The sequence below is a fragment of the Hakea prostrata genome, chromosome 8 (assembly GCF_041222555.1).
Source record: "Hakea prostrata isolate BN-2017 chromosome 8, UWA_Hpros_2, whole genome shotgun sequence".
Lineage (NCBI taxonomy): Eukaryota > Viridiplantae > Streptophyta > Magnoliopsida > Proteales > Proteaceae > Hakea > Hakea prostrata.
The window spans coordinates 38,836,569-38,908,657 of record NC_142607.1 but is presented as its reverse complement, the minus strand read 5'-3'; the positions used below and the strand labels follow the sequence as shown (position 1 = coordinate 38,908,657).

Sequence of the window (72,089 nt, the reverse complement as noted above, 5' to 3'; positions counted from 1 at the left end):
GTCATCATCAAACGACTGCCCTTACTTGTAGATTCCCTCTATTGCCAAATCAAGCTAAAAGACCAACAAACTCGTTCAACATACCAAGAATTGTAATTTCACCTAAGCGACAGGGCCTTCTCAAAACTGTTGTGAAGACATATGAGGAATATATTGTCAAGACTTTTAGAGCTGAGGCATTGAATCCTGCAACTATCATGTCATTGAGAAGGGAAGTGGAACTTGTATGCAGTTTCTTATATTTGGCATTTATCTACAATCTCACCATTCCCCATCATCATGAGGGTAATAGATCATCACCATTTAGCTTGATCATTCCTATTAAATCAGATGATGATCGTGAGTTTCATCTCCCTATGTTTGAAGATGTGTGCTTCATAGTACAATCATTATCTCCATCGCACTCCATCGCTTCTTCGGAGAATAGTAGGGAAGCATCATTTGGAAATGGTGCTGATCCGATGCTAGCATCATATGAGGCTTCTCTTCCATCTTATGTACTATCTTCCACTTCTTCAACCATGCTTCATATCACAAACTTTACCCTCTTTCCTCACTTATGAGAACCTATTACAAAATGTACCTAAAGGCATGACCACAAATGATGCTATGAGCACGGAAGCAACACTAATTCACCAACATTCAAATATGAAAGGGAAAGGAGTTATGTTGGAATCAACAATTGTTGCCACATCTGCTCCTCTTATCAAGCCCAAATACTTATACCAGCTCCTTATGGGAGAAGAGCATTCCGAAACTAAAGGTTCCTCATCCTAGAAGAAGTTTCATGTTTATGAGTATGGATCAAACTTGCCTAAGGCTAAGATGGCTGGTTGAATACAGCCATCCCATACACAATGAAGAAACTAAGCCTAAACTATCGAGATTTGGGTCAACCTACGACAAGGATTGAGATTCATAATCTGATCTCTTCATCGACCCAACACTTTGTTTATATGAGAAGTTAAAACTACTCGTTTTCAACCCCAACACCTTTGTAAAAACTAGGGTTTTCATCAAGTCTTTGTAGCCCCACCATCATGTAGATCCGATGGTTTGTTGTTGTTTTGTGATAGTCAAGTGTCTGTAGATATTCTATGGTACTCACACTGGTGTTTTCATGTAAATGTAGCGTATCAAGGGAAAAGTTGGGTTAAATATTGTGTTTATATGAGCTCTCAATATCATCTTCAACCACAACAATGGCCCACTTTGAATTAGTTGGGGAATTTTATAGATAAAACCTAGCCACTATGAGGAGATTGGAATGCTTACCTAACTTTATTAGATTGGAAAGGGTCAGCCACTCACCTCGGCAGAGATTGAACATTTCCATTTCTTCCTTATTGCCTTAGCACTTTCAACTTTGCCAAGTATAGGCCCAACTCACAATTGGTCTAACATGTGGAAGAGAACTTTTAGAATTGAATGCACTCTTGATCAATATGTATGTAAATTCACTATGGCTATATCAGTTTGCGTTTGCAACTGTACACCATATCAAAGTGGCTTGCTCTGATTATTTTGCTCTTCTTTTGCTTTATGAAGCTCACTTGGGGTTTTCTCCACATCCTTTTAGATTTGAGAACTTTTGGATTGAGGAAGAATTATATAACTCTGTGGTTTCAGAAGCTTGGTCATTCTCAGTTAATGGTTCTCCCTCTCATAAATTACATGAAAAGCTAAATTATTTATGATTTACATTAAGCTATTGGATTAAGAATTATGTGCAGAATTTGGAGAGGTCAGAAAGGACAACTCCGGATTCTCTTATGCTTCACTCCCAAATACAGCTTAGCCAATGTTCAAATGAGTGGAGTTAGAAAGAAATTAAGCTATTGGTTGTCCTACGTAGGATTACCAAACAGTTGCATGATAAATGGCTTCAAAAATCTTGTACTCAATGGCTAACCAATGTTGACAGAAATATCAAATTTTTCCATCTCTCAACTATAAAGAGACGAGCTAGAATCATGATACGAGTTCTACATTCTGAAGGGTTCCCATTGATAGATCAAGCAATGATAGCCAATGCATTCCATAGCCATTTTCAATCTATTTATTTGACCTACACCAACCAGATGGCTACTTCTTAGTTGTCAAAGATAGACTAACTCTAGCACTTCAAGCCCAAGTGACTACTCCATTTACTGAAAAAGAAATTCACGATATCAGTTTTCTCAACTAATGGTTTGAAATCTTTGGGTCCATATGATTTTCCAAGACTCTTTTATTAGCACTCTTGGAATGAAGTCAAACATGATGTCTTCCAACTTGTAAGAGCTTTCACTACCATTGGCACCTTCACAAAGCCAATCAAAAAACTTTTATTGCTCTTATTCCTAAAGTGGACAACCCTTCATCTGTTGGTGATTTTAGACCAATAAGTCTTTGCAATATGTCCCACAAAATTATCTCAAAGTTGTTAGTCAACAAATTAAGAGTGATTCTACCTCATCTCATTTCTTTCCAACAAAATGGTTTTGTGAAAGGAAGGCATCAATGTATTGAATAGCTCATGAACTTCTTCATAAATTCCATCAACATCGAAGACAAAAGAAAGGATTGATGGCTATGAAATTGGACATGAGTAAGGCTTACATCAAGGTGATCCATTATCTTCATATATTTTTGTGCTTTGTGCTAAAGTATTGTCCTCACATATGGATTTAGCATTGAACACAGGAAGGTTAAGAGGTATTCAACTCTCAAGAAGGGGGGTGAAAGAATTTCTCACTAGGCTTTTCCTGATGATTTGATACTATTTGGTCAAGCAACTACCAGTGAAACTAATAGATTATATGCTCTCCTTCAAGAATATTGCTCTTACTCAAGTCAGCAACTAAATTTACAAAAGTCTTGAGCACATTATTGCCCAAGTACTTCATCTTCAATGAAAAGGGAACTCTCTTCCAAGTTCCATCTAACTCCCACATCAAAAATGGATGTCTATTTGCAAATACCTCTGATCCTAGGGAAATTGAAGAAGAAGCAATGTTTGACTCTTTCACATAGGGTTAATACAAGATTACAAGGGTGGAGATCACAAATGCTTTCACAAGTAGGTCAAATAGTTCTTATCCAATCAACAATCATTGCCATGCCTTCTTATTTTATGTCATGTTTCAAGCTACCAGTTACAATTCTACATGATTTAGAAAAATGCTCTAGGTTGTTCTTCTGGGCTTCAGGTTCCAAACAGAACATATATACAATTGATTGGTCATTGATTAGCACACCCAAAAAAGGAGGACTTAATGTTAAGAACCTCCATGCTTTAAACATCGCTCTTCTGTCTCGGAAGGCGTGGGAACTTTTGAACCTTCCTCAACTTTGTGGGAAAGATTGATGAAGAACAAATATTTCAAGAATTGTTCCTTTCTTAAAGCCTCTAGTTCAACTTTTGCTTTGTGATCATGGAAATCTTTAATCCAAGCAAAAGATTTGATTTCCCATGGGATGTTTAAGAAAGTAGGGTTGGGAACACCATTAATCCATGGACTGATCCTTGGATTCCTAACACTGATCTTGATAAAGGTTGTTATCCATTTGCTAATTATGCTCCCTCTAAGGTATCAGCTCTTATCATCTCTTCATCTAAGACCTAGAATATGCAACTCATCAATCAATGGTGGCCGATGGATATTGCTAGTAAAATAAGTCAAATTCCTCTTCCCTATTATACTGTTGATGATCGATTTGTGTGGAGACATATAGCTTCCGGACTATTCACTATTAAGTCAACTTACAATTTGTATCGGCAGATTACTCGTGCTCAAGGAAATATACCTCCAATCTTTAGTAGGAACTCTAATGGCGACTCCCTTTATAACCAAGATTACTCCATTTCACCTAGATGGCATTAAATCACAAGTTACCTACAACAGATGTACTACTACATCGAGGTTGTTCAATGTAAAAGGTATGTTTATGTTATTTGGCTCAAATGCTAGTTGAGCTCAACATATATTTACTCAATGCCCTTACACAAGGAATTTATGGCACCAACTTGAATTGCCTATACTTGATCAACAACTCCCCCTGGCCACATAGGTATAGAAGCTCCTCCAACAATTTCATCATTTTCCTACCAAGCAATTGGAAATTCTCAAATTACTTCTGGCTCTCTGGGAGCTCTGGAAAATATATACATCTGTAATAGGCACATATACTCTTCCATCAATCACTCAAGCGGTATCACTCATTCAATGGAGATGGATAACCATGATTCAGCACACCCATCACTTGAAGGTCTCCATTGAAAACAACAAGCCTTATGTTAAATGGGAATCACCATCAATTGACTTTATGAAATTCAATGTGGATGGCTCATCCTTTGCATAACATAATGTAGCAGGATATGGTGGGGTGGTAAGGAATGCACTGGGTCAATTTCTATTTGCCTTTGGACAGGGTTGTGGTCAGCAAGATTCCATTACATCATAAGCTTTGGCTGTCAAACTAGCACTACAATGAAGTTCCCAGCTCTCATTCCATCGACTTCAGCTGGAAAATGATAATCAGGCATTGATTAACATGATTAAAGGTTCCACAACAATCCCTTGGTAGCTCCTTCACATAATTAATGATTTAAAACTATTGGCAACCTCCTCCTCCATCAAGTTTGATCATGTACTCTGATAGGCTAATCTGGTGGCTGATTGCTTAGCTAAGGAAGCAGCTCTCTCCCAAGATACTTTTGTACATTTCCTCCTTCAAATCTTTATTGGTTTCTCCTTTTAGATTCCATAGGTTGTAATGTCCCTAGGGGCTTTTCTCTCCTCTAATAAACTATACTTTTACACCAAAAAAAAAGGAATTTATCCAAATAATTGATCCATAGAAATGTCAAATTCATGGACAAGTGTAAGGTTAGCAAACTCAGGTGGAATACTTCTAGAGCTTTAACTTGTTGACGCGCGCCATAAATTGGAAATCGCCTTTTGAATCTGACCTGAGATATTGTTGTTAGAAAAATCTGATGTTTCAAGGGCTTCAAGTCTAGAAATGGATTGCAAAATCTCCCCTCTCAAATTGACTCTAGCCAGATAAAGCCATGTCAAGTTCTTCAGTTTTACGTAACTTTCAGGGATTTCAACCTCATCAAAGTCATTCTAACCAAGGCCCAAAAACCAAGTTGGTCAATTTTCCAACCCAACTTGAGAATCCACTAGAAAAATAATTAAGGGACAAATCCAGAATCTCCAAACTTCTCAATGATGAAAGATCAGGTAGGGTACCCTTCAGATTATTTCCTGTGAGAGAACTCGAAGATTGCTGTAGTTGATCAACTCCAAGGAAAGTTCATTGGAAATCGCATTTGGCTACACAACAAGGAAATTCAGACTTCGAAAGGCAGATATGGCCAGAGAAATTTCGCTGGAAAGCGACTTGTTCTCAACGTGGCCAGAGAAATTTCACAATGCTTATCTTTGCCCAGTTCGTTGATAATTAGGGTTGTCGGTGCCATGGATGATCAATGCAAGCGACTTGTTCTCAACGTGCAATTTGCTTAAGAGTAAATTTCACAATGCAAGCGACTTGTTCTCAACGTGCAATTTGCTTAAGAGTAAAACCTCAAATTAGTTATGGATGATCTTTTGTTTGCCCAGAATAACCTTTTCTCCAAAGGGACCTACCCCTTGCTATGAAACACACCCTTTCAAAGCAAAACACCCTTGAAGAACTCAACCAAATATCCTACTTTCTAATCAACATAACCATTCAACACAAAATACACCCTTAACAAAACAAAGCACCCTTTTAATAGCCCACCATTTCAAACTTTATATCAAATTAACAAACACAATTCAGTTTTGGTGTATCTTTTCACTGGACCATAAAACCCTTATATACAAAAGACTAGTCCGAGAGTGCACACATAGGAGTGTAAACGGATCGGATTCGGATCGGATAGTGGTAATACCATATCCGCATCCTATTATATTCGGACGGATTCGGATAATATCCTATCAGGTTTCAAACGGATTCAATCGGATTCGGATGATAATCGGATAGTTATTTTCTTAAGTAGATTCTTATAAATGAGCATGAATACAGATTTAATACAAGTTTTCGACTACCTGTTGACAACTTTACCATTTTATTTGTAAGGATTAGGTTTGAAATTTAAGAATTTAACAACTTTGGTAGTTATCTTAGTAGAAAATCCATAAAAATAGTCACTTATCTTAAGTAAAAAATTATAAAAATAAGAAAAATAAATCCAAATAAGTAACTTAATCGGATAATTTAATCGGACGGCTAATAGTCGGTAGGAAAGGGGCATACCATATCCGCATCCTATTACTAATCGGACGGATTCGAATACTGCTAAACGAATGCAGATGCGAATTCGGGAGCGGATTTTGGTTATCCATTTACACCCCTATGCACACACCCTTTCAAACAACATTGAATCATAATCATGTATCATATAATGGGGAAAGATAACCCTTCACTTAACCAAAACGTCCCTCACCTCCAAACATCATTTCCCTAACTACACACAATGTCAAAACCCATTTAACCTCTGCACCTCCGAAACTACCCCACACTTTTACTTGCCCACATTCACTTCCCCCTTGAAACCGTCAACCACCACCAGCAAATTTTGATTTAGAGTCTTACTGATTGCTGATTTACCAATGTCCAGTATCTCCCGTTTATTCAATCGTCTTTGTATTAATTAGCGGCCATTTCTGAACTTTGAGCACCCAGAGATGGAGTTTCAGGTTCATGTTTGACTGTGTTTCTAGCTTATTCATCTTTGCTGCTATTGCTGGATGCACACTGGCAGACGATATGGGGTAAAAAAAGTTCCATTTAGTGTGGTCATATATGTTAATATAAAATCTCCATTATGTTATTCTTTTTCCCTTTAACCTTGTTTCAAGGTTGATAGATCCTTGTATCTATACATTTTGGGAAAGACAATAGCAGCCAATTATGCTGCTCTATACCCTTCTTCCTCACAGTTTCGATGGAAAGCTATTAGTTAAGAAAGCAATCATTAATTGCCACACCAACTAGTCAGAACTAAGAAATGGGTTGGCGAAAGAACTCAACTTATAGCATAACGTGAAAGCAGCCAAGATGATGTGGTTACTGGAATCAATAGTTTCACAAGATCTAACAGCCCTGTTGTTATGTGTTAGGGTCTTTATGGTCTTTTCACATATGTAAGGGATATGGGAGTCTTATGTATTTGCATGTGAGATTAATAAGGTCTTTTCGGTGGTTTGCATATATAGTTCCTTTAGGGCCTTAGGGTTTCAGATCATCGATCATTCTTGTTCTCTCTTTGGTGCATAAGTTAGAGCTGGTGTTGCTCTGCTAGAGGTGCTATGTTGCTGCTGCTTTGTGAGGTGTTTGAGCATGATGTTGGTGAAGCTTTGGAGCTTCTAAGGCATGGAGATACTACTGGTTTTGGTGGTCTCGGTTTGCCTTGAAGAGAAGAGATTATATGTGTGTTTATCAGGTGTGGTTGTTCTGATTATGTTAGTCTCTTCCTTGTTTCATGTTTTGTGAGCTCACGTTGGGTAACAACTAGATCTGTAACATTTTCTTTGATATCTGACAGTGCAATGCTTGATGAGTTATTGAACTCATCCTTGGATATAGTTCTACATGACCAAACCAAGTAAAAATGTGTGTCTTGCTTTTGATTTATTTTCTTTGTTAATTCCGTTGCTATAATGTATAGATTTCTTAATATATTGGCATCAGAGCTGTGTTTTTCGGTATTTACCTTGTCTGATGTGATCTTGTATGTTCTTGATTGGTTCAATCGAGTGTTCCTCTGTTATTTTCTGGTTGATTCTTACTCTCTATTTCAAGCATCTCTCTAATTCAGTGGTTGTACACTAAAACCCTAATTTGCCCTAAATCCTAACTTAGGGTTTGACCTAATTCCTTTAGGGCTTCTATTTCTAATCCTAATTGAGGTTGATTGCAAAGAACACCCGCAACAAAGCAAGGGGAGATGGCATTGTATGATATTCAAATAGTTACCGTAAAAGCCAACAGATGGGATAACAAGTTACAGAATTATGCAATTCAACATAGGTTGAGGAAGCAAAGTAACAAACACGAATAAATAAAGAAGTCTAGGGCAATGCCTCATAACTACAAAATTATATTACACATTTTGATACGTTTAACCCCACCGGATCTACTAGAACCGGGGATTTCAGTGTGGAAGTCAAAAACAATTGCATAAATAAAATAATGATTAAATGATAAAGAAAAATGCATAAATGGGGAGATATGCAAAATAGGGAATAAAAGACAAACAAAATGCAGAGAGAGAAAAAGTAACAAATAAAAAGAGGAATCCAAATGAGGGAAATAAGTATTGAGAGAAACAAGATGGAATATAGGAAAACGGGGAATTTAGAAGGAGAGGGAGAAAGGGAGTAGGAGGAGGAAATGAGGAGAGAGAAAGGATGGAAGATGAGGGAAAGAGATTTAGAAGGAGAGGGATGAAACGTGGAGTAGGAGGATGGAAATGAGGAGAGAGAAAGGATGGAAGAGGAAGGAAAGAGAGGAGAGAGAAAGATGGGAAAGAAAGGGAATTAGGAAGAGAGAAAGAGGAACGAGGAAATGAAGGGAGAGAAGAAAGAGAGAAAAGGGATATAAAGAAGACAAGAGAGCCAAGGTATAAAGAAGAGAATTGAGAGCCATATTGGTTAAGCAAGAATAGAAAAGAAAGAGGGGCAGAGAAAAGAAGAAGAGGAAGGCCAGAAGGGGAAGGATTCCCAGGAAGACAAAAACCAAAGAGTCAGATCAAAAGAGGACAGGATGATTTATGAATTATAACATCGATAAAAGTATATGATGTTGATTACATAGAGGAAGATATCGATAAAAGATTGAGAGAATACGCAGATTGCTATCTGATTATTAGTATCTGCGAGATAAAAAGACAGAAAAGAAAAAGACACAAAATTAATCCCCCGAAGTAATCCAAAGCAGAAGATATAGAGAGAGAGAAGCAGAAAAGGACATATCCAAAATTCATCATTAAGATCGCATGTTGCAATGATTCATCAAGACATGTCATGGTCATATTAGCATTATGTGTGATGGGAGTTAGTAGATGTTGGATGAGAAGAGAAGGGGAACGGGAAGCAGTAACGGCATGGAACAACATTGATTCTAAAACAGGAAGGAGAGGAGGGGAACGCGGAGCCAGAACGGCATGGGACATCCGATCACCAGACCAGATGGATGAGAGATGGAGTGGTTTGGATGAGAATGATGTTAAAGGAACGGGGGAGACAAGACATGGAACATACATGAGTTTGGAAACATTTAGGTTAGGAAGTGGGAAGAAGCAGAAGGCAGGGACACCACAAGACAGAGGGGAAAACGGCACAGAGTAAAAGGCAGCAGACAAAAAGAGAAAGATAAGACATAAAAAAAAAAAAAAAGAAAGGAAACGGAAGGAGGGACGAAGCGAAAACCCCACAAGAGATGGACGAGAGGGAGAGGAACGGAGGAGAAGACAAGAAGAAACCAGGAAGAAAAAGAAACCAAGTGAAAGAAGACAGAAAAAAAGAGACAAAGGAAGCAGAATAGAAATGAATTGAGTTGGGGATTATATCAAGTTGGAAACTAGTGTATTTTGGTATACTAAGTAACGTCGATCCTGATAATGACTTCTCCTTACATGGAGATTGGGGCGTTACAAACAGAAACCCCCAATTTATTGCAAGAAATCATGTCCCACAAACCCAGAATGGGTCACTTGAGGGTTCAGCTACTTGAGTTTATTGTATTCCTATTTCTTTGATGTTAGAAATTGATTCTCTCTTAAATTAATTTGGGGCTTTTGCATATTGTATGTTGTATGCATGAAATTGATGCTTGAAATATGTTTATAATTTGAAATTGGTTATGAATTGACTGTTGTTTACTAATTACATATTCTCTATAATTGGAAATTGGTTCTTTCTCTTTGTTTCACATTCTTTATTGTTAAAATTGCTTACCTGAAATTTGTTGTTCATCTAAAACCTCAATTCTGCCTTCTTTACATAATCTTGAAATTATTATAATATTGTGTTTCTGAAGTGTTATTAAATCTAAAATTATTTAATTAAGTAGTTTCATACTGTGTTGCTATTTATATTAGTTAAGTATATCCTAGCTTTGTCTTCTCTCTCCTGTCATGGCTCCTACTCGATATGAATTGGAGAAATTTGATGGGAATGGTGACTTTGTGGTTTGGAAAAATAGGATGCATGCCATTCTTGTCCAAAACCACTGTCATAAAGCCTTGAGAAGGGATAAGGATCTCAATTTTATCCCTGATTGAAGATGAGAGACAAGCATGCAAGAGTTGTGCTATAGTGCAATAGTTCTGCATCTTGGTAACACTATAATGAGGAGGGAAAAGGACTGCACATCTGCAGCTAAGTATTGGCTGAAATTTGAACAATTCTCTCTATTCCTAATATTACTCTGTTAAAGAAACAGTTATTTACTTTCAAAATGGATGTATCTAAGTCTCTTATTGATAATGTAGAAGAGTTTTATAAACTATCATGTGATCTAGCTAACTTGGATGAAGATTTGCTTGATAATACCCTTGTTGTTTTATTGTTAAATTCTTTGTCTGATTATCATGTTAGTGTAAAAAATGCTATCAAGTATGGTAGGAAATCTATAACCCTAGATGATGTTATGGAAGCATTAAAGATTAGGATATAGAGCTTTAAAACTGAGAAGAAGAAAAAACAAATTGGTGAGGGGTTGTTTAGTAATTATGAAAATAGAAATGGTTTTGAAACTAAGAAGAAGTTCAATAATAACAAGAAAAAGAAAAAGTTTATAGGAAAGAATAATAATAGTAAATATAATAATAATAAAAGAGTTTGTTATTATTGTAAAAAGCAGGGGCATATAAGAAAGTATTGTAGGGAAAGACTTCAAAAGAAACAAAATGAAATTGGGAATGAGAGAATGGAGGCTACAAATGTAGTTGATGTTACAAGTGATGCACTTGTAATATCCCCAAGTGATGACCTAGATAGTTAGATCTTAGATTCAGGTTGTATTTTTCACATGACTCTTAGGAGAGAGTGGTTTATCACATTTGAGCCTATAAGAGATGGTAAAGTGTTAATGGGCAATGACCATGCTTGTGATGTTATGGGGATAGGGTCAATAAGACTTAAACTGAATGATGGAAAGGTTAGGGATCTTGAACAAGTTAGGTATGTACCTGGATTTAGAAGAAACCTGCTGTCTCTAAGTCAGTTAGACTCTAGAGGTTTCCAATATACTTCTAAAGATGGCACCCTTAGGGTTATAAGGGGTAGCAATGTAATTTTAATTGCTGATTTGATAAATGGGTTATATTTCTTGAATGGGAGTGTGGTTTTAGGGGCTGCATCAGTCTCTAGTAAAGTACCTAGTGAAGTGGAGCTATGGCATAGGAGGTCGGGTCACATAAAAGTAGTAAGAGTCTTGGACACTTGTACAAAAGTGGCCAAATTAGTCTCAAGAAGTTCAGTGGGCTGAACTTCTGTGATGTGTGTGCTATGGGTAAGCTCCACAAGATCAAATTCCCCCATTTTTCATATAAGACCTCTCAAATCCTAGAGTATATACATTTAGATCTTTGGGGAAGTCCAAATGTACATTTATCACTCTCGAGTGCCCAATATTTCTTGTCCATAATTGATGATTACTCTAGAAAGACCTAATTGTATTTTCTTAGGGATAAATCAGGTGTATTTGATAAGTTTCTAAAGTGGAAGGCCTTAGTTGAGAACCAAACTGAAAAATAAGTTAAGAAAATAAGGACTAATGATGGGCTTGAGTTTGTGAATGATAAATTTCTAATTTTTTATAAGGATCATGGTATATCTAGACATAAAACATGCACTTATACTCCTCAGCATAATGGAGTGGATGAGAAGATGAATAGGACTATTATGGATAGGGTAAGATGTATATTGATTGAATCTGGACTAGGTAAAATGTTTTGGGCTGAAGCTGCTAGTACAGCTTGTTTTGTGGTTAACAAGTCCCCATGTTCCTCTATTGACTTTGATACACCCGATTTCAGGTGGAGTAAGGTTAAGACTGATTATAATATTCTTAAACCCTTTGGTTGTATGTGTTATAGTCACCAAAGTAAGGGTAAACTTGAGCCTAGAGGTAGGAAGTGTATTTTCCTAGGTTACCCTTTAGGTGTAAAGGGGTATAGACTTTGATGTTTAGAGGAGAAAGAGAGTTGTAATGAGTAGGGATGTGAAGTTCAATGAACTAGAATTCCTGAAAATTAGCTCCTCTAATAGTATCTCAAACTCCCATAACTTAGATACAAGTTTTCTTGAGGTAGAGTTTGATGATAGACCTAATGTTGAACTAGATATTTTTGATCCTATAGGTGAAGATGATGATCTAGGGGCTGGTGGTGATTCTTTAGATGTTAAAGAAGAGCTTGAGGATGAGGATCCCTTAGACAACAATGTTTTAGCTTGAGATAGGTCTAAAAGGAAAATTAGGAGACCTTCTAGGTATGCCAATGTGAGTGAGATGTCTAATTCTAGTTCAAAACTCATTTCTTATGCTCTTAATGTAGCTGACCAACTTGGGGGAAGTGAGTCTAGGACTTATAAAGAGGCTCTTGATAGTGTGGACAACAAGCATTGGCTTGCTGCCATGAGGGATGACATGGATTCCTTAGCCAAAAATCAGACTTGGACTCTAGTAGATAGACCCAAAGGGAAGAAGCTTATAGGTTGTAAGTGGGTTTATAAGTTTAAGGCTGGGATTCTAGGTGTAGAACATCTTAGATTTAAGGCTAGATTAGTGGTTAAGGGTTATTCTCAGATTGAGGGGAATAGATTATAATAAGATGTTCTCACCTATTGTGAAACACACCTCTATTAGAGTGTTGTTAACCCTAGCTACTATCTATGACTTAGAACTTGAACAACTTGATGTAAAGACTGCATTCTTGAATGGTAAATTAGATAAGCATATTTACATGTTTCAACCTGAAGGTTTTGTTGTTAAAGGTAGTGAAACAAAGATTTGCCTATTGTTGAGGTCATTATATGGCTTAAAACATGAGGTCATTATATGGCTTAAAACAATCCCCTAGGCAGTAGTATAAGAGATTTGATGAATTCATGCACAAGAATAAATATAAAAAAAGCTATTATGATAATTGTGTATATTATTGTGAATTCAGTTCTAATTCTTTTATTTATATTTTAATTTATGTTGATGACATGCTTATTGCATCTAAGGATAAGGTTCATATTTGTAAATTGAAGTCAATTTTAAAATCTGAGTTTGAAATGAAAGATTTAGGAGCTACTAAAAGAATTCTTGGCATTGATATTCATAGAGATAAATCTAAAGGTGTTTTAACTTTGTCTCAAGTAATTTATGTTCATAAACTTGTGAATAAGTTTGAAAATCTTAATTGTAGAAATGTGGATACTCCTCTTGGTTCTCATTTAAACTTAGAATTGTTACTGATGTTGTTGTAATTAATAGGCCTTATCAAGAGTGTGTTGGTAGTCTTAAGGTTTGGCACCCCCCCGGGGGCCCCCCCCCTTTTTTTTTTAACCCCCCCCCCCTTTTAAAAAAAAAAATTTTTTTTTTTATATTAAATGGTTTGCTGCAGGCCTGATATTGTATATTTAGTTGGACTAGTTTGTAGGTTCATGAGTAGGTCTTATAATGTACATTGGATGCTGATTATGTGGTTATTAAAATATCTGTAAAATTTTACTTCTTATAGAATTGTTCATGATAATTATTGTGTTAATTATTTAAGCATTGTTGGATTTTATGACTCTGATTTTGCTGCTAACTTAGACAAGAGAAGGTCATTGACTAGTTTTTTGTTCACTATTGGTGGTAACTTGGTGAGTTGGAAGTCCACACTTCAACATGTGGTGGCACTTTCAACCACTAAGGCTATTGAGGCTGAAGCTGTTAAGGAGTGTTTGTGGCTTAAGAGGCTCCTTAGTGAGCTTGATTTTGGTAACTTGCATTCTTTTGTGCATTGTGATTCTCAAAGTGCTTTGTGTCTTTTAAAGAATAGTGTATATCATGAAAAAACTAAGCATGTTGATGTAAAACTTCATTTTATTAGAGATATTATTGCTAAAGATCTTGTTAATGTTTGCAAGATTGATACCTCTATCAATCCAGATAACATTATGACTAAAGTAGTTCCAATTGGAAAGTTCAAATATGCTTTGAATATAATGAAGTTATTATCTCTCTAATATGTTTTTTGTTTTGTTATTTTTTTGATGAGTTCAGTGTTTACTCTCAAGTTATTGCACAATCAAAATATCAGAGTCAAGGTGGAGAATGTTGTTATGTGTTAGGGTATTTATGGTATTTTCACATATGTAAGGGATATGGGAGTCTTATGTATTTGTATGTGAGGTTAATAAGGTCTTTTCGTTGGTTTGTATATATAGTTCTTTTAGGGCCTAAGGGTTTCAAGTCATCGATCATTCTTGTCTCTCTTTGGTGAGTGAGTTAGAACTAGTGTTGCTCTGCTAGAGGTGCTCTATTGCTGCTTCTTCGTGAGGTGTTTGAGCATGATGTTGGTGAAGCTTTGGAGCTTCTAAGGTGTGGAGCTGCTGCTGATTTTGGTGGTCTCAGTTTTCCTTGAAGAGAAGAGATTATATGTGTGTTTATCAGGTGTGGTTGTTTTAATCTGATCTCACCTTGGTTCAATGTCTTGATGAGCCGGGGTTATTGAATTCGATCCGTTGATGCTGGATGAGTTATTGCGTCCTAGATGTGGCTACAAACCAAGTAAAATGTTGTGTGTCTTACTTTTGATTTCTTTCTTTGTTAATTCCGCTATTATAAGGTATAGATTTCTTAACAAGCCCTTTTGCAGGTAAATTTGTATCCCACAGCTAACAAGTCTCTTATGCTTACATATTAATTATTTTCCTTATACTTGCAATCCCCAACCGATCGATCTGAACGACCTTTTGATAAGAAATTTTTTTCCAATTTCCACCACAACCACAAATTTAAAATCAATATGTGATGCAAGACGGCCGAAAAGGACTATTAAATAATTGATTAAAAGGGTTGTTAGAGCCTTGAACACCATCATATGGGATGCGGTCATGGTCCATGGATCCTTCATTTCAAGGGATAAGCCTGGGAAAGGCAGACATGGAGAGATTGCTAGAGGAGCTTTTGCAAAAGCCACTAGGTTATCATTAATATCGTGTAATAAAAGGAGCCAAGCACTTTGGGTTTCTACATATATAATGTAGGGTTTCCCCACCAATTCTAAAGGAATCCGTGGCATAGTGTAGTCTCGGAAACAAAAGTGTAAATGATACATATAACGTCTACGTAAAAAAGATAGAGCAAAAATATTTCACAATGATTCTTGATCTAAAAATAGAAAGTATTCCAGAACGGCATATTGGATTTCAAGGTTTCTCTTTTTGCTTTTTTGTATTTTCAATCGTAAGTATAGAACTATAGAAGTATAAGTTGATTTTTATTTAGATATACTTGTTTCACCAGAACAAAAATACTCCCAGTTATTCTCAAGATATACACCTCTCAGTACTACTCACTCTCAAGAGGGACATTCTCCCCCAAAAAAAAATAGTGAAATATTCTATTCAATTACCATCATCACTATTTCCATTTCATTGTTATATTCCCCATCCTTATCCTTTAAATTAATTGCGATGATTTCTTCTCTTTTCACAATGATTTCTTCTATTGACTCTTTGTGGTATATTTTCATCAATTCTATAGACATTTCCCTTTTTCAATCATTCATTAGAATCTATTATATTAATCAGATGCATTTTTATATTTGTACTTTTAACCACTTTTAAAAGGATATATTAAACAACATTAAATGTATTCTTAAACTCTTATTTTTAGAATTTTTCATCCTCCCTCACTCAAAGTAATTCATCTAAAGGATAAGGAAGAAAAAAAGTCCTACAAAAGGAGAGAGAAAAGTTCTAAAAACCCAAAAAACGAAAGCACTTAAAGATAATGAAGGGAAGAAGAGATAAATAAAAATACTCATTTGGTAATCTAAGAAACAAGGATAGAGGATAGTTCACTACTCACACAAATGCACACTTTTATGGGGCCTTTTAAAGAGGAAAAAAGAGTAACAAGAAAACCGAAGTAGCAAAATAACAATAGAAGACCCATGTTTACCCCAAAAAAAAAAAACAATAGAGAACCAATTTGATAACCCACAAAAAACTGTTTTAGATATTTCTCAAATTAATAAGAAAATCCAAAAACTGTTTATCAAAACTATTTCACTTTCAAGTAATTATTGAAACACAAATTAAATTGAAGAGAGTGGTTTACATGAAAACGTAAAAAATCTGCTCAAACCCCATAGGTACTATTTTCACTTTCAAAAACTTTTTTTTTTCTTCTGATCATAATAAAGAAAATGTTTTAAGCAAATCAATCCTTAGTAATACATAGAGCAGCTGAGTTGGTAGTGGTATTCAAGTTCTGTCCAGCTTTGGAGGCTATACTATATGCTATATTAGTAAAGTGTCGTAGGAGGGTGGGGAATTTAAAATTACAAAACGATGCCTAGTGGCACTTTGTTAGAACATCTACCAAAGGAGCAATTAAGTGTAGTGGGCATGCTTTAATTTTTGGTTTGGGTAGAAGGTGGAGAACTTAAAGGATGTTGCACTAGATCTCATTGATTGATCTAGTGCAACATGAGGAGTATTGGACTCATAAGACACACTCTACGCCTACACAACCCACTCTCACTTGTGATGTAAGTACTATTACAGCAGGAGCCCATCTTCAGAGGTTAACCATGAATTCAAACTCTATGGTGATCAATACGGATGCCTCCTGGAGACCGAAAGCAAAAGGAGGCTTGGGAATTATAATCAGAGGAAAAGATGGGAAGCCGTGTCTAGCAGTCTTTTCGCCTCAATGTTTTTCATCACCACTAGAAGGAGAAGCCTTAGCTATGCGTGCTAGACTTTGCTTTGGGAGATGATCATGAATATGTGGAGCTCCATTCAGATTGCAAGGAATTAATCAAGTTAGTAGTGAATGGGTCCACCCCCCTTCCATATATTCTTCCGATACTCCAAGATATAAGGTATATGGCTTCAAAATTTCTGCATTTTAGTACAAGGCACATTTCTAGGACATCCAATGTAATTGCAGATATCCTATCAAGGAAGGCCTTCAACCTTCAAAGCCGGGTTGAATGGCCTATTTCCAGCCAGTGGTTGTTAGAGCTATGCTCGGCCACTCTTCAAGTTTCTGAATAAAGTACTATTTACCCACAAAAAAAAAAAAAAAAAGGATCTCATTGATTGATATATTGACCCTTGTAGCGTACTTCAGCCCTTCCTGAATTACCACTAATTATGCTTCCAACTTGTTGGGATTTTGAACCATTCCTACCTTTATGTAGTAGTTTATCCTTCCTTGTTCAGCTATCCCCACACTCCATCCTATGCTAGTCAAGCCAGCAACTAAACGGCAATTAAACCATAAACCCTAAACCAAAAAACAAACGGCAATTAAAGTGTTTTTTCTTCTATAAATGCTCAGAACTGTTTCTACTATTTTTCGAAGAAAATCCCTTGGAGAGTTATAAATGATTTGAAAAATCTTTTCTAAAGTAGTGACAAATATGATAATCACTTTGGGGCCGGCAAAAGATGAATAATGCCTCCAAAAGGTATGTAGAGTGTTGTTGAACAACATACACTATTTAGATAACACGTACATAACCATTTTAAATTTCGATCTATCTAGGGTTTTGGGTTGGTATTTTTCTGTTGATGGCAGTGGTAACCAACAAAAGGAAGGGCTGTTGTGATTTCTAACAAAGTGTATGAAGAAGATGGGTGAAGGAGAATCCTTTCATTCACCTAAAGGTTGAAGTTGGATATGGTAGGATAGATTAATAAATTATATTTGAGGGTATTTTAGTCATTTTATTTTGGACTTAATAAAATCTTATTCACTCTATTAAGTATGAGCCGCTAGTCTGTTTAAAAAAAAAGTATGAGCCACTAGTCTGTTAAAAACAAAAAGTATGAGCCACTAGTAATATTTGGCACATAAGGACGGCACTTTCAGAACGATAAACACTATAAAAATCGTGCATAAGTTAGAACTAAAGAATATGTACCCCAAATCATGCATTACAATTAGACAATTATCCTCTGTAAGTTCCAATCTAATTGAATATAAGCGAAAAGTCTACATGCACTGTTTACAAGTAATCATAATAATAAGGCGATGGGAGTAAAGCATTCAACGCCAATCACTCTCAACCCACCTTACTAGTTTAGGCACAAAATTGTTATATACAAAATATCTATCTACCTGCATTAGTGCTGCGCTTCTGTTAACACTGTAGTCAAAATTCGGGAAACTTCTCAATTCAAAAAGAATACTCCTTCAAATCTGCCTTTAAATCACCCATTTCCATGTCCGCCATGCATTCCTCAGCAGTAAGGGGAGGGAGCTGTCTGGTCTTCCGCCTCAGATTATGCTTGTGCCAATCACTCTTAAAGTGGTCACGGTACTGCTTTGCATCTCCAACACCTGCATTGCATGTACTGCAATTCTTCTGTTTGACTTCCCCTTCAGCATTCTCATTTTCAGCAGAGATTATTTGTTTCTGCATTTTGTCGCTCAGTTGTGGGATATTGTCAGTTGACTCCTTTGGAAGACTGGGTGGAATGTCTTCATGATCATCATAGTGATCAACATTGCCAGCCCCCTCTGCATGGACAGAGACGGCAAGAATTTCCAATTTCCCCTGCAGATTCCTTAAAAAAGCATCACAATCTCGGAAATTACCAGGATCCATTTCACAAACCTGTAAAGAATGGGGTTCAACAATTAAGAAATCATGATCTAGCAAAAAAGGAAAATATTGCAGAGAAGGCTAGAGAGGCTGTCATCTTTTATGAAATAACAAAAATTTTGTTGAAAACAAAAAAACAGCAAGATATCTAACAGGAGCACAACAACACAAACAAGGACAAAACATCAGACTTAAGTATCCGTAGAAAAATACAGCAGCCAGAGCAAGGAGCTGCCCAAGTTATAAGCAATCAGCATGCGTATTGAATTATCCTCCCCCACAACTAAACAAAGCCCAACCACCCTCGTTTTGCGTGTGTGAAAGAATTGGCAGTCTTGAGGTTTGGAATGGAATGACCCCATATGTTAAAACTGGAGAGCAAACTGCTGACAGATTCACCTATCTTTAGGAGAAGTCAGTACAGTGCCCTGAGTCCAAATGGAATAAGAACACATCCAAGTTACGTGACAAAAATTTACAGCAAAACATTAAGACCAAGATGTTTAAATACAAGAATCAAAGTTGCAACAAACTACAATTATAGGAAAGCATTTAAAGTATGAAATAATAGAGCAGAAAATTCAGCACCAATTTCCCACTCCAGTAATTGCTTGGAAGTAGTTTCTTCAGCTTCAGCCACTAGAATATTCAATTCTACTTTTATTTCTCAATTCTCATCAAACAAATAACACCTAGAACCATAACAAAAGGGTACAGGAACATAATAACTCATTTTAGATTTTACTGTGATTTTATCAAGCTTATATAACCTGCACTTACCACATGTAGCTGATTCCCAGATTCATCCTTTGAAACAATGTAAGCATTCCAGGAATTGAGCTTCTCCATGACAGATGAGAAGTGCTTTTCAGGTACTGTAAGCCGTAACCTCATTGGGGACCTTTTAATGGGGAAGTGCTTCTGAAGCTCCTGGATTACTTCTAGTGCCTGCAGGATCAATCTTACCATCAACAAAAGTAGCATTCGAAGCAATGTAGACATACAAACCTAAATCAATTGACTGTTGGCCCCATAGGATATGCATGTCCCACCAGGAAGACGAACAAACACTACCGTAAACAGTTACACAATATCAGTATCATTTAGTTGCAAAAAAAAAAAAAACCACTTGGTTCTGTAATTTTAAAATTTCAGTTTACTCTCTTTGAAGCACTTATTAGGAACAATCGTAGAGTCATATCAATATCATAAAGGTACGTGGCTACAATTGGATCATCCCATCATGTTTTGGCCATTTTCTAAAACTGCCTCTGTTAAAAACGAGTATAAACTCGTGGAGTTAGGCAGGCTGTTGGTTAGTGGATACAAATAAATAAATAATAATTAAAAAGGAATAAGCTGCTGTTGTGCACATAGAAATAAGGACAATAATGTGAACGCCTGGCAACACAGATTGTTATGATCAGTTATGCAGCTCAAATATGGGCTGGGAGTGAGAGGGAGAAAGACAAGGAAGACCAGAGATCAAGTTTGGTAGCAGTGCTGCTACATGTGAGTGCCGGACTATAGGTAATCCAGAGGTATTTTGCTATCTTTTTTCTCATTCTATTTTTCAGCTATTGTGAAATCTACCGTGCTGCGAGTGAGATCCTATCAGTCTACAACTCAAATAACAGAACCACCTAGCTTTAAGTTATAGCTCGCTTTTCTTCATCTCAGTTTATATACAATATACAAGCTTTTTCTCCTTTTTTCTTGCATGAAATAGCTTTCCTATATTATAATTATAGTTTTGCTTATCAATTAGTATAGGGCAGGCTGTTCAAAGAGGCAAAGGGCAACTAAATGGCATCGCTGTAGCAATTGTGATTATGAATTTTCAGTTCATGCGGAGTAGTATGGGATCTGTAGTAGGCAAGAAAATCACCCGTCAAGTATGCTACTAATAGATCCCTTTTCTTTTCTTTTGGGGGGGGGGGGGTAACCGCTACTAATAGATCTTTACCTCTTATCATAGTGAGTGCTCCGGAGTGAAAAAACCAACGTGTGTGTAAAAAAGGTACAGTACAGAGACTTTATGCAATTACAGTTAGCAAATCCATAGCTAATTTCAGAAACATTTGGGGATGAATAGCTCATCCAAAATATGAATCAGTTTAGACAGCTCATTAACTCACTGTTCGGCATGATTCAGAAAATAATTTCGCCTGACCAATTCAGACTCTCACAAAGCTCTTCGCAGAAAATTCATCCAGTATCTGAAGAGCAAAATTTCTGAAAAAGGGCAGACTCTGGTTCCCAAATTCTGGAAATGTGAACACATAAATTCATCGCCCACTGGTGATTTCTTCAATTCTATTTGTCAGCTATTGTGAAATCTACCGTGCTGCGAGTGAGATCCTATCAGTCTACAACTCAAATAACAGAACCACCTAGCTTTAAGTTATAGCTTGCTTTTCTTCATCTCAGTTTATATACGATATACAAGCTTTTTCTCCTTTTTTCTTGCATGAAATAGCTTTCCTATATTATAATTATAGCTTCGCTTATCAGTTAGTATAGGGCAGGCTGTTCAAAGAGGCACAGGGCAACTAAATGGTATCGCCGTAGCAATTGTGATTATGGATTTTCAGTTCATGCGGAGTAGCATGGGATCTGTAGTAGGCAAGAAAATCACCGGTCAAGTATGCTACTAATAGATCCCTTTTCTTTTTTTGGGGGGGTAACCACTACTAATAGATCTTTACCTCTTATCATAGTGAGTGCTTCCGGAGTGAAAAAACCAACGTGTGTGTAAAAAAGGTACAGTACAGAGACTTTATGCAATTACAGTTAGCAAATCCATAGCTAATTTCAGAAACATTTGGGGATGAATAGCTCATCCAAAATATGAATCAGTTTAGACAGCTCATTAACTCACTGTTCGTGCATGATTCAGAAAAATAATTCCGCCTGACCAATTCAGACTCTCACAAAGCTCTTTGCAGAAAATTCATCCAGTATCTGAAGAGCAAAATTTCTGAAAAAGAGCAGACTCTGGTTCCCAAATTCTGGAAATGTGAACATATAAATTCATCCCCATCACCAATTACTTGTCATGGCTAGCTTTGGACAGAATTTTGACAATTTTTCTGAAAATGCAAACCAACCAAATCCAAATTCTCTCAGTCCCCATACGCATTACTATGGTCATCATTGGTTCAACCATAATGCAGCACTACTGAAGTTCTTTAAGGCTAAAAATCCGTACTTTTTAAATCAAGCCACAATTAGCACCAAAATAAACACAGATTAAGAAATTCCTAACAAGAATGTAAATGCTGAAAATCCATAGAAATAAGAAGGCTGGAAGGTTTTCCATTTTTTTGGGAAGGGAAAGTACAAGAAAATAAATACCTGTTTCTTTGAGCTGTTATGAGGATCAACTGCAAAGTGGATTTCATGCATAAGCCGCTCAATCATGCTAATGGTATATGGCCTCTGAGTTTCAGGATTGATGGTTTTCTGCATTACAATTGTAGCAATATCACGAAATTGACTTGACAACTGAGATTCCCTCTCCTTTCCTGCAACTTGAAGCTCTCCTTGCCTCAAAATCTGATGTCCACACAAGCACACAGTCATTATAAATGATTCCACTTAAATTAGCACTTTGAGTTGGTGACTATAATCACCAACTCCAAACCATCCCATCCTTAGCTGTTAAAGTTTGCCTTACTTTTCATACAACTCCCATTTGGTTTGAAATGTAAAATAAATATTACATGTAAAAATGCAATGTTACTAAGTATGGTAAGAAATTGAAATTCAAATAGATTATACAACAAAGGACAAACCCAGAGCCAATGGCTTCCGCAAGAGCAAAGTCCAAGTGGCAATTTTCCTATGCAGCCTTACCCCTACATTTTTTGCTGAGAAGCTGGTTTGATACCTTGACCTCAGACTACAATTGGTCCAAGGACCATTGCCCCAAGGCCTGCCCCTTTTCAGTAGATTATACAATTAGATGGGCTAATGATAACTGAAGTTCCATTTTTATGTCTAGAAAAACTTAACCTTCTTCCTTTCCCTTTGATTTCCCTTGAAACCAAATGTAGCCTAAGAATGTTGCACATCTTAAATATACAGATGAAGATAGTTTTTAGCACCTCCAAACATATGTGTGAGTGATCGTCAGCACCAAAGGCTGCAATTAGATCTTTTGACTTGGCAAGTACTCCTTTTGAAACATTGGAATACACAGTATGTGACTGCAGTACTTCGTCCACATCTTTCTCTCTGTACCAAATGCAAAAGAAGCATTTAAAGGTTACCTTTTCAAGATTAAACACTGTAAAATAAGCGAAACATAAAATGAAGAATGTATAAAATAGAGTTTACAGAGTACAATGAGCCAAATGTATTAAATTAACTCTACATAAAGTTTGCAGTTTATTACATATAATAATAACAAATTTTCATGCTGAATCAATAACATTAACAATGAGTTGCATACTTGCATATGCATGAAACCATACACACAACAGGAGTGCAGAGAGCAGAAAACCTAGATGAATGCTTCCGTTCTCTTTTGTTCTCTGTTGTCTTCCCCAGGTCCCAGTCCTGCCTTCAGACCTTTTTTAGTAGAAAGTCCTTTTTTTCCTTTCTTTTTCTTTTTTTTTTTTTTTTTTTTTTTGGGGGGTGGGGGGGGCGCTGGGGGTGCAGAGGGAGATTTTGGGCCAACTTACAGGGAAGACTAAAACGAAATAAAATAAAAAAAGTGAAAGGAACAGAGAAGAGGCGCCCACAGGGGATCAAAGGTATGGAGTGATGCAGATCCAACCCCAAAAGTTAGAAACTCTCACCCAATCTTTCTTCATTAAAAACAGTAGTCATATCACCGCAATCAGTAGTTACATAGGCCACTGCCCAATCAACCAAAGAACCATCCCATCTTCACTATTTGGTCCTTTTCACACATGATTGCAAGATTTCTAGTTGGTTAGATTGTCACTTTATCTACAAGGCTTGTCTGTTTTAGACTAAAATGGACACCCAATTCCTCTTCCTTTTGTTTTGCCCTCTGTCCTTATCTAGCCAGTAGAAGTAACAATGGCACTCTACATCCTCCCCGGGCATTCATTGTGCTCTCTCTACATAGACACAGTTGGTCCCAGCCTCTGAAGACAATAAACTAGCAATGTTCCATTTTCACGCTAACCCTTGTTAAGCATAATTAACATATTAAAATACTCACCACCATCTCGGTGAAACCCTATCATAATCAGGATCAAATGTACACCCACCTATATGACTAACACGAGAATTTGAGACAAACCAACCATTCAATGTAATGAAATTTATTAATTTACATGTTGGATGAACATGGTTCAGGTAAGAACGTAAGGAAAGAAAGAAAAAAGGAGAGAGAGAGAGAGAGAATTTTCTTTGTCTAACTTCTGCAAAAGTTAAGAACACAGAATTTAAAGAAGTGGAATATCGGCTCAAGGTCAATCTCGACAGGCCTACTGAGAAGCCCGATAAGATTATAAGGGACAAAGGGGTTTTTCTGGAGAGAGAGAGAAAGAGGGAAACAAGGACTTACACGCCAGAACGCCATGAGAGGACCTTATTCTTGAAGCAGGCGATCTCAAAGCGCATTCCATGCTTTTTCAGGCGGACCACTGCAACGTTCGTTAACCTCTTCTGCCCTATGGGCTGTACTAGCGACCTTGACATCGCTCTCTTCAGTCGACCCTGATTGATTCCTCTACTGCAATCAGCGCTAATACTAGACACTGCATTCGGGAAAGAGCAATTTATAAATGAACCCTTAATACTAAAGATTAAAGTTAAATAATGATGTCTTTACTAAATAAATATTTGAAATACCAATTTTATCCTTCTTTATCCAAGTACTTTTATGATACCAATTTTACCCTCATCCAGTCATCCCTCCATTCGATTTTGAGTCCGGATCAGCTCCCCTGACAGGGAGCACAAAGTGCTCCCCCGACGATTTTTGACCACACAAAGCAGTGGGGCCCACGGTGAAAACACTTTTTGGAAAAACACAAAAAAAAGAAAATTTTAATTTTACCCGTGGGCCCCACGTTTTGTGTGGTCAGGAACCCGTCGAGGAGCACTCTCTGCTACCCCGACAGGGTGAGGATCCAGATTCTTCGATTTTTATCCCTTCTCCTTCCTCTTTTTTTGGCCAAATTTTATCGGAAAAAAAATTAAAAAACTAAAAATTAATAAAAAATTCTTCTCCTTCCTCATCCCCGGCAGCAATGGCCTGATCACCACCACCCTATACTATAGGCACATTGGCTAGTGGAGTTTTCACTTGGGGGCGTAGAGCAATCACTTGAGGTGATCTACGTGACCAATATTACATGTTTTGTACCTCTATGCCAAATTGGGTCTTCTACCCTCGTCTGTATGGAATGATTCTGGGCAAATTGGCACAGAATCAACTTTTTATACTTTTTTGTCAAATTGGGCACAAAATGGGGCACGTTTCAAGTACTTTAAACTTCCCACAATTGTTATAAATAAATACACAGCTGCTCACAATAAACTCAGGGATATAATGCTTCAAATGACTAATGGCAACTTTGCTCTTGTTGCCAATTGATTTGCAATTGCCTTCTTCTTTTTCTTTTCTTTTTTTCTTTTTTGTTCAAAGGGGCTTTATTAAGCCGGGGGATGGGATATTAATATGCCTCAGCAAGAGTCGAATCCACAACCTCTTCATTAAGAGGTGTTGGTTTCAACCATTAGAACAGCTCTACGTTGGCTGCAATCGCCTTCTTTTACTCCTCCATTTGCGGTGTTCAAAGTTTGTTAGGAATGTTTGGTTATGTAAGGGAGGGGAGAGAGGAGGAGAGGGGGGAGAAAGGGAGGGGAGAGAGGAGGAGAAAGGGAGGGGAGAGAGGAGGAGAGGGGGGAGAAAGGGAGGAAGGGAGGAAGCAAGGAGCCAACAGAGCTTGCTGGGAGAGGCCAGGGAACCTCTCGAGTATGGTCTTGGTACTTGTGTTGTTTTTGTTTTTCGAGTTTTAGTTTGTTTTTCTTGACTCAAGAATTGATTATCATTCAATAGGATCAGGGTTGTATTCATCAATGATAGCCATTAAGGTTCCCTCAATGAAATAAGATGTTATCCCAATGTTGTTCTTACTAATTTGAAATTATAGATGTTCAGCAGTAATTTCTTCATACTTGTTACTGGTGGGAATTAATGGTAATACTCTAAGGGCTCTATCAAGTACCTCTTCCTTTCGTGCAATTGGACGAAGAGGATTTGGGCAGCAGGACCACTTGTATTAAGGACAAAATACCTCAGCCATAACTCTCTCCTGGATCTATGTAACTCCTTACTAATCACTCTTAGTTTGGAAAAGAATACTAAGACTTGGTTCTTCTCTATTTTATAATAACTTGCTACTCTGTATGGTTTGAGAGAAACTCAGTGGTATATAGCAACAATAAACCAAATCCAATAAGGGTCTTAAAGTCTATTTACAAATGGATAAGAGATTAAAAACTAGGTCCATTAGAAATTAACTATCCCTTAAAAAACCGATTCATGGAGAACTGTAACATCAATTTTTTCCAATGCATGATTTCAAATTATCTATGCTAACCAACTTTAATGTGTGCAGGGGTATATAATGAACATCTGTAATGCATCGACTGGAAGCTGGGACATTTTTGGGATACTAAATTCCAATTTTCCAAAACAGGAATACCACACAATGCATCATTGTTCGAAGCAGAAGTATTGGACATACTACAAGGAATCAAGGCCGCAATGGACCGTGGAGTGAAGCTGAACAAAATATGGTGTGACAATGACATCCTGCAATCCAAATTAAAAGGGCTTCAGCACCAAAATCATACTTGACCACTAAGCTTACTACCCATATTGGCAGAAACAGTTTCACATCCCTTGAATGAGGGGTATTATTATTATTGGAAATAAACAAATAGTGGACAGATTTTATAGGGCTAGTGCCACAACAATATAAATCTTGAGATAAGTTCCAACAAGTAATTTTGTGCAAATAAAATTAGCATTGTGGGTATCATTTGGCCAAAAAGAAAGCTAGATATTTCAGCAAATCCATATTCTCTTCAAAATTGATGTTCCAAGGTATCCCACGCTAGTCCCGAGAAGCAATCCTTAATATGGAAGCAAGAGTCATGAAATTCAAAGAAAACAGAGTTATCAGAAGTAAACTTGCTAATAGACAACAAATTATGAGAAGCATATGGAACATGAAGAATCTGAGACAATTGAAAAGGATTTCCAGCAACAGAAATTTTGGAATTACCAACATGCTTTATAAACAAACTTGTGCCATCCCCGATATGAACAAAATCATGACCAAGATATTCTGAAGGGGAACTGGTAGAAGATAAATCAGTTGTTATGTGGTGAGAAGCACCGGAATCTGACAGCCATGGTGTCACACCTTTCGAACCCAAATTTGCAAGATGAAGTTGTGGTGTTGATGAAACAGCAAAGTGTGCCTGAGGCAGTGAATTACCCAAATGCTTTTGAAAGCAGTTCTTAGCTGTATGTCCTTGACGATCACAGAGTTGACAGTAAACTAAGGGACGAAAATTCTTCCAGCTAACCTACCAAAACCCCTACCAAAAGATCTTCCATGAAACCTTTGGGGATAATTATTGCGAAAATTTGCAGGATAATTTACCGTGGGTCTTGAAGTTGCTGATGACCGAGAATCATGCGAAAAGGAGGCTTGAACAACCTGAGCAGTAACATTGTTGGTCAAATCTTGAAGAGCAGAGGCATGCCTGATTTCTTCACAATACAAGAGACCCTGTAAATCTTGAAAACCAATTGAGTTTTCTCGAGTTGTCACAGATGTTACAAACGATTGGTACTATGGACCTAACCCTCCAAGAACAAATAAGACCAACTCAGAATCCGATACAGGAGAAGACGCAAGAGCTTGAGCATCAAATAATTTCTTGATTTTAAGGAGATAATCTGCCATAGAATCCCTGCCTTTCTTGATACTGTGCAATTGTAGACGAAGTTGCATCAAACGAGCTTGAGACGACGAAGCAAAAATAGTGGCTAATGTCGCCCATACAGTAGCAGAGGTTTCTAGGCCAACTATTCGAGAGTGCACCAATTCAGTGAGAGAAGATAGAATCCAGCTTAAGAGAAGCTGATCTTGTTTATACCAGATAAAAAATGCTGAATTTGTCACCAAAGTAGGAGAAGAAGAATCAAGAAACTGCACCGGTCGTGGATGCGAGCCATCAACAAAGCCCATTAAACCAGATGTATTTAACAGAGGAAGAAACTGCGACCGCCATACCAGATAGTTGTCATCGGTAAGTTTGATAGAGAGATAATGATGGATGTTTGCAAATGGTAGAGATGGAGAAGAATCCGAAGATTGCATTTCAGAAGTTGAGGAAGCTAATGGCATCGTGAAACATAGACGAAACCGAGAAACAGATAAAACCTAAAAGAAAACAGTGAAGAACACGTTTATGGGTTCAAGAACCAAAAAGCAAAGATAAAGAGAACACGTTTTTGGGTTCAAGAACAAAAAGGAAAAGTCAGAGAAGGACCGAACAAGGAAATTGATACCATATTACAATAGTCTTTTAGTAGAATGAGTTGATGATCTCAAATGGACCATCTGATACAGCTTTATAAAAAAGAGAGTTTTACATCTTAACAAAACAGAACACGTGTATAACTAACATATGACTTATTTATCTCTAATATTCATCCCTCTCGCGTGAACTCACATTTTGGAAAAGCTTGAGTTACCCTAAATCCCAACTCCATATCCTCATCGAAGGGTCTCCAACATCCCTTGTCAACTTGCTTGTGAAATTGAAGAAGGAGGAAGCTGGAGAAACCACAATAGAAATCGACAAGTCTCAATGAACCGCAAACCTATAATTGACTTTTACATGTACTTTCTATTTTCTAAAACTTAGATTAAAACTCAAATGGGGATAAATATGTTTTTTGTGTTTAAAATTTACGGTGATAGGCACTGGGGCATTAAGGTTCGAAATGTTGCCGACACAAGGGGTGTCGGTGGTGTCGACACCCAGCGAAACCCCGAAATGTGGGCGAATTACCGAAACTCCAAAATGTCGGCGACATTTTGCCGACATCTAAATGGGGTGGGACATGGGAATCAGGAGTCAGCATTGTGGAAGAGACAGAGAGACGGTGCAAAGGCCAGAGAGTGGGAGAGAGATTAGAGGATATAGCGAGACAGAGGGAGAGAGAGACCAGAGTTGTAGGCTTGCAATAGAGGCATCTCTGTCATCAGAGTCGGGAAATGACTTTGAGTCTCTAACGATGGGACTGTGGGAGAGAGACGGTGCAGAGGCTAGAGAGCCTAAGAGCAGGAGAGAGATTAGAGGGCGTAGAAAGACAGAGAAAGAGAAATCAGAGTTGTAGGCTTGCAGAGGCGTTTCTGTTATCAGAGTCAGGGGAGTGAAGGACTCTGACTGCCCTCGTCGACATCGACGATGACATCATCGTCATCATCTATTCTCAGGTGATTCATATCTCTGCCCAAGCTTCTTCTTTGCAGCGGCGACTTGTTGGAGACCAAAGGGAACTCATATTGGCAGCAGAAACACTCAGTTCCGGCATCCAACAGCACCAGCAGCGACTAAACTCATACCGTTGTAAAAAAAATCTTCAATTTTCACTGATTATTTGCTGGTTTTACTGAGATTTTACTGAGATTTTTGGTATCTATCGTTTCGGTGTTTGGTTTTATGTCGTCCACGAAGCGACATGACAATATTGAAATGTCGCTAACATAATGTACCGTCCGCCAGAGACGTCTATTACAGAAAATAAATTTAAAGAGATGTAAATTAATTGTTTATAAATTAAGGGGTATAAAATATAATTTATTCTTTACTTTCCGACAACATATATGATCTATCCAAAAAACTAATTTACAAAAAAGCAAATTTTTTTTTTTGGTAAAACAAAAACAAAATTTGGATAATCTTTTATTCCCAATTCCCAAAAATAATCTAGGAAAGGCTGACAGGTATGGAGTCTATGGACCGCGTGTAGTGTAGGCACGGTAGGGTAAGAAATACCAATTTTCTACTGCCACAGAAAAAAATAATAATAATAAAATAAAATAAAATCGAACAGAGAGGTGATAATCCTGAGAAAGCTATGTGATCGAGAGCCTACAGACATTTCTATCTCGTCCTGGTTTTCTCCCGTTTCAGTTTCATCATCCCTCCCTGCCATGGCTTCTCCTCGCTCCGTTTTTCTTCTCCTACTGAGCTACGTATTCGTATTTGGTTCTGTTTTCTATCCTTCGTCGTCTGCTAGAGTTCTTCCTTCTGGTGCCTCGAAGGTCTCGCTTGCTCTGTACTACGAATCCCTCTGCCCTTACTCTGCCAATTTCATTGTCAATTATCTACCCAAGGTCTTCGACCAGGGACTTATTTCAGTCGTCGATCTCAAACTCTTTCCTTATGGAAACGCCAGACTACAAAGTGACGACAAAATCACCTGCCAGGTCTCTCCATTCGTAACCCTGTTCTCGCTAATTTTACTTGTCACGGTTTCATAGAGCAACGATAATGATTTCTGGGTTTTGAGTTTGTTTAAGGGTTTCTTATTTTAATGATCAAGCTGAGAGGTTTCGGTAGTTACTACCATTCGAAGAAACTCCTGATTTGTTTAGTCGGTAGAGTGTCCGGTCTAAAACTGGCTTCATCTTGGTAAGGGTTTCTTATTTTTCATGTATTTCTTCTTAGGTTTCTGATTTCGAAATCTCCTCTGTCAGCTAATCATTGATTGATAAACCAAAACGAGTTTAACCTAGTCATCCAGAAGAGGCCTGGTATTTCAAAAGGCAGATGTATGAGTCCTGTAAGGATCTCAATGAGATGATCAATACCTCCTTCCATATTTAGATTGGAATAATGAATATATCCATACTTTTGCCAAAGACTGCTCACCACATGAAACCGGCCTCATGTAGGTAGAAATGGTACGGTTGCAAAATTTTAATTGATCCTATGGGTGATGGAATTCCTGAATGGAAATTAACCAGCCTCAGCTCTCACTTTCTTTTCCCATATTTTCAATGCAATAAATGATGAAAGCTTATTAACTTTGATGAGTTGTTCTCTTGAACGCTTGGAAATTTTGCAGCATGGTCCATTTGAGTGCTTGCTGAATACTGTGGAAGCCTGTGCTATCGAAGTCTGGCCTGATCTGGTATGAGTTGTTTTTATATCTGTGTTGTAATTCAGAATGGAAACCATAGCATTGACTTGTGATGTTCATCTCATTCATGCGATGTAAATTGTCTTTCTAAACATTTCGCTCTGGTCAAGTACGTTATATGTGGAATACATGGTTTTGATCTGTTTTGGTTCTTTTTTTTTTTTTTTTTCAATTGTATAGCAGCAAAATTGGATCAATTAAATCCACTAGGCAAATTTGAACTGAATGTTTAATGATTTGTGCCTTGTGCTACTTTTTGGGGAATCGATATTTGAAGCAAGGGTTAGGGTCATTTTCGAGCCCTGTAGTTAGAGATCTTATCCAAACCCAAGAAGTGTCCTGATAGATGACATGTCTTTTTCTTTCTAAGAACCAAACTCAACCTGATCTCATTTTAATTCGGTTGGCTCCATAAATGCAAACAAATAAGGTCACAAATGCCTTTTTCTAAATCAAAGTTAATTAATTGAAGGCTCTTCATGGGGAAGGTTTCCTAGCATTGGAGTCTTCACCATCCAAGTCGTGGCTATCGATATTTTTCTATCTGATGCAAGTGTCATGCATTTTACATGTTACTCTGTTCTTTGTGAACACCATGTTCTTGATTCTACTTCTATACTTCATGTGGATTTTACTTTTTGAATTGGAGGTATATCAGGAAAGTATAAATTTGCATTAGTTAAGTATCGAGATTACAAATTAAATAGATGCATTTTACCTCTGACAGAAGTTAGGGAGTAATTAGGGTTCCTAGATAAATTTGTTTGGTTTCGTTGCTACTTTTACAAGGTACTAACATATGGAAAAAGATGGATATAGGTGAAACTTTGGTCACATAACCATTAGGGTAGTAATAACTATTATACAGTGGTCGAGACTTTTGAGTATATCGTCGGCTAATATTGCATGAAGAAAAGTTTCATTGTCATATTTTGTACATTTTTTAGCAACATATCTTGAACAGTGACATGTTCAATGTCTCTCTCGGGTCTTTCATTCTCATTCTCAACACAACGTATTATGTTACTTTGTAGAGAAGTTGTGTTCTGTTCTCTAGCCTTACTTTTAAACCAAATATATTCAGCATTGAAATCATTTGGAAAGATGAAAGACTTTATTCCAGTTGCATCCTAAAACCTTTTTAACCATGTAAACTTCTGATGCAGAATACACATTTTGCTTTCATTTACTGTGTCGAGAACCTGGTCAAGGAGCGCAGGTACCCTGAGTGGGAATCCTGTTTTGAAAAACTCAAGTTGGACTCAGAGCTCGTTTCAGAGTGTTATACTGGTGGGCAAGGGAAGGAGGTAACCTTTGCCAGTTATTGCCTTCCATTTTTAAGTTTTAATGCATGTCATCGAAGCTACTCTGCTGCTAGCTTGGGAGATAAGATTTGGAAAATTGCATATTTCTGATTGGCTGGTTAGTGGTTACTGTTATGTTCTGTGTCTATGTCTGCTGCTCAAATCATTAATCTCATACGAACAAAACAAAACAGTTGAAGTGATAAGAGCACTCATTGATCACTTGATCGGGCAAAGCTAGAAAGTTGGTTTGGACTTGTTATGCACATAACTGTTGATGACAGGTTTAGCTAATACCTTTTTGGTGGAATAGTGACTTTGATCAAATCTTTTGACGAGGGACACCCGATATTAAAGTCTTGGGAAATATTCTTTTGTTAAAATGTTTCAGTATGCTGGAGGAGCCCACTAACTGCAACTCTTTTCATTTTAAATTCAATATTCAAAATTTTTATAGGAAATTATATGCATAGTATATGCATTGGTTTAATTTATTTGATAATGAATTTTTAAGATACAGTTTTGTTCCCCAAGAAAAATCATGTTTGAACGTTACTTCAAAATATTTGACCAAGTAAATCATTTTTCATTCTTAAGTTCATCATAAATTTTATTGAAGATAATAGTTTATATTTTCTTGTAAATTTATAGGGGGTTGTTTAATGGATTTTTTTTTTTGGTTTTAATTTACAAATGTTGGATTTAAGCTGTTTAGTTGGCTTTTGCAAGCTGGTGAAGGACTATGAGGACCCAATGTCAATATCCTTTACTCCTTGGCTTTCCTTTGAATTACTATGTCATCATTGGTGTTTGCAGATCCCATCTAGCAAATGGGGTGTCTACAGTACAACTGAAGTACAGACGTTCAGTGCATTGTGTATATCGGCCATCCTGAGGTCCTAAAACTTGGTTAATCTTTCGGAATTTCTGTGATGTCATTCTTAAAAAGAGTAACCATTACACATTATTCTAATTGTATCAACTATAAATCTTCAGAACTTTCAATGCTTGTGATTAAGGGTTGCTGAATATTTAAACTTGGAAGCTAGAACTTATTCACGTTGGACATATGCACACAGTGAGACTACCGTGAGTTTTCCGTAGCTAGTCACTGGTGATGTAAGCATTGTTTAAAATATGACAAATAATGAGAGTAGCACCAGTTTGAGATGATCTGTTTTAAAATCATACCCAACATTCTCCTTTTTCACATATTTGATTATAATGACTGCCATCTTATAGTTATGTTGAAACCGGTCTGATATGAATTCAGGAATATTGATTTTCTCCATTGGTTCTGGATTTAAAGTTCTTTTCATTTTGCCCTCTTTTTTCTCCTGGCTTGGTGTGACTGGATTACTGTTTCGTGCAGCTTGAACTTTATTATGCAAATGTAACGGATTCTCTTCAACCTCCTCATAAATATGTGCCTTGGGTTGTTGTTGATGACCAGCCACTCTATGAGGTTAGATCTCTTTGTTCTCAATGCAATATCAAGCAAACCTCTATACAATGTTTTTTTATTTGCATCTGTCCATAAAGTATTATAGTGGTTTGGTACATTTCTTCCATATTATAATGACCATGGAACTTCCTTAATCCCTGTTTTTCTTGAAAAGTGATTCTAGGGATGGAATTTAGACATTGGCTAAAGTCCCTGATGAAAATCTCATTTCTTCTGTAGGACTATGAAAACTTCATAACCTACATTTGCAAGGCTTACAAAGGCAATCCCGAACCCTTGGCTTGCAGTTCACTACCCCGTCAGGTTATCTCAGAAGAGAAAGCAAAAGTTTGCTATGCAGAGGAGATAACCGAAATATCGAGTTTATACTCGTCGGCACAAAAATTAGAAAAAAGTGAACATCAGGTACTTCTTGCAGGTGCCTGATTATGGGTTCTTCCATGTATAAGCTATTGTGAATTTGATCTTATCTTTTATGCTTGATCATTATGGGCCACCTGAAATAGCTTATGTATGGTTGGGAAAATGAAAAATGAAAACAAATGCATCACTGCATACTTGTAGCCACTCTTCTATGCTCATCCTGTTAGGTCAAGGCTTGGATGATGATGGTGATGTTGTAGTAACTATTAAGGTTTGAAAGACCTGGGTGGTTCCTAATCTCTATGGATGTACTTACAAGTTACAATCTGTTCATCAGAAGTGTGTATGTATATGTGGTGAATTAGTTACAGTTCTCTCTCGAGCTAGTCTAACCTTTAAAACTATAAAAACCGTGATTCAGATTGGCCACGTGTTAAAATGACTAGTCTACTAGTCTGTTTCATTAAGAAAAATTTAAAAAGGTGATTATAAAAAGAACCTCTTCAGAGGGTTGCCTCTGCCAACAGTCATATGGAAATGTATCAATACTCTTTCGTTTTTCTGGTCAAGAGGTATCAATGCTCTTTATTGTGAATAAATAGAAATTTGCAATTATTTCCTAACTCATGACAGCATAGGCATAGAACTTTTCTTGAAGGAAAAATTGGGGTTAAATTTTTTTCATTTGGAGTTAGGATTTGCTACTAACGGAGCAAGGGGAATATAGCCCTCCGCCATGAATTAGCGAGAGCCTTAAGCCTCAAAGGTGATCCTTCACCGTATGTGCGGTGGGGATCTGTCCCTCTGCTCCCCTGATTAGGGTATTCAAACTCCATCACATAATTACTTATGTAGCATGGCACGTTGAAGGGTCAATATTGGAAATGTTTCAGATAATGGCGTTGGGGTTTGCATTTGAAAAAAGATTTTGCTTTCAAAATTAATGTTGGATTAAAATTTGCCATGTCGTTTTTTTTTGCCAAAAAAAAGCAGCAATTATATTAAATGAAAAAGTTTAGGTCAAACGACCTATACAAAAGAGTGGATTCCACAATAAACAAATGTGGTATACCCTCACCAAGATCTGTCTAGAAATAATCTGCAAGCACCCTTAGCAAGGAAATCAGCAAAGTCATTGTCAATTCTAAGAATATTAACTAAAAGAAACCTTAGGAAAGAAAGAACAACGCTTCAAAATATCTACTACTAAATTGAGACACATCCAATCTAAAAATGAGTGGAGACCCTGGAGAGCACTAACAACAGGTAAACAGTCTGAATGAATATGCAAATCAACCGCTCCTAAAGAGGAGCCCAGAATAATGTCATCTCTAATTGCTTCAAGTTCAACTAAAGTTTTTTTTTTTTTTTTTTTTTGTACAAAGGCGTTTTTTATATATAGGGATAGGGATAGGGATATTACATATGCCGCCGGTAGGAGTTGAACCCATGACCTCTCCACTGAGAAGTCAGGTTCCTAACCATCCTACTACTCTTCCATTGGCAAGTTCAACTAAAGTTGCTGAAACACTATGACCACATTTGCTTTGAGCCGTTACAAAACCAACATTATAGCCCACATGATGCACCCTTTTACCTCATTTGTGTGAAGAACTATCCCATGATACATCAACGAAAATTTGAAAAAGAACAAGTTCTTCATAAACGATATGACTAGGCCTTGGATAAGGATCCCTATGAGCCCTTTGAAATTCTATAATGTGAAATTGTATATCTGTACATAGATAAGAGAATGTAGTCATTGTATGAATTATGGAGGCATCAATTCCTCTACAATGTGCGGCATTCCTAATCCATATACACCAAGCTAAGACATTCCACATCTAATATGGTTTACCCGTTTAATGGTCTAAAAAGGATATCAGAACACCTGCTCACTACATTTACTTCTTAGAGCGTTGATAACCTCTCCGTTGGAAAGAGAAAATTGTGGTTCCTTGATTTTGAATCGCGTAGTAGCTGGTAGAACCCATCTGTAAATATCAAAAGTAAAAGTCCCTCATTATGTGGTTGAAAATTGGTGGGGGATTGTATTTGGTTGACTGTGAATGATAATATAGTAAGTTTGAATGCATTTAACATATAAGCCCGTCTAGCTCAGTTGGTAGAGCGCAAGGCTCTTAACCTTGTGGTCGTGGGTTCGAGCCCCACGGTGGGCGTATATTTTTTGAATCTTTTTCTTTTTTTTTTTTTTTTTTTTTTTTTTTTTTTTTTTTGCATTGTTGGTAGGATTCACATTCTCTATAATTCCTTTCCCTGCAATTCCCTACAACTTTCCTCTTAGGATTGTGCCATGTGGCATTTAAGTAATTCAACAGTTATCCAATTCAAACTAAATTTGAGTTTTATTTAAATCCACCCATAAATTTGAATTTTATTTAAACTCTAATTTATTGGGTGACCATTAGATTACTTAAATGCCACATGACACAATCTTAAGAGGGAATTGTAGGGAATTGCAAGGAAAGGAATTACAGAGAATCCAATTCCTTTCCCTGCAATTTTCCTCTTAGGATTGTGCCATGTGGCATTTAAGTAATTCAACAGTTATCCAATTCAAACTAAATTTGAGTTTTTTTTAAATCCACCCATAAATTTGAATTTTATTTAAACTCTAGTTTATTGGGTGACCATTGGATTACTTAAATGCCACATGATACAATCTTAAGAAGGAATTGTAGGGAATTGCAGGGAAAGGAATTACAGAGGATGTGAATCTTTGTTGATAGGATTCACATTCTCTGGTAATTCATTTCCTGCAATTCCCTACAATTTCCTCTTAGGATTGTGCCATGTGGCATTTAAGTAATTCAACGGTTACCCAATTCAAACTAAATTTGAGTTTTATTTAAATCCACCCATAAATTTGAATTTTATTTAGACTCTAGTTTATTGGGTGACTATTGGATTACTTAAATGCCACATGACACAATCTTAAGAGGAATTGTAGGGAATTGCAAGGAAAGGAATTACAGAGGATGTGAATCCTTGTTGATATGGGTGAGTATGTATCTCTTGTTCGAGCTTTTTCGTTGTTGGATTCGTTTGATTAATGTTAGACAAACAGTCAGAGTAGTCAGAGGTTGTGATGATTCTAGGGGTTGATAAGGAGAACGGCAATACTGATATTAATAAGAAGGGTTTCAAAGAAGAAATTGAAGCTTGCAAGGAGAGGTACAAGGTTTTTGTTTAATCTCCACCCGTCCAGCAAAGTGAAGTTTGCTTTCACAAACGAGTTAGGGATATAAGGGAAGAATAAAAATTTGAAGCAAAAAAATTGGATCTTAGGTCAAAATCTACTTGGGCAAAATTGAGACGAGATGTGCAAAATGTGCAAGCTCTTCAATACTAGGTATAAAAGTAACTTAAGATGGGCACAAATTGTCTATCTCAGTCAAAACATACGAGATGAACTGGGATTTCGACCAAAATTTAGTACTTTTTTTTCTTCCTATCAACCCACTTGTATTGATTTTCTTGGAAATCGAGAGAATTATTTAAAGGTCTTTGTTAACTTTCAATGAGTTTGGTGGAGAGAAGCAAAAAAACATTATTTCCCCTCATCTCAAAATCATGTTTATTGTGCACTCTATATTGTACTTGCTAACTTTAGCATGCATATATGTTATGATTATACATTATCAAAAAAAAAAAAAAAAAAAAAAAAAGCTGTGATTATATTTGTTTTATGCATATGTCTTTGTGTGTGAGTCGATTTATTTTTAGCAACCAATAAAATTTTGGCAATTAAATGTAATACCTATAAAATGTTTGGGGTGGGAGAGTGAGAGACAAGTTTCCTTGATAATGTCTAGTAATGTGGTAGTTTTACTTTCCCATTCCAAGCTATTTTAAAACCCTATAAATTTGATGGAATTTTGTGAAAAAATTTGAAAAAGTAAAAAGTAGAACCCACCACTATTACTTTTCCACAAAATCTTTTTCTTTTCTCTCCCTCACCCCACTATACAGGGGACTCACATATTTTTTTTTTCACCCATTTTTTTTCCACTTGACCTTTGCAAACAAACGCAGGTGTGTTCTCTTCTCTATTTAAAATCTATTTAGGCTGCATTTGTTTGCTAGAATAAAGGTGGGGTGGAAAAAATCTTGAAAATAGTGCAGATTTCTTACTTTTCTCTTAAATCCCAAAATGACTTTTCTCTTAAATCCCAAAATGATAGATTGTTTAGTTCCTTGGGGTGGAAAAGTGAGAGACATCAAGGAAACTTGTCTGCTGATATGGCAGGTCAACTTTCGCATCCAAAGCCATTTTAAAACCCTACATATTTGGTGGGATTTTGTGAGAAAGTCGAGAAAAATAAAAAGTGGGACCCACCACTATTAATTTTCCACGAAACCCTTTCTTTTCCTTTTACTACAGATGGGACTCACATGTTTTTTTTTTTCCACTTTTTTTTTTTTTTTCACCCCACTTTTACTAACAAACTCAGCTTATTATCCTCGGACCTCGGACAAATGTACTTCAAGCTCGTTTCGGTAAACAGCCCGAATTGGGGTTGGAGAAGCATTTGTTTCAGACAGAATGGCCCATCTCCGGTCGCTTGGATTACGGGTCTTGTCCACATGTTTTTCATGTTAAATTTCGATTTCATCACCTTGTCGGGTTGGTCTAATTGACCTTAATTTTTTAAAACTCCAAACCGGTTCTGAGTTGAAAGTTAAAATCGGTTGGAAACCGCTGTTTTACTTCCATATTTTCCACGTCTCAGGCTGCGTGGCAGACATGTTCCGTCTGATATATTTTTGTTGGTTATATTCTGGTAGAGCAGAAACCAACCATTTTTCTTACCAGATATAAACAAATCTAACTTTGTGATTTACGTCCTTCATGAACTTCATGTGTTCACACTTCCAAATTCGTCTCTCATCACTGACTTGGTCTTCCTTCTCAATCTCAACTTCATAAAAAAGAAAGTGCTTCGTGGATTTCGAATCTTGGTTCCACTTTTTATCAAATCCTTGATGAGATTTCAAAGTCAATTCTTTGTTTTCTTTTTCTTGATTTCTATGTGTGTTTCTAGCTCTTCATGTATTCTTTGAGGAAGGATGGAACCGTCGATACAGAGCATCCTGAAGGAAAGAAAATACCCATTTTTCTTTGCTTTCTTTGTTCTGCTACTCTGTTTTTCTGTTCTTTTCCTCACCAACAACCATTATACTCACTTACCCGTCATTGATATCCAGAATTCACATGCCATCTCTTCGCCTCCCAATAATGCTTCGAACCCATTTCCTCTTCTTCCCTCAAGCCCCAACAGGAAAGAGAAAACCCGAGATGGGGTGACAGTTCCTTCTCCTCCTGATCGGACTTCCGGTGGTGGTGCAGGATTGAATTTATTGACCTGGGAGCTCTGTAAGGGGTATGTTGCTGTCGATTACATACCCTGTCTTGATAACATGAAGGCTATAAAGGCGTTGAAGACGAGAAAGCACATGGAACACAGGGAACGCCATTGCCCGAGTCCCAGCCCCCGGTGTTTGATTCCTCTTCCTCAGAATTACAAGATACCCATTCCGTGGCCGAAGAGTAGGGATATGGTGAGAATGATACTTTTTTGGTAAGGGTCTTGGTGTCTGTATGCCATTGTTTTGGTCTTGCTCTTCTGTTCATAGTCTTTTAAAAGTAATTCAGTAAAGTTATTGTAGTGGATTATTTTTGTGGAAGATGCTTTGGATTTTAACAAATCGTGGCTTTTAAATTATCAAACCTGCAAATTTAGCCTCTCTTGCCTGGTTTCTTAAAGAAGTTGAGAATAGAATTAGTGCTTATGCACCCCAATTTGGATAATTAGATGGACATATTCAGATCCAGCTTACAATTTTGAGAGTGGATGGATTAATGCGATGTTAATCAAGTAGAAACTGTAAAGGCTATAAATATGGCATGGTCTTGGAGAGAGGAACGAGAAAGGGATCTCAGTTTTAGATTTTTCTGTGGCTTTAATTTATCTGTTAGAAATACCTACTTTGAAAAGAGAGATGAACATTTATTTACTTAAAAAAGTGAGAATTGCTCTAGCCAAATAAATTCCTTCCTAACTAGAAGGGCTGATAGGAGGGTGGACATCGATGCAATGATTTGGTTACTCCATTTTGATCAAGGGGCCACGAGTTTGAACTTTGGAAACAATCTTTTTGTAAAGCAAGGGCAAGGCTATGTAAATTATGACGCTCCCCAGATGCCACAGTGAATTAGGCATTGCCCTTTTCTGTAACGGCTGATAATTTGTTATATAAGGATCATAAGGATATAAGGGGAAGCCCCAACCACTCAGCATAGGTTAGTAGTCATGGATTTATGCTTCATTTCACAACATTGTCAGAAATGGGAGCTTATTTACCATATGTAGTGGAGTATAAGTGGGGATACCTTGAATTTATTTATTGTTAAGTGACAAAATAAGAAAAGTAGGATTTTGAAAAGTACACTAGTTTCACAATATGAAACAAGATGATGGCTTGTATTAAGCAGGTGGCTAAAGATGCTAGGGGGGAATGAAAGGAAAATGTCATTCCTCTAGGAATACTTGGTGGTGGAACAATGAGGTTTAACTGTTTAAGAAGTCATTCTTCATTAAGATTAAGAAAGCTAGTTTAAGGCATGACAAATGACTGAAGGAATACAAATCTGGCAGAAATGAAGTTGTGAAGAATGTGGAGAAAGCAAGAGCGAAGAAATAAGGAGATATTTATAACAATCTAAACATAAAGGAAAGGGAAAAAACTGCCTATTATTAGCTAAAATGAGGAACAGAAAACTAGATAGTTTTGCCATGTTAGAGTTGTTTGCAAAACCTGCAAAACCAGAATCTTGCAACCAGACCTAAGTCAAAGATAAAAAGGAAGAAAATAAGAGAAATGATGGAGTTCAAGAGAGCAGGTTAATATTCTTGTATAGAACTCTAAGGCTCTTTCATCTTACATAGACTCCTAACTTTGACATTGAAAGGAGCCTCTCTTCACCCAACATTTATATGGATGCTCCCACCTAACATGGACAATGAAGGTCACCTCCCTTTGCTGACAACCGAGGTTCCTTTAACATTGTTGTAGGTAGGTACATTCATACTTCAAAAGGGAAACTTAGGAGGACCGAACCAAACAGGGCCAAACCTAAATCCATTAGGATGGGATATGACTTAGGAACTTAACAATATTTATCAAAATGAAGATGGGAGGTGCTAATGAGGGATAAAGACACTAATGAGAGATGAAAATATTATTTTTATTATAATATTTACAGAAACTTCGAGTGATAGTGGCCCTGATAACTGCATTAATTATCAAGACACTATATGCCATAGGAATATACAAAGACGTAGGATTTTTGAAGTTTAAAGTAGCTTAAGAAAGATGAAGCTATGCAAGGAACAATGTTCAGATGGGTCATACTATAATTGTGAAGAGCTTAGGAATCATGATTTATTTTGGCTAACTGTATTGTTTAACAAGATTACAAGCAAAAGAAAAATGCTACGTGGATGGAGGAGAAGTATCATGGGCCGGTTTATAAAAATAAAAGTGATACCTGAAGCTGTAAAAAGTATAAAAGCATAAAGCTAGTGAATCATATCTGAAATTATGGGAGAGGATCATTGTTACATACATCATATGAGGACTGCTATTTTGAGGAACCAATTTGGTTTTATACATGGACTATTTACTTAGGAGGCTTATGAAAGCTTAGGGTTTGTAGAAGGTTCTCCTTTGGTCTTTATTGACCCAGAAAAAGCATATGATAAAGACCTTGGAGAGTTCTTCAGGTGTGTAACAGAGAAGAGAACCATTTCATGTGACTCTCTGAAAATTATTAAACATATGCGTGATGGCATGGTTATTAGTGTGGCAACCATGGATGTCAAGACAGTGAATTCCTAGTTACAATTTGGTGGCATCAAGGATCAACTATAAGCCCTTATCTGTTTTAGTGGATGAAAGCAAGGAATTAACGCTAAGTTAGAGTTAATGGAGATCAATGCTTTAATCAAATAGGTTTTAAGTAGAACAGAGATGAACTATATGTGATGTTTACACTAAGATAGATAATGAGATGGAGAAAATTGGTCAGACGGAGATTCCATAAAGTGTTTATTTTGGTATCTAGGTTGACTAATAAATAAATAAGGTGATATAGAGGATGATGTTTTAGATAGGATCTAGATAGAATGGATGAGGTGGAGAGTGCGTTTGGAGTGTTGTGTGATAGACATATTACCTACGAGATGAAATGAAATTTTTACAGGATACTCATGAGGCCAGCTATCATGTATGGTGCGGAATGTTGGACAATTAAGTAGTGTACCGAATCAAAGAAGGAGATGTTAAGATGGATGCAAGGCAAAATTGGGAAGGATATAGTAAAAATGACCATGTTAGGGTTGATGTTGAAGTAACCATAACACATGATAAGCTAAAAAAAGTTGTGGAGGTGGCATGGCCATGTTCAACGGAGGCCATGGAATGCTTCAGTGTAGAGGAGTAATCCGATAAAATATCTAGCAGCATTTCTAAAATAACCACAGGAGAATGGTGAGGAAAGACTTGCACAACTTAGGCCTTGTGTCAAATATGACCTTGAGAGTGGGTTGGAGGGTAAGGATCCATGTAGTGGACCACATCTTGATGTAGAACCTGTGCTAGACCGAAACAGCTACGGACCAACTTAACCATGTCAAATCAGGCTGGTCTTCTAGAAGAACCGAAAAGGCTAAAACACTGTTTGCGTGAATAATAATATGAACAGCCTTAAAGGACTATTAATATGAACAGTGTAACAACCCTTTTTTGGCCTTGAAGGACTATTATGTAAAGACTTTATGAAGCCCAAAAGTAGATCATGTGAAGATCTTTTGTGAGACTGCAGGCTGAAGACTAAAGACCTTTTAAAAGTTGCTAAATGTTATTTTCTTATTTTTCTAATTCTTTTAGTTATTAAAATCATTAGAAATTTCTGTTTCTGTTGTTGCTGAGAGTCTTAGCTAAAGAACTCAGCACAGTGGTTTCTATTTTCTCAATTAGCAGTTTGTTATTTTTCTTTAAGAGTCTATGCTCTCTTTCATTCTCTCTCTATCTATATCTATATATCATAAAAAACACAGACTTTATGAAGTTGATTAATAAAGTTTTGCTTTGTGTTATTCTCTTGTCTCTTCCTTGAGTGATAAGAAGGGTGAAGACCTTGCTCTATAGATCTAAATGCCTAGGGTGAGGAACCTAGCTGAGAGCTGAACCAGCTTTATCTCTTTTCTCTTCTTCTCTTCTTCAAGGGTTTAAGTTGCTGCTGTGTTGAACTATTGCTGTCCTTCAATTATATCTTGATCTAGCCTCTACAATCTGATTTGGCCATAACCATTAGACTTCCAATTCTGTCTTAATTCTGGTTTTTCTGATTTGTGGGTTTAATTGGGGCAAAGTTATCCTTGATCTTATCCTTACTTTACATCTTATTGGCACAAGGCTGATCTGTTGTTGGGTAAATTTAGAGCTTTTGTTACCTGTTGTTAAATACATGTCTAGATATTGCAAGTTAGGAGTCTCCTAGAAAAGATTCAAGTCATTCGTTGATAATGTTAGGGACTTCTATATGATGAATTTCGTATCACTAAACACAATAGAAACAGCATCAAGGTGAAGAATAAAACCAAAACCATCCAACAGTTGCCTCTCTCTACTGGTCTGTTGGGCCAGATTGGATTCTACTGTAAACATTTGAAGCCATGGACACTGTACTCTCTGGATTCCCCCCAGGGAGGGGGGAGGGATGGTGGGTTTTATCTTGAGAACCTGGAAGGGTATCGACCGCTTAAGACTTGACCTATCAAAGGAGCCACTCAAGTAATTGTCTTATTCCATTTGGACAATTTGAAACTGTAATTTGATAAACCTGAAGTTCTAATTCAAGAGAAATTTTAAGAGCAGAGGAACCGGATATCGTATATACTAGACAATTTTTTCCAATGAGGATGCATGCCGTGTAGGGGAGTGTTTACTGCTATTGAATCCCTTCCAAGTCCTAAATAGACCTGTGAGCATCCAAGATTTAGCTAATAGGATGCCTGCATTATCAGCCCACAATTCTGTTGCTTTAATGAATCATCAATAAAAATTCTTGAACATGATAATTCTTCCCCTTGTGTCCTTGGTTAGAAGATCCAGACCTTGTTAGGTTTCCTTCCAAAGTGAAGCATATATACTTTTCATAAAAGGTTGATGTGGAGGCTTCTATTTATGTGTATCCTATTCAGGTCTTCTTTCTTGGATTAAATGGTGGATAAATAATAGGTCTAGTCCACCTGAGTGCTGAAATTTGATTCGGGGAAGCGAAGCAAGATATTGTATAATTGGTGGCTTTTCATGGACAGTGGACTTTATTTTCTTTCCTTTTTGTGACTTTCTACATAAAGGATAGTTGATTTATTCCCTTTCTAATGGTGTCAAACTAAAAACTGATTGTAGTTTGGGAGCCATAGGCTGGCTGTATTATGTGCAAAGTTGTCAAGGCACCCTAGGCACCACCTAGGCATCAACGCACATTATTGTCACTTCATGAGTTTACGTTGATTTATTTCTACTACTTTGTTTTCTATGGAGTTGAATTATATACTAAGATTAATATATGGTGATTTCCTCAACTAGATCATTACTAACTTTGTATTTTAGCTAAGGTTACTATTTTAGTTACTTGCTGTTTTTATTGCTTTCTATTTTCTTATTGCTTGGTTGACAAGTAATCCCCCTAGGATAGTTTCTTTTTAGGAGATTTGGGAGATTCTATGCAATATGTAATTTCCTTTTTGCTATAACTCAGTTTAGGAAACTTTCCTAAACTAAGAAATGATTTTACACTATAAATAAAGTACTAGGGGAGAGCCAAAGGATACATGAAAAGGCTCTCTCCCTCTTCTCTTCTTCTCTTGCGTCTTCTTCAGTCTTCTCCTATTCTCCTTCTTCTTTCTGAATTTCCTTTCAGTCCCTAGGCTGATTATAGGTGTTGAAATTCTAACATGGTATCAAAGCAGGTGTAATCAGCTTTTGTTTCTCTTTGTGATTGCCAGTTTGAGAGTCGTTTAAAGCTTCTAATTTGAGGAAAGAATTCCCATCTACTGCTATCTTTCTATATTCTTTGTTGTTCAAGTATGAACTAGAACTTCTCCTAAACAAGTCATGAAGGTTTGAAGATTTGAGGTCTGATTACATGAAGAACATGTCTGCTGTTACATTTTTCTGTGATCTGAATCTGCCCTGCAGATGCCCTTGATCTCACTTGATATCGATAGCTGTTTTTGGGGTTTTATCCTCCTACTGTGGTTGCTAATTTGCATCTAGTTAATTGGCGATTCATAGCCTTGGTTGGTTCAGTTTTTTTGTGTTGCGTCTTACCCTATTTTTGGGTTATTACTGCTGGTTCTAAAACTTTGTTTTCATCATGGCTCCTACAACTGACATAATATCCCCCCCCCCCCCCCAAAAAAAAAAAAAAAAAAAATTGCTGTTGATGATCAAAATTTCTCTATGTTGGTTCTTACTTTTTGCTCCTATTTCTTTGTGTTAGTTGCGCAATGTATTGTTGTTACCTTTCCTAGTTTATTGCTGTTGCTTTGAGTCTAAAGGTTGAAGATGATGGGATTCTCCTATTGCAATAGTTTCTCTTTGTTTCCCAAAAAAAAAAAATGTTTCTATTTTGTTGGGTGCATCACTTTCAAGAATTGAGCTGTCACAATTTGACTTTCCTTCTTTTTCCTCCTCTTTTCATGGGTTGGTTGCTTTCTTGATTGAGGTTTAACGACAATCATGTTACTTGAATTATTTGATCTTAGTTTCCTTTTCACTCAATTACCATGAATTCTCTTACCTCACACCGTATTCCTCATTTCCCATGGTATTCTTTCATCTTATTGGGTTTCCTTATTTATAATTACTTCCAAATTTGTTTTCCCATTATTACTCCTTCATACATCCCCTTTGTTTTGTTTCCTTTGGATTAGATCTTAAAGCCATGACTGTCAAGAGGTAGAAGAGAATCATGACTCAAGACCAATCCTTTTTCTTAGGTTTAGCTAAATAAATCTCTTTTTAAAAGTTTTTTTTTCCCCTTGATTGACATTATTACCCTTGTCCTATCTTTAATTCCACCTTCTATATCCCTTTTTTCATGATTTGGCTGCCCATTATATCTTTCAGATATAATTTATTTGATTTTTAATGTGTGAAAATACCTTCCTTCAATAATTACTCATCTCTCTCATACTATATTACAATCTCACCATGAAGAGTTTTTCCTTCCAAGTCTGTCCTCCATTTATAAATCTGGTTCCTTTCATATCCATCACTTCTTTGTCTACCAATAGCCCCTGAAAAAATCTGGTTTGTTACCATTGGGCTTATATGTTAACCATTTTTTGGTGGACTCCTATTACCTCAGCTAGTGAATCCAACTTTTTGAAGATTGGCACTTCTGCAGTCATTATTTCTATCATGAAAGGTGCATTGGTAATTATTGAAATTTGATTATACTATTATTTTTTGTTATTATTTTGTTTAGTCTACATGTTTTGCTACACATGAGGGGGAGATTGGAGACTCTTTGTATATCTACTCAGGATTTGTTGAAGGTATTTGTTGTAATGTGAGGAATTGCTCCTCTAAAAGCCTATTATTCACAAGACCCCAATAGGGTATTTATAGTTACAACCTAGTTAAGTCCTATACTAAGTAGGAAAATGAAATATAGAAATAAAACTCCAGACTTATGAGGAAACATAATCCTATTCTAATTAGGAAACCTCAGTCCATGTTTTCAACACTCCCTCTCAAGTTTGAGCATAGATATTTATCATGCCTAACTTGCTCATAATGTAATTGAATATCTTCGTGCTTAAGCTCTTTGTGAGCACATCAGCCCGTTGCTCGTTTGAAGTAACAAAGGTGATATGAATCAGCCCAGCCTCAAGCTTCTCTTTGATGAAATGTCTGTCAATCTCCACATGCTTAGTCCTATCATGTTGTACTGGGTTATGAGCTGTGCTGATTACTGACTTACTATCTGAGTATAACTGTATAGGAACTTCCAAATCTGTCCCAACCTTTTGAAGCAGCCCTTTAAGCCATAGTACCTCACAAATGCCTTGAGCAATTGCCCTAAACTTGGCCTCGGCACTGGACCGTTCAACTACAGCCTGTTTCTTGCTTCTCCAAGTCACAAGGTTACCTCCCACATATACACTACCCAGAGGTAGACCTCCTATCATCTGGACGTCCTGCCCAATCTGCATCTGTATATGCCTCAATCTTCAAATGTCCATGAGCTGAAATTAAAATTCCTTTTCCTAGAGTAGTCTTCAAGTATCTCAAGATTCGATATACTGCATCCAAATGTGAGGAATAGGGATCATGCATATTTGGCTAACAAGACTAACTGCAAATGTGATGTCAGGTCTAGTGTGAGATAAATAGATCAACTTTCCCACTAATTTTTGATACCTTATCTTGTCAACTGGTTCTCCTTCCTTGGGCTTCAAGTGTAGGTTAGGCTCAATAGGAGTCTCAGCAGGCTTACATCCTAGCATTCCAATTTCCTCAAGAAGATCCAATGTATACTTCCTCTGGGATAGAGATACACCACTAGTAGAATATGCCAACTCTAAACCTAGGAAATATCTTAGTTTTCCCATATCTTTGATCTCAAATTCAGTTCCCAAAAAAGTCTTTAATGCTGAAATCTCATCCTCACTACTGCCTGTGATCACAATATCATCCACATATACTAAAAGTATAGTAGTGTGGCAACCATCTCTTTTAATAAACAAACTGTGGTCTGCATTGCTCTGCTTATAGCCATTAGATATCATTGCCTTATGGAACCTTCCAAACCACGCTCTTGAAGATTGTTTCAGCCCATATAAAGCCCTCTTTAACTTGCACACTTTCCTATAAGCCTCTGTAGTAGAATACCCGACTGGTATATCCATATATACCTCTTCTTGGAGTTTTCCATGCAAAAATGCATTTTTCACATCTAATTGTTGTAAACTCCACCCTTTATTAATTGCATATGAAATAATAGTACGAACTGTGTTCATCTTGGCAACAGGGGCAAATGTCTCCTGGTAGTCAACGCCATAAGTCTGAGTGAAACCTTTGGCCACCAATCTTGCCTTGTACCTTTCAACAGTCCCATCTACCTTGTACTTGATCACAAACACCCATCTGCACCCAAGAGTCTGCTTTCCTATGGGCAAAGTCACCAAGTCCCACGTTTTGTTTTTTTCCAGAGCTTGCATTTCCTCATCTATAGCTTCTTTCTAGTTTGAGTGAGATAATGCCTCCTGCCAAGTGTTAGGAATAGAAGTAGAGGACAAAGAGGAAATAAAACTTTGAAATTCTGGAGATAGAGACTGATATGAAACATAATTGGAAATAGGATGTTTGGTGCAAGTTCGAGGCTGGTTTCTTAATGCAATTGGTAAGTCTAAAGTAGGATTATAAGAAGGGTTAAAGACAGACTCACTTGGAGGAACGGATTGTTTAGGACCAGAAACCAAAGCTTTTGACTGGCTTGGTTCAGAAGGGGTCAATTGCTTTTTTTAATAGGTCTTCAAAGGTCTAGTCTCCCCCTGTATATCATCCACCAACTGTTCCTGTTTGGTCATTCCATATTCCAAAGGAGGATCATCTGTAGGAATCCCAGGAGAAATATCGAAAGGAGGAATCAACATTGGAACCTCTTCACTAAAACTCTCCCCCTGAAGAGGTGTAGGGGAAAAAAAAGGGAATTTGTTCCTGGAACACAACATCCATAGAGACGAAAAAAAGACGAGAACTAGGTTGACAACACTTATACCCCTTTTGTGTAGGAGGATAACCCAAGAAAATGCACTTTAACCCACGAGGATCTAACTTTCCTTGAACACGGTGGTTCCGAACAAAGGCAACACATCCAAAAACCTTAGGTGAGACCGTAAAGACTGCTGTACCTAAAAGAACCTCAAGGGGATAGCATTGGTCTAAGACTTGGGAAGGCATTCTGTTAATTAGATATGCCGCAGTAAGAATGGCTTCACCCCAAAACTGAAGAGGCACATGCATAAAAAACACGAGGGAACGTGCTACCTCAAGTAGATGTCTATTCTTGGGTTTGGCAACCCCATTTTGAGGTGGAGTGTCGATGCAACTAGTTTGGTGTATGATGCCATGGTTTGCTAAGTAGGAAGGGAATGCGCCACCTAAGTACTCAGTTCCGTTATCCATACAAAGGATTTTGACTGTTGCCCCAAACTGAGTTCTAATCATATTATGAAAATTTTGAAAGCACGAGAAAACGTCACTTTTTTAGTGAAGTAAGTAAACACATGTGGTTCTAGTACAACAGTCGATAAAGGTAACAAACCATCAATGACCAGATACAGACACGGTCCGAGAAGGACCCCACACATCAGAGTGAATGATTGAAAAAGGAATTTTACTCCGATTATCTGAAATAGGGTAAACATGTCTTGTCTGTTTGGCCAAAATACATGCCTCACAATAAAAATCATTTAAATTGCACCTTTTAATCAGATTAGGAAATAATTTGGACAAAATAGGTAAAGGAACGTGGCCAAAACGACTATGCCACTGTAATAAGGTAAAAAGTGCAGGGGAGGTGGAATTGGAGACCGTAGAAAGAGCTGATGGGGACCCATCCATTAAGTAGAGCCCCCCTTTCTGTTTACCACTGCCAATCGTAAGCCCTGGTTCCAGGTCCTGAAACACACAATGAGAAGGAAAGAAAGTTATTTTGCAGTTCATATCACGACTAAGGCTACTAATAAATAAAAGATTAGCTGAAAACTTAGGAACATGCATGACATGAGATAAGGTAAGAGAAGATAAACAGATAATGGATCCTTTCCCAGAGATAGGGGAGAGAGACCCATTAGCCGTTCGAACATCCTGAGTAATAGGGACAGATGAATAAGTATGAAACAATGTAGATGAGCCTGTTATATGGTCGGTTGTCCCAGAGTCGATTACCCAAGAGGGAAAAGTCAAATTGACATTGTGACAACCAAAGATACCTGTGGGGATTTGTGGATCAACAGAGGGATCAATGACAGAGGCTATACTCTTACTAGAAGTCTGTATTGGAGAAGATGAGTAAAGTCTGGACATTAATTGGCGAAGGTGTTCAGCTCATCTGAGAAAAGAGGTGTTGGAGTACTTAGGGGTGTCGAACTGGTTTGATTTGCAGATGTTTGATTGCTGCCCTTGATTCCATTTCTACCTCCTCCACGGAAATTTGTTGGACGTCCATGCAACTTCCAGCACTTGTCCTTTGTATGACGCTCTTTTCCACAATACTTGCACTTTACTGGAGGGCGAAAATTACCAGAACTAGATTTATTATTGCCATAACCAGCCACCAATGTAGATCTATCAGATGTTTGAGTGTGTACCATAGCTGTCCTTTGACTGTCCTTGGTATCTACCATGGCATAGGCTTGAGCCAGAGAAGGGAAAGTCTCTCTCGAAAGGATCTGTGCGCGGATTTGATCAAATTCTATATTCAATCCTGCCAAAAAATCATAAACTCTCTGTTTATCTTCCCATTGTTGATAGGCGATAGCATCTTCAGCATTCTTCGGTGTAAACTTCCCATAGAAATCTAAAGTCTGGTAATATCCCCGAAGAGTGTTATAGTACTGAGAAAGAGGAAGGTCCTTCTGCTGTAACTGATTGATTTTTCGTCTAATTTCAAAGCACTGTGCATCATTGCCAACTCTAGAGTATGTATCTTTAGTAACTTTCCAAATAGTTGCCGCATTAGGAAGGAGGAGATAACTCTCTGCTATGCTAGATTCAATGGAGTTGATGAGAAAACCTATGATCAAGCATTCATCTGTATACCACTTGGAAAGTTGCTGACCAGGTGTGGAAGGTTTTGTAGAAGTCTCATTAAGATGGCCAGTAAGACCACGAGCACGAATAGCTAGGAAAACTGAACGAGACCATCTAAGATAATTTGTTCCATTAAGTTTCATAGTGGTTATTTGAAGCGGAGAAAACTCACGATCCTTATGAATGGAAGACATGGGAGACTCTTCAGATGTACCAGATAAAGGAGATATGGGATCATCCATAATTGCAAGGAGAAATTAAAAAAAGTCCTTAAGCTTTTTTAAAATTTACGAAAAAGTCCCCTAAAATTTTTGTAAATTGCAAAAAAATCCCTGAACTTTTTCAGAATTACGAAAAAGTCCTTGAAATATTTTCAAAATTACTCCCACTAATTCACGTTAGTATCTCCTCAGGTTACCTCCAATTGGTATATTGTTGAATCAAAGTACACCAGGAAATTTCCCAGGAAAGACTGGAGGGACACAACCGGTCCGCTTAAATATCAGACTCCTTAGACAAAATTTTCCTAGACATGCACTTAATCACCCAATATACAGTTCCAGGATACCCGAAAAGAAAACAAACACGTGAATAGCGACTTCAAAAAAAATTTCTACAGCACCTCTATAGGATGAAAACAAAACCTTGCTCTAATACCATGTTGTAATGTGAGGAATTGCTCCTCTAAAAGTCTATTATTCACAAGACCCCAATGGGGTATTTATAGTTACAACCTAGTTAGGTCCTATACTAAGTAGGAAATTGAAATAAAACTCTAGATTTATGAGGAAACATAATCCTATTCTAATTAGGAAACCTCAGTCTATATTTTCAACAATATTATTAGTGAAGATCTTTATCCTTATAAGATGGTATTCTATAGCAACACCTACTTAATTTCCTTGTATATACCAATTTGGTCCGTAGTAACCCATACTACCTTTACCTACTTACATGGTCTGTAGTAACTTGTATTACCTTTATCTACCTAATTCTTCTGTAGTAACCCATATTACCTTTACCTACCTACATGGTCTGTAGTATCTTGTATTACCTTTATCTACCTAATTCTTCTGTAGTAACCCATACTACCTTTACCTACCTACATGGTTTGTACTACCACATACTACCTTTACCTACCTACATGGTCTGTAGTAACCTGTACTAACCTTATCTACCTAATTCTTTTGTAGTAACTGATACTACCTTTACCTACCTACAAGGTTTGTAGTAACATGTACTACCTTTTTTCTACTTAATTCTTCTGTAGTAACCTATACTACCTTTACCTACCTACTTGGTCTGTGGTAATGTATACTACCTTTTACCTACCAACTTGGTCCGTTGTAACCAATACTGCTTTTTACCTATCCATACTTTTCCTATTATTTTGTCTTCTTGCAAGAGGTTATGTGTGGACATTGGAGCTATAGTTTTTATTTGTTAGTATGGAAATTCCTCCCTACTACTGATATTATTTGGATAGTGCCTTTAATATTGTTATACTTACGAATTTTGTTCATCTTCAATGTTGCCGATTATTCTCATTATTGGATGGTTCGTTCGAAATGAAGAATTAAAAGGGTTCTTTTTTTTTTTAAGTTGATGTTGATTATCTCCTAGGTGAAGTTCTCTTAGTGTTTATTGGCGTCTATTATTTCTACTTGTGTTCAAGATGATGGAGCTTTAACATATTCTCCTATTATTCCAAGCTGGAGCCTTTGATATGTATACTCCAGCTTGGGGGGAAGTGTTAAGATTTGCACAAGTTTGGATACAACTACAGACTAGCTTGGATCACTGCAACTTGGAGTTTCTTTTTTGTTGGAAAATGCCATGTCAGCATTTGCCACATCATCCTCCATTGGTTTTGATGATAACAAACATGAATTACTAATTGCTATATTGAGTTATGTTGTTTTAGTTCAAGATGAGAACAAGTGGACCAACTCCAAGTCAAAGCCATATGCTCATGCTCAAGTCAAGCCTAAGCCAAGATCATGTCAAGATAGACATGAAGATGTACAAGAAGTCTAAGTCAAGATGACCATGCCAAGATGGACATGAAGACCATGCCAAGATGAACATGAAGATGATCATGAAGAATGGAGTATAAGAAGACTCAAGAACTTCAATGATCAAGACTTATATGAAGTTAGGACTTAGGACACCTCCATATGCACTCTCATGTAATTGTATGTAATCATGTGCATATCATGTCACTAGACTGACCTAGGACATAGTAGGAAGGTGTATGAGGCTTAGGGTTGACCAAAAAGTCCAAAAACCCAAGCCAAGTCCAAGTCCCAAACTAAGAAAGCAAAACTGTGCACCAGACAGATGACCGTCTGGGTAGACAGACAACCGTCTGGTTTGCTGACAAAAATGCATGTCAAGGACAGACGACCTGGCCGTCTGGTCCTGACTAAGCCATAACAGTTAGTTTTTTAACAGATCTTTTCCAGACGGACGTTCGTCTAGGCTGAAAACATGATAAAAATTATGTCCGTTTTCTATCCATTGGGGATTGGGTTTAGGCACTCAAAGGTGCTCTATATAAGCCTAATTCACCTCATTTGAGAGGGTGGAACTCTACACTTGATCAACTACTCCCCAAGTGATCTCAAGCTCTCAAATACAAGCAAACAATTGTGCTTTGCTTCTCACTCTCTCCCAACCTTGAAGAAACATACCAAGGTGTTTACTAAGCTTGTGGAAGCCAAGCTTGAGGTGATTGAAGGCGTCGGTGGTGCATGCATTTCATATATTGAGCATACAACTCTCATTGCATCACATTCACACAAGAGGTAAAGTGTCACACTTCTTGTAAGGTAACATCCTTCCTTTGTAACTGTTTCAATTCTAGTCTAGGTTGGTAGATTAGAATTGGTCATTTGGTGCTCTTGCCAGTGAACAAAGATTGCTTGGGTGCTCTTGCCCGTAAACAAAGATTGTTAAGGGGTGCTCTTGCCCTACTTGCTAAACAAAGATTGTAAAGGGTTCTCTTGCCCCGTAACAAAGATTATTGTAAGGGTTTGATCTCTACCCATTGTATTGAAAGAGAATCATTAGTGGAACACTCTCTTGAGGCTAAGAGAGGAGTGGACGTAGACTTGTATAGTCGAACCACTATAAATCCTATGTTGTAGTTGCTTGTTATTGTCTAATTCGTTTGAATTTTCAATTTACATTGTATTTCCGCACAAATCGTAAAATTGGGACAATCCACTAGTTGCAACCTAATCAACCCCCCACCCCCCTCTAGGTTGCACCAACATTTTTTTTTATACTTTCTATTTTGGTTGCTTTCTATTTTTTTCACTTTCTTTTTTATTGCTTGGGTTGACAAGTAATCTCTGTAGGATAGTTTCCTTTTTAGTAGATTTGGGAGATTCTTTGTAATATGTAATTTTATTTTTGCTGTAACTCAGTTTAGGAAATTTTCCTAAACTAATGCTTGATTTTACATTATAAATAAAGTACCAAAGGAGAGCCAGAGGATACACAAAAAACTCTCTTCTTCTTCTCTTCTTATCCTGTGTCTTCTTTAGTCTTCTTCTATTCTCCCTCTTCTTTCTGAATTTCCTTTCAGTCATTAGGCTGATTACAGGTGTTGAAATTCTAACACTAACATAATTCTACGATACTACATTAATATGGCTTTTATGTCGCCTATTGTTGATTTTTTTATATTATATCATTGCTATATTACACATGGCCATACAATCCACATTTTCGGTTCCTAGGCAATGCTTAGGTGGGTGCCGTGTTAGCCTAGGCACTCCTAAGATCTGGTGTCACGTAGTTGCGTTGAAATATGATTTGGTGTAATTTTAGACCATAGGGTTATTGCAGGTTAAAAGTGGTGAGTAGAGGCTTAAATTCCTGTGTTCCTATTGATAGTCAAATGGGATTGTTTGGTGTCAATCATCGAACAGTTGAGCTTGGGTTTGGGGTAACTTTGGTTGAGGGGTCCTTGGAGGCACAAACATGCATCAGGACTACTAGGTGTTCTTTCTCTTTGGGACGTTATCCTACTTTGTAACTGTTTGGGTCTCTTATTACTCTTATACTTCTCTTTTTTCTTTGGGTGAAAATGTTTCTTGTTCTTAATGTACATTGTAGTTGAAAAGGTCCAGATTTTTCATTGGGAAATTTCCTGGGTTTTGTTCCCATTGATGTTGATGCAGTTTCTTGCTTAGAAAAAACCTCATGTGTAGGGCTTCCCCTCAACACCCGCTCCACTAGATGTAGGTCAGGTTTGGGGGACCTTCTACGCTGGCAGCTAAAATCGTGGTTTTAGGTTTAGGTTGTTGTGATTTTTAATTAGCCTAATTAATTTTCATAAGTATTATTTTGGAGTTGTATACCAATAGGAATCCTGAAGCCACTTTCATGTGAACAATAACCCTGAATAGTTATCCTAGTTCTAATTTGAGTCCTAGCTTCTATCTTAGTCTTGGTATTTGACAAAGTCATATTCGCCAATGTAGCTAAATTGCTTAGTTGAATCCGGTTTGATAAATAAAAGTCCTATTTTGACCATTGCTGCTTTCGAGTTGGTGTTATTAATTTTTAATACCCCCCTTTTCATCGATTTCTTCAAGTTCCTCTAAGCTTCCTAATTTGATCTCCTTTGAAGAAGTCTCAAGTGTGCTGAAAATTCCAAGTTCTAGTATCTGTTCAAGCATTCTAGTGACTTTTCTTCAACAACAGTGAGTTCTTATCTGAATTTCTGCAATCTTCTTGTTCTCATCTTCTAAATTCCCCCTTTTCTATATTTGGTTTCCCTCTGACTTAGCCATTAAAACCTATTAGTCCAACCTAACTATTAGAATTCATTGAAAATCCATCCCACGGCCTATACATATCATCCCTTTTCATCCAATCAAGAGTAGAAATCAAATTACCATCTAAGATCCAAGGTTCTACACCCCTTTTTTGTTATTTTTGAATTTAGGATTCCCCAAGAAACTTGAAATTGAAACTTAGATGCAAGGTATAAAGTATCGTGTATTGGTAATGTATCGGTCAAGTGATTTTAAGAGACGTTGTGGTTCGTATCATATCGTATCGTATCGTATCTAAGATACGAATCGATAGGTGCATAATTGAATAGAAATGATCAAAATACATTGTTATTGAAGTATACGCACTTTTGGGTTATTTTACTGTTCACAGTACTGTTCATGCGAACAGTAAAATCTGCCTTTTACTGTTCACGTGAACAATATTGTGTTATTTATATTATTCTACTTTCTATTTCTAATGTAGGAGTCTTGCTACATAAGTTTTGGGAGTTTTTAGAAAGCATAGTTTCTATTTTTGTGGTAGTTTTTAATTTCAAAACTTTCTATTTTAGGAACTAAGAAGTTATTAAAGCTGTAATTTTTTGTTTCCTTTTTCTAGAGGATAATTACTTGTCTCTCAAGTTGTATTAGATTCATTATAAGCTATAAATAAAAGGGCTCTATGATTCTAGACTCTTTAAGCTAGAATCACAGGCCTCTTCTATTGGTTCTTCATCTCTCTTCTCTTCTTCTTCTTCTTCTTCTTCTTCTTCTTCTTCTTCTTCTTCTTCTTCTTCTTCTTCTTCTTCTTCTTCTCTCTTTTCTCTGTTCAAGTTCAATTGCTGTTTTGATTATTTAAAGCTTGTTTTCTAAGACTCTAAGAGAAGATGTAAGCCAAATCCTTCGCTGATTGCAACATATTGAGACTGACGTTTCCACATCCACTGGTACTTCTGCTGCTACACTTTCTCATGCAGATAACACAACACTTCTCACTTCTACTCCACCCTTTGGATCATCGATTCAGGGGCCTCTTCACACATGACTGGTAAGTCATCACTTTTCAGCTCTTTTTTTAAATCTACCACTAAAAATTCTGTTGTCATAGCTAATGGGACTTCCACACCTATTCTAGGCTCTGGAAGTGTTTCTCCTACACCTTCTCTTACTTTGTCATCCGTACTTCATGTTGCTAACTTTCCTTTTAACTTATTATCTGTTAGTCAATTAACTAAAGCACTAAACTGCTTTGTGACTTTTACTCCCACTTGTGTTTTCCAGGACCTTCACACGAGGAAGACAATTGGTGGAGGGTGTGAAAGGAACGGACTCTACTATCTAGACTATGCTACCCCTATTGTGGCTCTCTCTAATGATGGTGTAGACGCTCTCCAGTGGCACTGTCGTTTAGGCCATCTGTCTTTACTTAGATTAAAAATTTTATTTCCTTCTTTTAATCAGTGTCTAAATTAAATTGTAAAGCATGTGAGTTAGGGAAGCATCATTGTGCCACCTATCCTCCACACTCTATCCCTCGTAGTGAGTCCTTATTTTCTTTTGTTCATTCCGATATTTGGGGTCCCTTGTAGAATTAGTAATAGACATGGTTTTCGATATTTTGTCACTTTTGTGGACGATTTCTCCCGTCTTACATGGTTGTATCTTTTAAAGGATCGGACAGAGTTATTAACTACATTTAAAAGTTTTATTCATGAAATTCGGACTCAATTTTCTCTTCCTATTAAAATTTTTCAGTCTGATAATGCTTTAGAATATGTGCAACATAATATATCTAACCTATGTGATTCTCTTGGAATGATTCATCAAACCAGTTGTTCATTCACTCCCCAACAAAATGGAGTGGCTGAATGCAAAAATCGTCACCTCTTGGAGGTTGCACGCGCTATTTTGATTCAGATGAATGCTCCCAAGAGTTACTGGTGTGATGCGGTTTTGACTGCTGGTCATTTAATAAACCGAATGCCTATGACTTTGCTTTTTGAAAAATCTCCTTTTTCAATTGTTTTTCCCAATAGAGAACCGTTTTTAGTTCCACCCACAATTTTTGGTTGTGTGTGTTTTGTTCACATACCACATCTTTTGGATAAACTCCCCCCCCCCGGTTCTATTAAGTGTATTTTTCTTGGGTACTCATGTACTCAAAAAGGTTTTCACTATTATGATCCGGTTCTTCGCAAACAATTTACAAGTGCAGATGTGACTTTTTTTGAAGACACTCCTTATTATCCTAGTCAATCTGTATCTATTGAAAACTATGTTTTGGATGATACTCCTCCTATTCCCTCTTTAGTTCCTTCTACTAGCATTGTTCCTCTATAGGTTTATCAGCGGAGGCATAAGTTGGCAGAATATACAGTGGATAGTAGAGTTCCTCTTAACAATATTAGCGGCTCTCCTTTAGTGGAGCCTGAAGCCAGCCCTACGGATGTTCCTTCTTCATCCTCTCCACCGGCGGATTCTTCTATTGGAGATCCCACTCCGCCTTTAGATGACTTACCAATTGATTTGAGGAAAGGTACTCGTACTTGTACTTTACACTCTAACATTGTTTATCCTGTTTCCAATTTTGTCTCTATCTCTCATCTCCCTCCTAGCTTTCATTGCCTTGCTTTGTCTATGTCTGCCATTCATATTCCAACCCATCCTACCGAGGCTCTTTAAAATTCCTGGTTGGAAAGCCACCATGGATGTGGAAATGGATGCTTTACAATCTCGTCATACATGGTCTTTAGTAGACTTACCTCTTGGGAAAGATGTGGTCTGCTGTCGGTGGGTGTATACTGTTAAGTACCATTTTGATGTTATGGTTGAAAGGCTCAAGGCCCGCTTGGTGGCTAAGGGCTATACACAAACATATGGTGTGGATTATTTTGAGACTTTTTCTCCTGTGGCGAGACTTAATTCTGTCCGTGTTTTGATATCTTTGGCTGTGAATTATGATTGGCCTATTTTTCAGCTTAACATAAAAAATGCATTCTTATATGGTGATCTTCATGAAAAAGTTTACATAGAGCAACCTCCAGGGCATGTTGCTCAGGGGGAGGACAATGTTCGTGTTTGCAGGCTTCACAAAGCGATATATGGACTCAAACAGTCTCCACGGGCTTGGTTTGAGAAATTTAGCAAGACTGTGGAGTCTTTTGGTTTTGTATAATGTTATTCTGATCACTCTATGTTTGTTAGACGGCAGGGTGACTGTGTTGTCATTATGGCAGTTTATGTTGATGATATTGTCCTTTCAGGCAGTGATGTTGATGCGATCCATATAGTCAAGGCACACTTACAAAAATCTTTCCAAACCAAAGATTTAGGTGATCTACAATATTTCTTGGGGATTGAAGTGATCCGCAGTAAACATGGAGTAAGTTTGTCAGAAAGGAAGTATGTGTTAGATCTTTTGACTTAGACTGGCATGCTTGCTTCTAAACCTAGCGACATTCCCATGGATCCTCAGTTGAAGTTAGGACGTGATGTTGGTGACTTGTTAGATGATGTCCATCGTTACAGGATTCTTATTGGGAAACTTATTTATCTTACTGTTACTCGTCCTGATATTTCTTATTCTATTGGTGTGTTGAGTCAGTTTATGTAGTCTCCTAGGAAGGCCCATTGGAACGCAACAATGAGAGTACTTCGGTACCTCAAGAGTGTGCCCGAAAAAGGGCTCATCTATCGACCAAATCGGAGTATGGACTTGGTTGCCTTTTTTGATGTAGATTGGGTTGGATCCGTCATTGATCGTCTGTCAACTACAGGTTATTGTACTTTTCTTAGTGGAAATCTTGTGACTTTGAAGAGTAAGAAACAGTCCACCATTGCCCAATCTAGTGCTAAAGCTGAGTATAGGGCTATGGCCCACACCACTACTGAATTGATGTGGCTTTGTTCATTGTTAGAGGAAATGGGATTTCCAGTTTCTGCCCCTATGAAAATGTTTTGTGATAATCAGGCAGCCACTTCCATTGCTAGTAATCCAGTGTTCCATGAGAGGACGAAGCATATTGAAGTAGACTGTCACTTTGTGCGTGATGAAATCAAGAAGAAGCTTATAGTGACTCCTTTTATGAGCTCTATTGACCAGCTAGCTGATTTGTGCACCAAAGCTCTATTCAGACTAAGTTTTCAGTCTATCTGTTGCAAGCTGGGCATGGGAGATTTGTATGCTCCAGCTTGAGGGGGAGTGTTGAAGTATACACACTTTTTGGTTATTTTACTGTTCACGGCACTGTTCACGTGAACAGTAAAATCTGCCTTTTACTGTTCACAGTACTGTTCACGTGAACAATATTGTGCTATTGATATTATTCTACTTTTTGTTTCTAATGTAGGAGGCTTGCTACATAAGTTTTGGGAGTTTTTAGAAAGCATAGTTTCTATTTTTGTTGTAATTTCTAATTTCAAAACTTTCTATTTTAGGAGCTAAGAAGTTACTAAAGTTGTAATTTTTTGTTTCCTTTTTCTAGAGGATAATTACTTGTCTCTCAAGTTCTATTAGATTCATTAGAAGCTATAAATAAAAGGGCTCTATGATTCTAGACTCTTTATGGTAGAATCACGGGCCTCTTCTATTGGTTCTTCATCTCTCTTCTCTTCTTCTTCTTCTTCTCTCTTTTCTTTGTTCAAGTTCAACTGTTATTTTGGTTATTTAAAGCTTGTTCTCTAACAAAAGTAATCTAATTTAAATAGAAAACAATTGACTCTATCTTGAGAAAGAAGGGCCATAAGGGCCATAAGAACAAAAAATCATCTCTCAATTGGGAGGCTTGTATGTCCAGCCCATTTCTCAGTCTAAACATTTAGTTCTCCCAAGTTTTGGGATGTGCAAATCCAGGAAACTTCTTTTAGTTTCAATGGGCAAGTTGGTCTACTTTCTTTCTAGGATTATCTGATTATAGTTCAACTATCAACTTAGAATTGAATTTTTCAGATTCCAAACCATTGGCAAATGAAACATAAAATAAGGCCATCAGGGAAGCAATTTGAATGATGAGGACCATAGATTTCACCAGTGTCACAATTCCATTCATTTGCAATAGATGCTATGAAATAACTACTAAAACGGTTATGCAGATCCATAAACCTATTCTTTCAAAACCACCAAAGACCAAAAGTGAACAAAACTCTGATCCTACGGAAGTTCATGCTGAGTCAAATATTTAAAACCAATCGGATTGGAAAATCACATTGAAGAAAAAAGGGGAATCGATCAATCTTAGAACACACCCTATCCAACTCCAAATTGTTCCAACGGAAACTCATTGATTAAATCAGTATAAAATAAATAAAAATAGTAAACTAATCATTTAGATAATTTGAATAAGTCGATCACATCTAATGATGTGAACCACTTAAAAATCAGATCAATTTTGATTTTCAGCAGAAAATGGAAGACGAAAGCAACCCTTAAATCAAAGAAAAAGAAAAGGAGAGTAGAGAAAACTTACAAGGTGAAGAAGTAAATGAGAAGGATATGAAGCTGCGAATAGAGGTCATATCGGTATGTATGTATTGCATCGTATCAGTATGTATATCGTTCTGTATGGTATCGTAGGCTTGCAATACCGATACATATCGGCCAATCCGATACTTTAAACCTTGCTTAGATGTACGCTAATCTAACCATCAACACTATCACAAACTTTAGGCCCTGGAGATCATCCCCCATATGCCATATACCATTACTTAAGTTCTCTCAAAGATTTATCTCCTTAGCCACCATGAACCTAAGTTCCAAGTTCAAACAAGCTGCTGTTATGAAAACTTGCAATTACCTTCTAGAAGAGCATACAAAAGGTGTTCCCACAGAGAACTTGACCAGCCCAACCCAATAATTGGATTTTCATTCCTTTTGGACAATATCATCCCCATGCCCTCCTAACAAAGCCATCCAAATCTGGTTACAATCTGACCAGCTGGTATTCTGAAATTACCCTTTTACCTGTCATTCCTATTTTTACTAGGAATCCTCTTGCAATTCTCAAATTCTAGTTTGGTTCTTGTCACAGGAGCTGCAATTTTAGAGAACCAGAATCACAGGAAGAAGAGAAGAGTGAGGAAGAAGGAGATGTAAGCTTTCTGGAAGTTTAGTACTGTGGCGATACACTTGTCTAAGGTCATGGAATACTGACCCCCTAGTTGATCCTATTTAGTCTAGGGCTGCATCAGATGTAAGGTTTGTTCTACCAAGCTGGAGGATAAGGTAATATGGCTGAATGCTGGTTTACACATGTGTTGCTCGTGCACAGACAATGGATCTAATGACTAAGAAATTTTAGTGAGCAAGAACATTTAAAACTGCTTGGATGAAAAATATTGTAAAATGAAGGCTTTATCCGGCATGAATTGCTATTAGAATAACCCTGCATACACATGCTCCCTTTATGGAGTACCAAAGCTTTATCATTTTATGGTGTTCCATGCTATGCTAGTAGATTTTGTTCTTGGTTGTCAATTCATCATAACATTCCCAAAACTTACCCTTTTGTTTTTTGATTTCCACCATTTCATTCTACTTTCTCCTACACCTGTTTTAATCAATCAATTCACCCAAATTCAACCTAAAACCTCTCATTCCATGCATCAACTTTGGGGTAATGCTGCTTGTGAGATCTACAGAACATTTTCATTCCTTAACCCCTCTTTTTCCTATTAAAGCATGTTTATTCCTTTTCAAATTTAAGCCAATTATCTCCAAATGTTTTACTAATCTTACATCCATCAACATAGACCAAATTTCTGTTGTAGATCGGACAAAGGATGACATCAGTTGGTCTGTGTCAGTCTCCCTCCACCCATTTGTTCATTTCTTTGCTTCAGATTATTGGCTTTTCTTGTCTGGCCTTATCTCTGTATTTTTATATAGTGTTACTACATTTCTTTGTGTTAATTTCTATTAATCTGTATACCATGATTTTTGGATACATATTTCTGTTTTTGGGGCTGTGATGCTGATGAATATCTGACATGGAATGTTATCAAGGAAGACAACAAATATTGTATCTCACAACCATCCTGTGGTTAATTTTCACAATTTGATTTTCTTTAGCACTGCTTCTTTTTGTCCCACTACACGAGCACTTGTTGAATGGCAGGAAGAGTGTTATATCTTCTATGATGTGCATCCATTTCTCTTTTGTTCCACATAAAACATGAACTGCTTTGGAAAGTTTTGTTTCTGAATTTCTATTGTTCTTCCTGGGTTGGTCAGTAAAAGACAATAACAAATTCATTTGTGTCAGGCCAAAGATTTGTATTTCTCCTGGAATGGAAGATGTTAAACTTCTTCAAGGAAGTTATCATTGCTGAACTTACTTTTTGTTCTTTGTCTATTCACTCAGAAGGATATGGTTGACTGGTTGCCTTTTCTTCAACACAGATCTGGTATGATAACGTTCCTCATCCTAAACTTGTTGAATACAAGAAGGAACAAAACTGGGTGCAGAAATCTGGAGATTACTTTGTTTTTCCTGGAGGTGGTACTCAATTTAAAGGAGGAGTGGAGAACTACGTTGAGTTAATAAAGAAGGTAAATTGTTTGTTGAATCTCAATCCTATAGTAGTATCTGAAACAGGATATTTAATATTGCATCCAATTGATGCCAAAATTAGATGATAAAGTGGCAGGTTTATTTGAGAGATAGGGTGAATAGTGATCTACTGTATGCTGTAAGTAGTGGTATTGGTTTCCCCTGCTATAGTTTCTTGTTCTGATTTTGTTTATATTCTTTGGCTCTTTTTTCTTTTTAATTAATGTTGTTGCTGTGGTATTGAATAAAAACCCCTTTGTCCCCCTTCTCACACCCCCTCCTCGCGGGCAGGAAAAAAAGAAAGAGAAAAGAACAAGACTTTAACTTTTAGAAAGCAACAACTTTAGTGTGATTTTTTCCTTGGTAGTGGCACTGTACTATTAATCTTTGAAATGTTAAACTTGTAGTCAGTACCCTTGCAAATGATGTTATACTTGTAGTTAATACCCTTGCAAATAATTAGTGTTTCACATGCTTTAAAATACATTATGATCATCTTCTTGTAATTTCTTCAACCATACCTAAATCACGTTAATAATCAGAACAAGAAGGTAAAAGAAGACCATAGAACATTAACACTGCAGGACACGGTCAAAATCGATTGATAAAAAGTAGTCTTTTTCTTTAGTTGTTATGAACAAGAGAATATCCTGTGCTTTTTTTTACTATTTGACGCCATTTTTCTTTTACTTCTGGCATTTTATGGTTTGTATTTGATTTTGTACTGGTGTTTTGATGTACCAGACTCTACCAAGTATTGGGTGGGGAAAACAAACAAGGGTTATCATAGATGTGGGGTGTGGTGTTGCTAGCTTTGGTGGTTACCTGTTGGAGAAAGATGTTCTTACCATGTCATTTGCCCCAAAAGATGAACACCAAGCTCAGATACAGTTTGCTTTAGAGAGGGGCATTCCTGCCTTTCTCTCTGTTATTGGGACGCAGAGGTTGACTTTTCCAGATAATGTGTTTGAGTTGATTCACTGTGCACGATGCAGGGTCCACTGGCATGGAGATGGTAGGGTATACTTTCACATTTTTTTAACTTGGAGAACCTTAGTATATATACATGGTTGCGTACTTCTATTTCATATGGCCGATTTTGTCTGTTCATTGTGTTAATTATGTGGAAGTCCTGGGGCTTCTGGGTTGAAATTGTAGGTGGGAAGCCACTGATGGAGCTCAACAGAATACTTCGACCTGGGGGATTTTTTATTTGGTCCGCAACACCAGTTTATCGGGATGACCCAGAGCACCTGAGTGTCTGGAATTGTAAGATCTATCTTTCACTTCTATATATTATAAGATGGACTCTCATGTTCATGCAATTTCACCAGTCAGTATATCAGTTAGATGTGTCAGTGGACACTTTCGCAGTTCCCACTTGATTTTATCGGTTTCTTGTCATTTTAACAAATGTGACTTTTCCTTCAATTTTTTTAATACAAATGTGGGGTTTGTTCAGCGTATTACATGGTTGTGTTTTAAATATTTGATGCTTCCTGCAGCTATGGTAGCTTTGACAGAATCCATCTGCTGGAAGATGGTAGCAAGGACTCGAGACTCAACTGGAATTGGGCTTGCCATATATCAGAAGCCTATCTCAAATACTTGTTACAAGGAACGCAAAGAAAACAATCCTCCCTTGTGTGATCAGAGAGATATGCAGAACACTTCATGGTATTTATCCCCCCCCCCCCCATTCCTCCCAAGTTTCAAGGAACGCAAAGAAAACAATCCTCCCTTATTGTAGATGATATTAGATTTTGTATCACTATAGCATTTTTCTTAGCACAACTCTATTGCAATCTAGTAGCCATGGATTTGAGTCAGTAATCCGCCTCTCTACAAAGAGGGTTTAAAGGCTGTAGGCATTATGATCCTTCCTAGAGCCACAGTGGCAGGAGCATTGTGTAGTATGTCTGGGTATAGCCTTTTCTCCTTTTTAGTTACATATTAGCATCATTCTTCGACCTTATTTTGTTGGGATAAGAATATAATTTTTGTTGTTGTTATCAATGCAGTGTTATCCTTGATGATTGGTTAATAACTGCCACATGGAGGATTTCTTTGGTCTAATCAATTATTGTAGGAGCTTCCACCTCGCCTGCTTGTCATGCTTTGGGTCCCATGTCCATATGTGTCCCAGTTTGTCAAATTTAACTCCTTAAGTCCAGCAGATGAGCTGGGGACTGCCCAAATTTCATAAAATAGAGTTTTCAACCAATTTACAAAGCCTTAAATCTGTCTAGAAATTGAACTGTGCTGAAATTTGCCAGAGTGATAGCTAATGACATGGACAATTCCAGAATTGGGCTGTCATTTTTCCCATTATTTTAATAGTTGCCATTATCATTATTGTCATCTAGTTTTAGGTGTAAGAAATCCCCAAACCTTTTTATTATGATGCTCTTGTTTGTTGGGGCAGGTATGTACCTCTTCGTAGCTGTCTTCCCCCTCTTCCACAAGGAGACTCAGGTAATTGGCCTGTGGCCTGGCCTGAAAGGCTTCGCAGTAAACCTCGTAGTCTATCAAGGGATCCAAGATCTGAAGAAATCTTTTTTGAGGACACAAAACACTGGTCCACACTCGTATCAGAGCTTTATTTGAATGGCCTTGCAATAAAATGGTCAAGCATACGGAATATCATGGATATGAATGCTGGCTATGGAGGGTAAGATAGCCTTAACTACATGACGTTGGTTCCTCTTGTTTCCATCTCTTGGTTCTCTTTTGAGTTTTCAGCCTTAACTACATGATGTTGGTTCCTCTTGTTTCCATCTCTTGGTTCTGTTTTGAGTTTTCCGCCTTTCCTTTTCTGTTTATTACTTAATACATTCAGAAGCATATTCAGACAAACTGCTGGTCCACTTTGCTAAATCTGTCTATGACCATTGGTTTTTAGCTATCTGGACTGACCATGTGGTCCATTCTAGTGATTGGATTATTGAGCATATGAGAGAAACTGTGATTCAGACAAGCGCCAAATTCTGGTGCCTCAGTTCAGCCAAATAGCATACTGTATAAACTCCCCCCCCCCCCTTAAAATTGTAATAAATCCTCAGCCTAAATTGCTAGAGTAAGGCTGCTTAGGAATTCACCCCTGGGACTCAGCATGCACAGAAGCCTTCGGCACCAGGTGCACCTTTTATAATAATTAATCCTCTGTAAGAATGTTGGCTTTTCAATACTTTATATAACCTTTGTGCTGCCATGTTGCTCAATCTTATCGCTAGCAATGGGTGAAATGGACACGTTGGTTTTTCCCATATTTTCATATGCTGACATTTGTTCTGTCTTATGGGTAAATTTTTATCTCATGGAAATATATATTGGCTGACACCTGCAGGTGTGACTGAAATAACTTGGGTTTACAGGTAGTAATGGGGATTTGGACATGTTGGGTTTTCCCATGCTTTTGTATGTTTAGTTCTGCTTGGTTTTATGGGTAGACCTTATCCTGTGGAAATAAATATTGGTTAAGTGCTGCAGTTTTGACTGAAAAACGTTGGGTTCACAGGTAACCAAGTCAGCACCTAGTGGGAATACCAATTTTCAACTGGTTTCAATCATATTTCTTGTATTACTTTCAACCAATAAATACCAAGTTTTACAAGTTCTGACCAACCCTGTTTTGGTAGTTTTGACTAGTTTTGACCAGTCCACCAGGACCACCACATGTCAAGTTTACACACAAAGTAGCAGGAGGTATTGACCAAATATTTGTTTCTGGATGGTCATAGCTTTGGTTGGCACTGAACTCTTTGTCCTTGCTTATACTTGAATCATCAATGTATATCTGTAAGACTGTAACCCTTGGCATTTTATTTTCACTCCTCCACTATTGTTTATTAGTGTTGATTGTTCTGAAAATATCTTAGAAAAATAGCGGTAGAGGCAGGCTATCCACCTGGGAAAGCACAAAGCAATTTGATAGATCTGAAGGAAACTTACTCTACCTAATAGCAAGACATGCCTTAACCAGCTTGAGATGGCAGAATTTCTTAAATTTTCATGTGCTAAGAAGCCAAGTCCCTTTGTATATGATTTTGGCATGTCATACACATTATCTCCCTAAGTATTGCTTGCTAGTCAAGCTACATAAAAATAGACAGTGCAGGAAATAGGAAGTAGTATCCTAATCTAATAAAGGAGCTCAGAAAATAAAATAGAATCTGGGCATAATAAAATCAGATCTAATCCAATCTGTGGTTAGACCCCACATAATGTGGCTACCACTGTAGTGGTAAATCAAGCATATCTTGACAGAAAGTATGTGAATATTGGAGCTCGACAAGTCGCTGCATAAATGCTGTATCATTTGACTTACCTAAATAGCTTAATTGACTCTTCGCACTGTCAAAATACATACTGAATGCAGTTAGATGCACAGAAATTGGGTTTTCTTGAATTTTGATTCACCTTGACCTTGATACTGAAGGTTGTAGCTGTGAACTTCTGATTTCCCTATTTCCATCCCTTACAAATTCCTTTGATTAGTCTTCTTGCACCTTAGTTCAGTTAAAGAAGAAGTGGTGGAACAGGTTTAAAAAAAAAAAAAAAAAACAAAAAACAAAAAACAAAAATTTTCAAGGAATTTCGGGGTGGGGCTTGCTCATAGCAACTTCATGACTGGTGGGATTTTATTGACCTCAAACTCTTTTAGATTGTAAATTTATTGATTTTTAATCTCATCATTCTATTACTTGTTCTGAATTTGTTCATGAAGGCTTCCTCTTGTGTTGATCCCCTTTTTATCAGGATGTGTTTCTTCATTAATCAACCCCTACTATTTTGTTATCAAGCCATGTTGATGGTTTCTCATACAACTCCTAATTACCTATTAAAACTCAGTCCAGTCCTAGTCAGAATTCCTAAAATTATTCTGAAGCCCATGGTCTAAAACCTTTAACATTGGTTGGAGCTCTAGTTCGATAATCCCTTCAATTTGGCATTTTTAATCATTTTTTCTAACAGCCATCTGGATCCACATTACAGATAAAAAGATTTTCTGGTAACCATAGTTGTCAAGCTGTTGCCTAGGCATCACCTTGGCATGTAGGTGGATTTTCTGGCCTAGGTGACTACATGCTTAATTGATGACTGTCTTGGATGCCTTGTGATATACTAGCCATGTGTCGATTATAGGAATTGCTGAAAAAGGGCGAACCTGGTCCCGAAGACTTCCGCACAAGCTGAATCCAGGAAATTGTTACAGTATCTGATCATTCGATAAGAAAAAATCACATTTTTTTACCCCCACTCTAAAATGTTGAAATGGTGTTTCCTACAAGGTCAATCTCTTAGTGTACCTTCTAAACTCATTTCTACTTCTTTTGCTATTCAGAGACACTAGTCATGCCCAAACCCCTTTATCAAATGTATTCCTCACAACTGAAATGCTTAGAAGCACAGTTAGCCTTGAAAGACCCCCATGAGACAGTTTCTTACCAAAAACAGCCTTGGTCTAGAAGAGAATCATTTTCGATCCTCTATTATGCCTCAATAAAAAAAAATTTTGTTGGTTTAATCCTGTCTATGGGTTTTGAAAGCTGTGTTTCTTCTACTCGATAAAGAAAGCTCTGGTGATTGTACTAGTCTTTTTATTGGGATTTTGGTTAAAAGTATATGAGTCCTGAGGGCATTAGATAAACTAATTATTGCTTAAGAAATGGTGATCTTTTTTTTACTGTTTTCAATACTCTGTTCATTTAGCAGCAGTTTTAGGTCAGGTCTACCTCACTGATATGTGTCAAATTTTGTTACATGAACCCTTCATTTTTATCATCCTCACGAAGAAGGGATCAAGAGAGTGTAAGTGGTTGCAACAATTTATCTTGTTGCCACCAATTGTAACTATTTTCTTGTCTCTACTAGTTTGTGAATTTAAATTGCACTCTGATTCATCTAAAGCTGGAAAGGTGAGCAGTGCTATGATACTGCTAGTCAATTGCAGAATGCAATTACCATTTTTTTTTATGTCATTCTAGAACAATGTTTTCCAAAAAGTGTTCTCTAGGGTTGAGAAAAATGTTGTCATTGTAAGAGTCATCCTATTAACTATGTCACTTTAGAGAAACTTGAATTTTTCATCTTCATCAAAGGGCGAGGTGTATTGAAATTTAAATGATGTGGAAAGCCGAGGATTTCATGGTCATCTAGCAGCTGCAATTTTCTGATGGAAAAAAAATCTATTGGAATTATAGGCCTACTTCCAGAATTTATGAAATGCCCGACCAAGTTTACTGAACTCACACTCACCCAAAAAGTTCTTGAAAAATGCTTCTTGATCTCTACTTCTGTTAGGTCATGTGGATCTGTTAGTTTTCCTAATCTATATGTTACTGTATGTATGATGAGTTTTTAACATTCAAGTTCTAACCATTGCTTATGCTAACTTTACATTATTGAAAGTACTTTCAGAAATAATTATCTTTTACTTGCAGATTTGCTGCAGCACTTATTGATCAACCTCATTGGGTAATGAATGTAGTACCCATCACTGAGGCAGATACTCTTTCTGTTATTTTTGACCGGGGGTTGATTGGAACTTATCATGATTGGTGCGAGGGTTTTAATACGTACCCTCGAACTTACGATCTCCTGCACTCTAGTTACTTATTTGGTAACATAACTCAGAGGTACAACCTATATTTTTACTTTAGCGATAATTGTAATTCATGGAGAAATGATGTGTGCTAATACCGTTTGGCCATGGGTGTTAGGATATGCCTTAACACCCATGGCCCATGGAAAATAAAGACTTTCTATTCCTTGGAATTTCTAAGTTAGAAACAGGAGTTTGTGGATGATCCACTTAAATTCCTGAACTGCCCAAATCTGCCATGCGACAGGTTAGATTTGGCTGAAATATTGTGGACAGGTAGATACAAGTTCCCCTTCTCATATGTCGAGTTCCTATCCATGGTAAATATATGCTTGAACACCCAGTGAAAAATAGAACATAAAAAGAGATGGACAGCTGTCTACACGAAGCACAACACCCATACATATGGGCCGGGGAGTTTGTGATTAATTTCTATCTTTTGTTAACCTAGTACTTCTCCTACTGGTACCTGAAATCCCCTTCTTTTTGGGCTAGGTGTGACATTGTAGATGTGGTAGCAGAGATGGATCGGATATTGAGACCAGGCGGATGGATATTAATCCAAGAAAACATGGAACTTATTGACCAGCTGCATCCTATTTTTCAGTCACTTCACTGGGAAACTGCCGTACATAAGAAGCAATTCCTTGTTGGTAGAAAAGGTTTCTGGCGTCCAACAGAAAGTGTGAAAACTTGAGTGGAGGTGCCTGTCTTCTTCCCCATGTACTGTACTGCACTTGGTCTGTGTCTTTTATTATTGTTAGGAACCATTTCTTGTTCTACTCTATTCTTTTATTAATCTTAAAAACAATTAGTCGGCCTAGTCTATGTAGCTCAGTGATCTCAATTTTATTACTTTGCTGGTTGAGATGCAAAGTTTCAGTTTTACGAGTTGGCCATATCTGGAAACATTAACAACTTGAACCAGTACATGCAATTGAACAAAGAAGAGATTGATGGGAGAAAGGATAAGAGAGACATGCTGACAACCATGATAGACTCAACTCAATCTACCGAGGTGATTGATGCTTTTTTTTCTATTTTTAGGAGAATAAGCAGACTTCTAGTAGGAATTTGATCTGCTACGTATCAAGTACATTTACAACTGGAAATATAGTAAGACTTAAAACTAGACTTGACTCCTAGTACATTTATAAAACATAATAAGACTTAAGCTAGACTTGGCTTCTGGCTAAACTTTATTCTTAGTAAAATTACAAAACATAATAGAAAATAAACTAGACTTAATCACTGGCTAAACTAACTCATAGTACAATAGGGAAAAAACCTGTTATTATGACAGCCACTAACAATCAATGTACTGTGGGTTATGAGTACATGTATCTATCAAAAGGCTCCAACTTGGAACAACAAGATTAGTTATTTGGACAGCTATAAACCTGTGAAACCTGAAAATCAAAGTCGATGGAAGAGAAAGAAGAGGAGATGGAGACAAGAATGAGGAGGAAAGTTGTGCTAGATACAAAGTCTTGCTCTCATGCATACCTTGTATTATGGAAGAGACCTTTAGGAATAAGTCTCCTAAACCAATATTACATAATAAGGAAAGAGAAAAAAACGAAAAAAAAACTAATATTCAGCCTTCGATTAGTTACAACCTTCCCCAAGAAAAAGTTACTTATATTTCGAGTAACAGGGTAACAGGGGCAGACGTAAATTAATATGTACATGACCCAAAGTGTATCCCAATGGCACACAAGGGTCATGTACCCTTGCATAAATTGGACGTTTGACTGTCCCTGTCAAGCTGGAGCATACAAGTCTCTCATGCCCAGCTTGCCACAGCTACTCTTGAAGGTAGGAAAAAATAAGTTTGGTGAAGACGTCACCTAATTGCTCTGTGGAAATTGACACATGGGTGACAATCTTCTTCTTGAGGACAGCATTTTTGACAAAGTGACAATCAACTTCCACATATTTATTTGACAAGTTTAGCTCAATCGGCATTCGTTGTGGGTTCCCTGACTACTGCTCTGATCATTCTGTT

The 72,089-nt window shown here is 37.2% G+C and overlaps 3 protein-coding genes and 1 non-coding gene across 4 annotated transcripts; 3 read left to right on the top strand and 1 right to left on the bottom strand.

The window, feature by feature from the left end:
• Positions 1-18,161: 18,161 nt before the first annotated feature.
• On the bottom strand, positions 18,162-24,601 carry LOC149007808 (uncharacterized). Its single transcript, XM_089166709.1, has 5 exons — positions 24,411-24,601; positions 22,975-23,104; positions 22,223-22,423; positions 19,646-19,813; positions 18,162-18,877 (listed from the first exon to the last, which is right to left on the bottom strand). Exons 1-5 carry the CDS (start codon positions 24,542-24,544, stop codon positions 18,437-18,439), a joined length of 1,074 nt encoding a protein of 357 aa, XP_089022835.1. The 5' UTR covers positions 24,545-24,601; the 3' UTR covers positions 18,162-18,436.
• A 5,414-nt stretch (positions 24,602-30,015) lies between these two features.
• On the top strand, positions 30,016-34,588 carry LOC149007807 (gamma-interferon-responsive lysosomal thiol protein-like). Its single transcript, XM_089166456.1, has 5 exons — positions 30,016-30,372; positions 31,014-31,079; positions 32,255-32,395; positions 33,765-33,857; positions 34,077-34,588. The coding sequence occupies exons 1-5, from the start codon at positions 30,097-30,099 to the stop codon at positions 34,281-34,283; spliced, it is 783 nt and encodes a 260-aa protein (XP_089022582.1). The 5' UTR covers positions 30,016-30,096; the 3' UTR covers positions 34,284-34,588.
• A 1,739-nt stretch (positions 34,589-36,327) lies between these two features.
• On the top strand, positions 36,328-36,400 carry TRNAK-CUU (transfer RNA lysine (anticodon CUU)). The gene has a single exon. It is a non-coding gene; the product is annotated as a tRNA-Lys (tRNA).
• Positions 36,401-39,024: 2,624 nt separating this feature from the next.
• LOC149007805 (putative methyltransferase PMT23) lies at positions 39,025-70,967 on the top strand. The gene is made up of 8 exons (XM_089165588.1): positions 39,025-39,803; positions 63,327-63,476; positions 64,222-64,492; positions 64,636-64,746; positions 64,983-65,154; positions 65,903-66,148; positions 69,921-70,115; positions 70,577-70,967. Exons 1-8 carry the CDS (start codon positions 39,312-39,314, stop codon positions 70,776-70,778), a joined length of 1,839 nt encoding a protein of 612 aa, XP_089021714.1. The 5' UTR covers positions 39,025-39,311; the 3' UTR covers positions 70,779-70,967.
• Positions 70,968-72,089: the final 1,122 nt, after the last annotated feature.

Bases quoted from the DNA above. Each gene is read 5' to 3' on its own strand.
- LOC149007808 (XM_089166709.1), bottom strand. From the start codon at position 24,544: ATGTCAAGGTCGCTAGTACAGCCCATAGGGCAGAAGAGGTTAACGAAC. The intron at 23,105-24,410 runs GTAAGTCCTTGT...CATTTGGTACAG, and splicing joins CTCTCATGGCGTTCTGGCGT to AGAGAAAGATGTGGACGAAG. The intron at 22,424-22,974 runs GTGCTAAAAACT...TGTGGACATCAG, and splicing joins ACTCACACATATGTTTGGAG to ATTTTGAGGCAAGGAGAGCT.
- LOC149007807 (XM_089166456.1), top strand. From the start codon at position 30,097: ATGGCTTCTCCTCGCTCCGTTTTTCTTCTCCTACTGAGCTACGTATTC. The intron at 30,373-31,013 runs GTCTCTCCATTC...GAAATTTTGCAG, and splicing joins ACGACAAAATCACCTGCCAG to CATGGTCCATTTGAGTGCTT. The intron at 33,858-34,076 runs GTTAGATCTCTT...TTTCTTCTGTAG, and splicing joins ATGACCAGCCACTCTATGAG to GACTATGAAAACTTCATAAC.
- LOC149007805 (XM_089165588.1), top strand. From the start codon at position 39,312: ATGGAACCGTCGATACAGAGCATCCTGAAGGAAAGAAAATACCCATTT. The intron at 39,804-63,326 runs GTGAGAATGATA...TCTTCAACACAG, and splicing joins GGCCGAAGAGTAGGGATATG to ATCTGGTATGATAACGTTCC. The intron at 63,477-64,221 runs GTAAATTGTTTG...TTGATGTACCAG, and splicing joins ACGTTGAGTTAATAAAGAAG to ACTCTACCAAGTATTGGGTG.